This window comes from Netta rufina (assembly GCF_964035555.1).
Source record: "Netta rufina genome assembly, chromosome: 2".
NCBI classification, from domain to species: Eukaryota; Metazoa; Chordata; class Aves; order Anseriformes; family Anatidae; genus Netta; species Netta rufina.
The window spans coordinates 51,589,056-51,650,003 of NC_140124.1; the positions used below are offsets into that span (position 1 = coordinate 51,589,056).

General features: G+C 42.8%; 1 protein-coding gene across 1 annotated transcript; it reads right to left on the minus strand.

Moving 5' to 3' along the window:
• Positions 1-4,907: 4,907 nt before the first annotated feature.
• RNF144B (ring finger protein 144B) lies at positions 4,908-59,981 on the minus strand. Its single transcript, XM_084282655.1, has 8 exons — positions 59,815-59,981; positions 43,700-43,888; positions 31,122-31,226; positions 22,432-22,492; positions 15,341-15,545; positions 14,046-14,190; positions 12,040-12,129; positions 4,908-11,846 (listed from the first exon to the last, which is right to left on the minus strand). The coding sequence occupies exons 2-8, from the start codon at positions 43,862-43,864 to the stop codon at positions 11,706-11,708; spliced, it is 912 nt and encodes a 303-aa protein (XP_084138781.1). The 5' UTR covers positions 43,865-43,888; positions 59,815-59,981; the 3' UTR covers positions 4,908-11,705.
• Positions 59,982-60,948: the final 967 nt, after the last annotated feature.

Sequence of the window (60,948 nt, forward strand, 5' to 3'; positions counted from 1 at the left end):
TCAGACACATCATTTAGCTCTTTTTTTTGTTCCCTACCTTGATTTGTACATCTTTCCCCACTTGATTTCCTGAAGCACATGAAGCAAGTTATATACAAAGAATATAGCAAGATACAAATAAAGTAGCTTCTCGATGAACAGTTTAAAATAATGTTTCATTTTAGCACATTAGCATCTGTTTTGTTGTTATGTGTTGGTGTTTTTGTGGTTTGGTTTTTGGTGTTTGTTTGGTTTTGGTTTTTTTTTTTTTTTGAAGACAACTTGCTGGGGAGGAACCTGTAGTATATATGCTGCTTTATGGAGTCCACAGGCCATAAAGGAATCTTTGCACCAGCACCGAGTCCCCCCATATAAGCATCTCTCACAACAGAGCATTGGTGCCCTGGCCCCAGTACTTCCCACTGAAATGGCAGCTTTCACCTTCCCCAAGCAAAGCAGTGCCCTCTGCAGCCCCACCACCTTATCACTGCTGCACTTCCCTAGACCTTGGACAGTTGCTCTGTGTTTTAGTCTCACTCATGCTGAAGCATAATCATTTCTGAGAAGAAGCCAGTCATCTGAGGTGTTTTGAAGTCATTATGTGCATAAAAATAAATAGATAGGTAATGCAGTAGCATTTATATAATTGTCATTATCTGTGATTGTGTAATGATAGCTTGTGAATAATGGGTTTTATAATAATACCTCAGTGCCAAGGCTGTAAGTAGTCCTAACCACCACCGGTGCTGCTACTTCCTACGTGACATCAGCTTAATGAATATCATGGATATACACCAACACAAAACCCCAAGTCTCAAACACTGATGCCTTCCCAGAGGAGGGGGAGAGGGATCTTGGGATCTTGACTCAATCCAGCAAAACACTTGTCTGCTATTTATTGTTTATATAGCAAAGCCTTCCCATGATTTTAAGTGGGTCTGGGCACACATCAGAGGTGTCCAAAATACATCAGCATGGGACCAGGCAAGGACACATGGTGTTTGGGGAGCCCACACCCCAACAAGTGCTTCAGGTGGCATCAGCCACGAATGAGGCTGCTGGAGGGAGGTGGGCACCCAGTCTCAGTAGCCTCTATGCCTACCACTACACCAGGTTCTTCTCCCACAGTCACTGTCCCACAAGAGCTTACACATTGGCACAGGCTTTGCATAGTCTGTGCTGGCCTTACTGGGAAGCTCGTGAAAATGCAACATGAAGCAGCCACAGACCCAGGACTGAAGCTGTCTGAACCCAAGCCGCAGCTGTGAAGAGTGACCAAAATGCTTCAAGGGATCACAGGCCACCAGAAGCTTAGAATTAGGATTTCACTTTTAATTAGCTGATACATCCTTATTTCTCACAGAATTATCTCCTGCTATTTGCATATATGCTAGTCACACCTAGCATATGAGAGAGCATCGACAGCGTTCTCCTTTCAGCTCATGGTGGAGGAGCCCTGCTCCCAGCTCTGTGCAAGCCATGAGCGGGTCCCTGTCAGGGGACACAGCAACACACACAGCTCAGTGCCACAGTCTCTGAGCACACAGATGTCAGTGAAGGTGTTGCTGACCCACTTCAGCCCAGATGAAAGGAGTATTTACGGGATAGCACCCTCCTTTATGGTTAGGATTAGCGAGCAGGTTGTAATTACCTGGTGGAGTTTAATCAGGATGCCTTTAGCTAACAGGTGAGCAGCAATTTTTTCCTCCAAGAAGCTACCTGTGGTACACAGGCAGCAGCCCCAGATTAGAAAAAATACACACATGCCTAAGCAAATAGATAAGATACAGTGGATCCCTATCATCACCTTTAGGGCAATGTCCCCAAGGAGCCAGTGATTGCTCCTTCTGTGGTGGTATCAAAACTTATGGATGACACGGGCTAGAGGCCCCTAGGCCTCTCACACCTCAGGCGTCCATACTTTTAGCCTTTACAAAGCTAGAAGCTTCCTTTCCATAACACTTGTGTTTTAAAAGTAGCATTATACCACAGTAGTGCCATGGGCACTACAAAACTAGCATGATAACACTCCCAGGAGCTGCTTCCTCACTCGCTGTGACTTCCAGGACCATCTGCAAAAGGAGCAGCTGCTGAAGTAGCAGGAGTCTCCTTCCTCCCATGACAGGCAGCAGCACAAGCTGCTACAGGCACAGCCACTCATCTGGGCTTAAATTCAATTCATTAGCCAAGACAGAGAAAAACTTAATTACTCACTAATTGACCAGTCCTCAAGGCTTTCTTAAAGGCTGATATTTTGTCTTTGACATGGCTCTTGGTAAGGCAAGACTGGCAAATTACAAACAGTGCAGGCTAATGGATTGTTCTAATAGGAGCTCAGCATCAGGAATTATTCGTTTGTTTGTTTCTTTACTACATGATATTAGAAAAAAAAAAAAAAAAAAAAAAGAGAGAGAGAGGAGAAAAAAAAAAAAAAAGTGATTTTCAAACTTTCAGCCTGAAGGAAAACAGGGGTTCTTGTGCTTGGTCACTTTGTGGCTAAAACACAGGCATGCCTTTGGGCAGGTGTGAGCACTGGGCTGTTACTCAGAAACTCTGTCCCCAGCAGGTATTCCAGCATTCCCACCTGATTTTAAAGCACAGATACTTTGTTTGGTAGCCTTGCTAAAGCTAAGTTTAGGGAAATGAGCAACAAGAAAGGATTTTGTTGCTGTTGTTGAATATCACAACAGGCTTGCTGCTTTGAGTTGCCTGTTGGACACCTGCAAGGCTCTGTGTGCCACCTCACAGCAGAAACTGTGCTGGCCACAGCTGACTTTGCAGTACCACTAAGGCATGGGAGATAGGAGCACAGATCCTTTGGGTGTCCTCCGTGTAAGGAGAGAGGAGGCACCCCCAAAAGACAGGTCAGCGCAGCGGTGAACTGGGTCACCTCACAGGGGCGAGCACTGAAGATACCAGCAGGGACCTACATGTACATGTATGTCCTGACCGTGGCATTTCACTCTGGTGGGATGAACCTGGCCTTAATGACTCTGAGAGTAGATGAAACCACCTCCTCCGAGCTGTCTTGGAGGCCATTGACTGCTGCAGAGGAGGAAACAACCCCATGAAGTCACAGGCCACATGAAAAAGCATGATAGGACCCTTATAAGATGGACAGGCATCACCCACGGGGTCACACCAGAACAAAACACCAGCTTCTTGCTGGGAGACCTCAGGAGGTGTTTTGTGAGACTGACATGGGTGACGTTTGTCAAACTGGAAGGACAGATTGGGCTGAAGGTAACGTTTAAGTCAACACTCACCCCAACACAGAAAGAGATATGGGCAAGGGTGGGCAGATAGCTGTTACGTACATACAAGTTAAGGAGTTAAGGTAAAGGACATCTTGTGTAACCTCAAAAACAAAACAAAACAAAACAAAACAAAAAAAAAAGGAAGTTTAATATCCAGGGGCTTAGTCATAAATAACCCTGAAATAAGCCACTACTCATTGAAGAAAACTGGCCTTTATGACACGTACTGGAACCGGGGGAAAAATTGTACATTGAAGCTGGAAACAAACCAAATTCAAAGCTATTAACTTTTTTTTTTTAAAAAAAAAAAAAAAAAAAAAAAAAACCCTGATCAGATTCTTGGGTTGGCAGGCATAATGGTGAGTGCTAGTTCCCTTCTCACATTAAGAAAGTGAATTGAACGTGTTCGGTAGTTCCCATTTCTACTGAGTAACAAGTGCACGTAGAAGAAGTTGTGACCACACAGGAGTTGTGGTGCCTCTACAGTTTCTGCTTAGCTGAAAATTGCTCATGCTTGTCTGATCTGGAATTTTAAAAATTGCAGAGAAATTCAGAAATGTTGAATTTTTGCCTTGGAAAACATATTTATTTTTTTCTGAAGTTGCAAGGTGAGGAGCCGGCAACTCACTCATCTACCAGGTGGGAAGCCGGGCAGCTTGCCCACCATCGGCAGCTGGTGGGCTGGCAGGGCACCAGGCATGTTGGCTGCCAACAGCTGGTTTCCATTGGGAGTTTGATGGAATTGACACGTTCCCACCACAATGCCGGTTCCTCCATCATCAGCAAGATCCTCTGATGGAAAACTGCTGTGCTGGAAGTATTCAGTCTGCTGCAATGTGTCATGCATGTTACTGTCTGGGCCAATGCATTGCCATGGCATTGTTGCACATTGACGGAACAAAACCAGAGCATTCTCTATTAAAAAAAAAAAAAAAATAGCCAACTCAATAAATCAAATGGCTGTGTTTAAATAAAATGACACCAGGAAGTATTTAATAGTAAGCATCACCTTAATATTTGATGCTCAAAAACATAGCTGCGATTGTCCCTTGTAAACACAGTAGGATATGGGTGTGCAGGAACAATAAGGAGCGTTTTTATCTGAAATGACACAGCTGAGTGTAATGTTTCATTATGTCTTTTGGCAACACAGACTATGAGGCCCGAATTTGCTGCAAGGACAGGCAGGGTTGAGGGAGCAATGGATGAGGAGGGGCGCTTGGAAGCAGCAGGCTTCCCCTACTGCAGCTTCCGTGGGTCCCCCACTCGCAGGTAGCTCTGTCTGCTCCTGGTATGCCCCAGGTCGTGGTCCACACCAGCACGTGCAAGGGGCCAGGTTTACAGTAATCCCGCACCCCACCTGCAGAGAGAAAAGAGCAACGCCACAGCAGCATGCAGGAGCTAAGCCAGAGCTTGCCCCACTCTCTGTAAATGGATTTACACAAATTTCAAAGGCTGTTAAGGAGCCCAGGGGAGGCACTGCTAACAGCTTAACGCCATTTACGCAGGTAAGAGTCAAGATACTGATCTATCCTTGTTTATTCTCAAAACTTCCATGAGCACCCCAGATTTATTTGATTTATTCCCATATTTTTGAACCAAATGTTAATCTTTTTAAAGACAGACAACAAAATGAGATCAACGTCTTTTCACTAATTTTTTAATGTTGCACATACTGCATTTTGTAACATCAGAAGAAAAAAATGAAGTAAATCTCAAAGACGGAAAATAAATATATACTTTTATGAATGTACGCAGAGAGAGTGCAAAAAATTGCATCTGTAAAATATTTAAATGCTGAATCATACAACCAAAATTTTACAAAAGCACTTATTTCTTTATACGTCAGCTGTCTTATAAACACAAAAATATTTTAACAAATCTTACAAAGATCAAACCCTTTTCGCCCTTCACCAGGATAAAAGTGGTGAAGAAAGTGTATTACCTGGAGGAAAAGAAGAAACCCAGATGAACAAAACATAAGCTTAAACAGGTACCAGGGAAACGACATCTAGACACTGAAGAGGAGCTCACCCTTGTGCAGCACAGCACAGAAGGCCAGTCCCCCTGAACAGGAAGGGCTGGCCCTCTGAAGAGGAATTTGCTTCCTGCTGTCGAGACAAAACCATTCCTTTCCATGCCACCCACCCAGCACAGCAATGAAGTGTCCTGTGTCCTGCTCCTGTCAAACCCAGGCTTCGTTTCAAACGCCGACGCATTGGAAAGCAGCGCAGCGTGTCCAGCCAGGAGACTTCCCAGCAGCAAGAGCTTATGCACTTTTCCCCAGAAATATGTGACACTGTGGTAATTCGGAGTTCTCACAGGGTGACACTTGGCACCTGCGATGCTCATATTGTCAGGGTATATAGCAGCTCTGCTGCTCGTCATAGGTATTAGGCAAAATGCACACCTACACCAGGCCAACTCCAACTAACTCATCTGAACTGCGGTTTCTCTGAGACAGACCAGTAGCAGAGCCTGGAAAACTGAAGGAACGGAGGTTTGCTGTGGCATTTGGGGAGTTTGGGGGTCAGGTATATAGTTACGGGCAAGCTAGAGATGGTGGCCCTGATGAAACTCTGGGAGACACACACGCACAGTGACCTGGCGTCACGATTGCAGTAACCCACAGGCTTCACACCACACGTGCCCTACAGCTGGCAGCGTTTGTGAAGCCTCTCAGACCAGGCCCTTGTGCACCACATCTACTGCATGTGTCCCAGCAAGCTGTAAAAGCCCAGGCACCTTCCTGAAATGTAACTAACTCATTGCACACATGTTGTAGCATCACACATTCGACCTGTCCAGGATCTCCTGGCATGTGGCCACCAGAAGCTGTTGCTTCTGTTTGAATATCCAGAAGGCACAGACAAATTATTTAAGTCTTTAATTTTCAGCTAGGAACGGAAAAAGCCTCTTAGGCAGGAGGGGAAAAAGAAGGGGAAAGAATGATGTCATGTCCTCTAAAAAGGTGGTGGACCTTGTCAACCACCATCATCTTGAATAGCCCAGATTGTGATGGTCAATAAAATTCGTTACTAGGAAATTACCTTCCCTAACAATAGGAATTTGCTTCATTCAAATAACTAACTTGAGGGATCATAACAAAACACTCTGATGTAACTGAAAAAAACAGTACAAAACATTTGCTGTGGACTGCACCAAACCATAGGAATTTACCCTGCCTGGAACACAACAACTTTCTCCACAGTAAGTAGAAGAGGAAAGGTTTCCCATAAGAATGCAATTAAAAATAAATGTATCGCATGATAAATTCAAAATTGGTATAATTACAAAATATAAATTATATATGAATTATATAAATTATAAATTATAAAAATGCATTGGTTCTGAGAAACTGAGTGTAGTGACACAAAATAGACCTTTGGGCTTCTTGTTCTGCAAAAACCATTACTCTCTCACCACATAACTAACCAGAGGACAAATAAATATTAGACTGAAGTTTTTCATAATCATAGCAGTAAGCTGACCTTCTGGCAGACTGCAGAAGAATCAACTCTTATTATTTCAGAAGTACATTTTCACATCTTTATTGCTAGCCATATAAATTAGGGCCTGATACTACGTACTTACACATGAGAGAGATGTCTTACTAGCTTACGAGTCTTACTTGACTGTCTATAACTAGAACACTCTGTTAAAACTGTTTTATTGAATTTCTTAAATTATCTTACATATAAGTATATCCAAGAAAGCTTCCAGGGGGGTGGAATCCCTAAAATATGGAGACCTACAAGAGAATCTTTTTTGATGTATAAAATGAAAACATGTATGTAAGTTTTTCCCAGTATATTTCCAAAAAGTCTGCTCAGCAGTAGAAGCATATCCCTTGTGAAACTCAAAAAGCTGTTGGGCTCTAACAAAGCAGTCCTTATTTAGAGATTCCAAGACAACTTCTTAAGTGTCAATGAGTTTTTCTAAACAAGCCAAGTTTGAAATTTCTATCTTTGGTCATTATCTAAGCATCGTATTTCTTAATAAAAGCTCTGAGAAAATTGTTGGAAGGTTTTTATCCTCATATAAAGAAATCTACTAATTTCACTCTAGAAATCTTTGGCCTGAGACAGGGGATGAAAAGCACGATCTTAAAAGGATTTTGTATTAGAAAGGAAAAGAATGACTGACAGACAAAGATTACAGTGCAAAACAGATTCAATTTTTTAAAGCAGCAGGGACTGCAGCACAACAGCCTGCTGTGGTACCAGAGAAGAGAGCAGTCAAAAGCTGGTTTCATTGTCCTGTTGTGGAAACACAGTTGATTTCTGTCCACTTGCCTATCTTCAAGCAAATATGAAGATAATATCCAGTTTCTCTTAAGTGTATTCAAGTAAAAAAAATATGTCCATTTTAAACTTCTCTTTGGACTTTATTTTCTGCTATGTTACTGGACAGACAACTGTACATAGCATTTAGCATCATTAAAGCACTGCGGAAACATCAGTTACTGCAACCCTTCATGCCTTCCTTTGAGATAAGTAACCCCATGTGCCATTAAAAAATAACCAGTCACTGAAAGGCCACCTTGACCATCTCCCGTAGTTCTACGATAAATACTGCAGAGGAGTACTTATGCTCTAGCATGAGAGATATTTACTTATTGACAAGTGGTTTTGGAGGCAGGTACTCCCACCCTCATTGTAACACAAGGACAAGAGATGCAGAGTTGGATCCCTAGCTGTATTCGACACAGCTGCCATGACTGCAGAGAAATTACGGTGAGGTATGTGGCCATGGAGATTTGTGGCCAGCTGCAGTAAAAATCCAAATTTCCATCACTTCCTAGACTTTTAGGACTGGATCTTTAGATATCCATAGCCCAATATTCTGAAGGGCTAAATGCCTCTGACTCATAGGGAATAGACAGTTGTGACTTTTGTTCTCCAAAGGAGTCATCTGTAGACACTGTCAATCTAACATTAATAGCCAAAAAAAGCAAAGTTTGTCTCAGTGGTTAAAGGCCACATGGAGAAGTGGTAACAGAGCCTGGGAGGGTTGTACATGTGCCACACGCCCCAGCTCCTGTGCAGCACCCAACCCTGCCAAAGCCTGGTATTCTCCCCTGGGCGCTTCCTGCACACCAGCCACATGCCAACAGAGAACAAGGATGGATGGTGAGAGTGGTGAGGACGAAGGCTGATACTAACATGCACCACATCACATAGATGGAGCTCAAGAGGGTGGACTTACAACTACATTGATTTAGAAGAGTCAAAAGCAGCCAGAGTCCCATTTCTAGTTTTGTTTGTTTGTTTTTCTTCCCTAATTTCTGTTCATATTTCGCATGGCACTTGCCATGCTTGAGCCATGCTTGCAATAAATTTCTTATAAAGTGAGTGTGTTGTTGTTGCTTTAAAAAATAATAATAATAAATAAACCCTGTAAAAACATTCTTGCTAAAATGGTTCTTTTGAAACCCCGTGCCTATGACCAGTTGGGGCAAAATAGTTGCTTGCCGGAAAACAAGGCAACAGTACCCTACTGCTCCTGACACTTCAGCACAGGTACAGCTCTACCCTGCAGAGTTAGTGCATCCTTATGAGCTGGCCAGGTCACAGTCTAGTTAGAGCACATGCTCAGGCATCTCAATAAGTTAATCCTCCTAAGATTTCGAGTTTAAGCTCTAAAGTAGTTCTGGAGCTTCCTTCTTGATCTAATTGCTTCATCTACACAGCCAAAGGAAGGAGTGCCTGTAGTTCATGCTACTTTATCCAGCTTTTGGGTAAAGACGCCCAGCTAATATCTGGGCACACAGGCTCCTTAAATGCCTAGATTGGCATTCTGGCTCTTAGGTTGCCCAAACATCCAGGTACTAAACTTCTACTGCTTCTGGTACACCCACCAGACACCTAAACTGGCACAAGCAATACAAAGTGCACACAGAAACAGCACATCTTCCTTCTGCTCCGTAGATATTAGTCTTTGAAAGAAGTTACGCTGCACTCAAACGGAGAAGTTAATAAAAACAGACAGAAAAGTGTTGCTTTCACAGAGTTTGTAGCTATGCACGTGTGCACTGCTTTTATAAAACATTATCCTTCAAACCACTGAAACAAATTGCTATTTTCTGGAGAGAGCTACATTAACTTCAGACAGCATTTAAAGAACTAAACAAGGTGGAATTTGTTTTGAGACACCACGAGACACCTTCATGCCATTGGGCATTTTAGCAAAAACTACAAATGAAAGAGGAAGGTGACAAAGAAAGAAACTGGGCCAGCAGAAGGTGTATTGAAGACCACAAAACATGAAGAAAAAAAAAAAGAAGTTTAACATGCAAAGGGTATTATTATTTGCTGGTTATGGTTAAAGAGACCATACAGCTCCTGTATCTTTTTCCTTGAGGCTTCCATAAAGTAAGACTCTCAACTGCAAGTTCCTCAATAAGCTGGAAATGGCAGTAGGGCCATAAAAAAGTAGGTAGAAAAATAGTATCAAGCCAAGGGCTAGATACCTTGATCTGTCACAAGTGCCCCCAAGCACAACCATTACTGCTGTGAAAGAAAATGCATACAGAAAACATTCTCTACTTATTATAAATCGTAGTTGTCTGCATTGCACTCTGCATTTAAAATGTACTGACTACCTTTCTGCTTCCCTTAGAAGCCGTGGATGGAGAATAAATATAGCCTTTCAAATTGGCGAGCGCTGCCTGCCCTCCAGTCACGACTAGTAGCGAAGTCAGATAGCATTTGTAAGAGAAATCGATTAAAAAGTAAAACAGACAACATCATTTAAGGCCTTTGTCCCTGCTAGTCTGCTCAACAGACCACGCTTTCTTAAAATAAGAAAATCTACCACTTCTGTTACAGTCAACAGAGGGGGAAGTTAAACAAAAAAGGTCACATTTATGGCTGCCAAGAAGGCAAAGTTCCTGAGGCTCAGCCAAACGTAACAGAAAAGAGGTTCTTTGTAGCATTCTTCTGGTGCTTCAAATTGCATGCGTGGAGGAGGGTAGGACTGAGGAGGAAAAGCCTGACATGATGCTCAGGTTGAGCATCCCATTTAAAACTTGCAGCCCTTACTGCAAGGGGGTTGGAATTAAAACTGATTAAATAGTGCAAACTCATATCAGTTCCCACAGATATAAAATGCACTGCAAGTCCAGAACAAAAGCTGGCCAGGGTTTTGAGGATCACCGGCCATTAAGGAAATAAATGCACAGAGCAGAGTCTGAACTCAGCTTCTCCTGGGTGAGCCTGAAGTAACTCCAGCTCTTCAGGGAGGTTTCAGTGAATTTATACAGGTGTAACTGATACCAGGGTCTAAATCAGTTTAATGGTGAGGCACCAAATGAAAATGAAGGGTGTATTAAATGACAGGCTTTCATATTGAGAGTAACTAAAAATGAGCTGTAACAAAGTTTGTTAACCTTGAGTGGGAAAGAAGAATTAATCACCAATGGATGGAGCCTACATTTACACAGCATTTCTCAAGTATTCACTTCAGCAGGTCCGTAACATTCAAGAGAGGGTTTGGGTTTAACCTGTTCTGAGTAGCATTTTACAGGGTTCTTGCTGCTACCCCATGTAAACTGCTGAAAAAATATACTGACTGCCTGGAAAATAAATTGTGCATTATGTACTCGGTATATCCACACATGAGGTCACTGTATAAACGCACAGCCAAGATCCCAGTACTGCACAAAATAGGAGCCTTTCCTAAAACACCAGATTCCTGGTGACTTTACTACACACGTGTTACTGACAAAAGGCATGCCCAAGAGCAGGGAAATATGCTTAGTCCTTGTACTTCAAGGTAGGTACATCACGTTTGATCTGAAATAAGCAACTACTTTCCCAATCTAGTCCAGTCTCTTAAGAGAGAGTTCTGTCTTACAAATAGTTTTGTTGGTTTTTACTTCTGTAATTGAGATCAGTAGTATGAATCCCATTGATTTCAATGCTGAAAGAAATGCCATGGCAGCCAGTTGACAGGAAACTGTCAATATATTTTCTTAACAGTTTTTTACTTCTAATGGGACACAAGCTAGCAGGCAGAAGACCCTTATCAAGCTTTTCCCTGTTATAAAATACCCAAAACTTTCTGAGAAATCCGACAGTCACCAAGAACCAACAGAAAGCATGACAGTAACAGTTGGGTCTGCAAAGGCAGAATGATACTGCAGGATCAACTCATGCAGCTGATGGAAGATGGCAATCTTCTAGCAATCTCAAGAGCTGGCTCATACGTAAGGGTATGAACTACCAAATGGCGTCCTGTTTTTCTTTTAGAAAGCAAAAAACCTATACCATATGTACTGTACTATTATCTAGACTTTTTCCACACTGCAACTTGTAAGTGATAGAGTAGCCTGTAGAGAATAGGCACTTATCCCAAGAATTGGCAAAAAAAAAGGAGCATTATTTGGTAGGTATGGCACCAAAATACAACCATTGTGCTTTCTCACAAACATATGCTGTACAGACAGAGGCTCAAACAGACACAGAGTTAGGTTGCTGGCAGACTGTGTTTTTTCTTTTTGCTTCGGCAAGATTTGCAAACGCAGCAGATGATGCATGGAGATGCCACAAGCAGCAAGGGAGAGGTCACCAATGCTATGATACCTAGTCCAACGAGGATCCCTACAACCTGAAAGACAAAGTAGGAAAAAATATATATTTAGCTAATGTGGAAAATAAAATATATGTGTGCATGCACAAGCATGGAGTAAGCCACAAAAATAGTTGAAAGCATGAGAATAATCATCTTGGTCCTTCACTGAAGGGTAAAATCTCTGCTTAACATATGCATGATTGCTCTGCTCAGCTGGCTAGAAACACACCTGCGTCCTGTTCCACATCACCGAAGCACGTGAGTGGCCTAGCTTGTTTCTGCAAGGGCCTTTGTCGTAATGTCTTAAGAAGATGTCGTTCTGAAAAACAAAAGAAGAAGCTGTAAGAGAAGGTTACAGTATGGGGACACGCAGGGACATGTTCAAGACTGGACTGGAAATACAACTTCCCTGACACTGCTGTAAAATTACCTGCTGCTGGCAGGGAAATCCACCTACCTTCCAAATAATTATCTAGAAAAACTTCTTGCAGTTCCAAAAAGTGTAGTGTATTTGGGATCCAAACTATCGTATAGCATCTTCCCTCCCCCACTTTTAAAAAGCTTTGGACAACTATATCTGCATTGCATTTTTGACAAAATTACCTAGTCTGTAATTTGGTGATGCTAAAGGAGCCTGTAATCAAGAGATTTCTGAAAGTTTGCCATGTCAGGTATCATATTCCTGAGGTACTTCTACCTTCTGTTCTGCTGTCCCTTCAGGTCATTTTTCTTCCTAGGCTTAACAGGAAAATTGAAAATAAAGTAAAATAAAGTAAAATAAAGTAAAATAAAGTAAAATAAAGTAAAATAGGAAATCCCTGTTTCTTTTTGTTTTTATAAAAAATAGAAATCGCCATTTCTTTTTGTTTTTCCCAATATTACTAAATTATCCATTTTTAATTTAGAAAATGACTAATGCTCCACATTACTCTACCCCTGCCAGCTGTGCTGTGACCTAATGCTGCTTCCTCTTTCATTCTTCAGCCTTACTCTTCAGCTCTGCAGTTATTAACTACAACCAAATCTGGATTTCCTTTAACCCTGCTCATTCAGAAAAACGACATTTGAATCGGACAGCTACGGTTTCTTTTTCCTTTGTCCTCTTGAACAGACTAAAACTTTGTAAGGACATGTCTGCAGAAAGGGAGAATCTGATAGTCTTCCAGTTCAGCAAAGTTTTAAGCATTCATTGTGTACCGTATGTACTCTGAGGCAAGCCATAAGTCTGATGTCGAAAAAGCTCACTCCTGCATCCAAAAATGGGACATAATGTTAAGTGAAACTTGCTACACATTCTGAAAAAAGGAAGGCTGAAGAATGAGGAAGTCTCGTTGTTTGCTAGCTGATGAGTACAAAAAAAAAAGAAGAAAAGTCTTCGGATATTTTATTTCAAGTGCTGGTGAAGTTATTTTCAAATTCTCACCATTGTTATTAATGACTATGCCAAAAAGGGAAGCAGTCATATGCACAAGTACATTACTTCTTGTACTCTTAATCCTACTAGAAAACTTAAGGTCCACAAAAGTTGAGACTAGTTGGTATCACTTGAGAGATAATTAGCCACCTGCATTTCATAACCCATGTTGATAACACAATAGTTTTACCCTCAAGCCTACTAACTAATCATTCTCTTCAGCAACACAGCACTAGAGATGGACTAGTAAAGAAGACCAAGTTTATAAGAGCTCTTAATGCACCCTCCTACGAAACAACTGCCTTCACCCAGTACCATACCATTTTTTGGACAGGCTGTGATCCTTGCAGTTGGAGCAGGCACAAGAAACTTATTTCCCTAACTCTCAAACAAACTATTTTGGGCTTCTGCATGGGAAGAGGGAATCAGTGAAAGGCAGTTCTATAATGGACCTCCAGAAAGTAACCAATCTGTTCCAGTTCCCTCAAAGAGCTACCATGGGACCTCTGGATATGGCTATAATCCTTTATGGAAGAAGGATGTTGATAAAAATAAAAGCAGTATTAGTGAGAAGAAAATAATGAAGTGAATGAAGTTCCTTTGACTGGTGGAAGGGGTCCCTGCCCATGGCAGGGGGGTTGGAATTAGATGATCTTTAAGGTCTTTTCCAACCCAAAGCATTCTACGTTTCTAAGTTACAATCTGAAATGAGCCAAGAAATTCACTAGAACACCAAGGAGTTGTTGGGAAGCTTCTATGAGGCCTCAGACTAACCTCAGCCCCCAGTTACCCTTTATCTAATTTTAATCTGCAGCACTTACATCCAAGTTCTGTAGACAGTACCAGCAAAATGTGTGTTTGCAGTTCTTGCACATCATCTGAGCACAGCCCTCGTTCCTCTCAATGTAGATCCGACAAACTGGGCACTGCTTAATTGGTGCCTCTGTCTCTGTTCCAATAAGTGATCTAGAAGAGTAGGGAAACATTAGAATCGCATGTAAATATAATTATAGGTGATATTCAGATTCACTGCCTAATGTGTATTGTACTTGCTATTCAGAGCATCTAATGTTATTGTCTTAATGCACTTAATGTGTGAGGCTTATTATATTCAGAATACACCAAAGTATAAGCAGTAATAAGGATTTTATAGCATGTAAAGTTGAAAGGCTATTCTCTTGGTCTTTTATGCTATATAAAGCCAACACTGACTATACCCACCAACATATCACCTACAGCATTAAATATCAGCACTTGGTAAGAGTGCTTTCACAACGCATTAAGAGAACTGGGTTATGCAACTCATGGCATTGTCCTTGCCTAAACAGAATAACTTAAACTCCACCAAAGCCAAGGATCAAACCTGGGTGAGAGAAATTATGGTGAGACATCTTTGGCAACTCATATCTGATGAAGTCTCTAGCAAGCCGAATCTTTAGGTTTTAAGTCTTTAATTTCTTACAAAAAGCAAAAGGAAACTTTGAACATACACGACTGAATTTTATCTGATGCAGAAAACAAAGACGGATGGCCACAGACATTATATAATCTAAGCAAGTAAGTGTTTTCCTTCCGTAGATTGATGCCTTATGCAACCTGACCTGTAGGTTGTTTGCACCTATGTAAAATTAACATAAATCATATTTCTCCCACCAAATGGGACACTGCACACCCACTCTTCATAGAAGTTAAGATTTTTCTATGTAGAAATTCTGTAAATATAAAGCAGAGGTAATTCCTTAATCACAGTACAAGCAAAGTTTGGACCCCAGAATACTACTGTACTGGATGTTTTGTACAGGTACACGTTATAATTCTAGCATGAAAACAAGGCCTTTAGGAGGAGTGAAAGCCCCGGTGGATTTCACCTTTCAGAAGTGTCAGTAGCATCCCAAAATTTGGTAAGAACCCAAATAACATTAAGAATCTTTTTAAAAAGAAAATGTATAATTTAAAGTAATCATTAGATTGGAATTATATTTAGGGAACACCAGCAGAGATGGACCTAAGAAACCAGACAGAAACAGTTCCATGAAACTGATGTTAGACACAGAGTGCGCACTTCATGCCAAAACGAACTAAAAGATCACGCAGCTCCTGTGGCTTCCCCTCTTACCCCTGCTCGGTTGGTACCAGAGTAGTTTGGTTTTCTGGGCACAGGCGCTGTGGGTGCCACGTCTCCTTGCAAGAGGAGCAGAACGTCAGGTGGCAAGCCGGACACTCCACTGGCACCGGCACTCCTGGCTCGCTCGGCCCAATGTAGCACACCGTCTGGCAGTCAGCCGCAGGGCACCATGTTCTCTTGGGGTCCAAATGGACTTCTGAAACACAACAAAGGCAGAAATAAACCAGTCATATGGTCCCCTTCTCATTCCAGTGACACGTCTAGGTATGCAAGACCCAGCTCTGCATGGGCATGGGGAAGTTGAGGCCCTCTGCACCTGTGCTTGTGGGCTTTTGGGCCTATTTTTCTTCAGGCAGGTCTGAAATGGTATTCTGCAACAGCAGCTGCACTGGAAGCATCACAATAACAGCAACACACTACAAGGGACATATTCTTTGCCTTTATAGGAGGGTACAAAAGATGAAGACAACTAATGCTTTCTGAGAAGCATGTACCATTTTATCTTTCACATGTGGAAACCACGTCACATCTCTCATGTAAATTGCAGGAGAACTGTCATTAATTTAACATCAAGTCATTTTCTGTGCCTTATTTCCCCCACGCACTTTTAAGTGATTAATATTCACCTTATTATATGATGAGCGTTTGTCAGGTGTCCAACTATAACAATAGTTAATGTAAGGTCACGAGTGGAAGCATTGGCACATGGTAGCAAATGATAAATGTTGATTCTTTCTCTTGCTCCCCAACCTTTATCTGAGGACTTTGGACTTGCAGCAGAAACCCAGATGGATCACATCCACTGTTAGGGTTGTCCACTGTGTGGACACTTTACACTGCTCGAGTCAATGCAGCCCAGCCAAACACTCCCACCCCGCATCTCCTCCCTCCCTGGGAACTCTCTGGGACCACGAATGAAAATGGATGGAGGGATGCCTCAGTACAGCGTGGAAATCCCTGACTGTGAGATCTCAAAAGCCATTACAGAGTTCATCTCTATTTCCAGCAGGTAAAAGCAAACAAAAGGCCACACAAGGGCCCCTGACATATGTTCTCTGGCAAATTTTGCTGAAACAGTTGAAGGCATTTCCTGCTATGCACGCTGCTGTCTGCATTGCTTCTTTGCAGGAGGTTGCTGGTAGCCCACATTGCAGGGGGCCGGTGGATGGATATCTAGCAGATGCTCCAGCCAGCATGATAAACAATAGTATCAATTCAGCATCCAGACATCTAGAAACTAGAAACCATACAACTAGAATTGTGTTCAAAGAAGTAAAACAGTAGATACATAAACAGTAGAAAAATAAAACATAAGCAGTAAATAGATAAAAGTACATGTGCATCAACGCCTGGGGAAGACATCCCACAACCTTCATAACCTAATGTACTTTAGAAACTGAGTTCTTTTCTAGTTTGCCAAACATCTGTGTTCGGCTTGAAAACTTCCAGCTTCTTCACAGGTGGCCTGTGTGAACCACATGAAGTTCAGGAAGGCCAAGTGCAAGATCCTGCACCTGGGTTGGGGCAATCCCGAACACAAATACAGGCTGGGCAGAGAATGGATTGAGAGCAGCCCTGAGGAGAAGGACCTGGGGGTGCTGAGGGAGGTGATTCTCCCCCTCTACTCTAATGAGACCCCAGCCTGAGTACTGCATTCAGCTCTGGGGACCCCAGCACAAGAAGGACATGGACATATTAGAACAAGTCCAGAGGAGGGCCACAAAGATGATCAAGGGGCTGGAGCACCTCTCCTATGAAGACAGGCTGAGGGAGTTCGCACTGTTCAGCCTGGAGAAGAGAAGGCTCCAGGGAGACCTTATAGCGGCCTTCCAGTACCTAAAGGGGGCCTACAGGAAAGCTGGGGACAGACTCTTTGTTAGAGGGTGCAGTGATAGGACAAGGGAGAATGGCTTTAAATGAGAAGAGGGTAGGTTTAGATTAGATATAAGGAATAAATTCTTTACTCAGAGGTTGGTGAGGCACTGGAGCAAGTTGCCCAGAGAAGCTGTGGATGCCCCATCCCTGGAGGTGTTTAAGACCAGGTTGGATGGGGCTTTGGGCAACTTCCCTACCTGACTGAAACAAACTAACTTCAGCATAATCCACGGGTAGCTGAGAGTTTCCTACTAGTTTTGGAAGTGTCATTTGGGGTGAACAGTAAACTCACATCAAAATACAGCTTGGTTTATCCTAAAACTATTCACACATTCAGGGTGATTCTTGACAGATACTTAGAGAAAAAGCCACTTTTTAATGATCGTGTTAGCAAAGCCACCAGCAGAGGAGTAACCACTAACACCTTTTTTCTATTTAATATTTGAAAGCAGGCATATAGGAGAATTTCATTCAACTCCACTGCTCAAGACAAGCTGAGCCCCTTTCCTTTCTGAAGGTGTCCACTGGGTCAGGCTATCACACAGTCCTGTGTTTGGCTTTCAGTTTCCATTGATGCTACTTCAATCTGGATGCACAGTGGTGGCAGGGATACTCACCTGGGCCATGAGCTAACTACCAGGCAAGGCGGTCAAGAGACATGCGTTTGAACCTCTTTCAACAAAGACTAGCACATAGTCTCCCATATTTAAAGTAGGCATATTGGTCACTGTCATACAGGAGACTGTCAGGGGCTTTGCTATGTTCACCTATTTTCCATCCCTCCATGTAGTTACTGCAACTGCAGGTAATATATTAATCTGTGTCAGACGACTCTGACAGATGGGGAAACTTTCCGCACCCATAGCAAAGGCTTTAATCTATAATTTAGGCAGTGCCAGACACCTGTACCATCTACCTTCTTTTCCATCCATTTCATGAATCTAGTTCCCTTCTTTCCCCTTATTATCTTACACATGCTTCCTCTACCACCAAAAGCAAACCAACATTTTGCTTTAATTGAATAAAAGCCAGAAAAAAGACAGTTTGTAGCTTCATTTGTGAGGAGAAGAAAGAGACGGATGGACAAGCCATCCAAGCATCCTGGCTGAGAAATCATTATTTCTGAAGCTTCCTTCAGAGATGATGCTCTGAGCTGGGTAAGACCATGCCCTATTATTGACTATTGCATTTAAGTCTTCCCGCAGTAGGTTCCACACGTTTTCTGTTGATAAACAACAGCTAAAATGAGGAAAAAAATGCAGTTCCTGCAGATAGGATGCTCAGCTTTGGAAACCTAAATTCTCCTATCCTTGTTTTGGATGAAAGACAGGATGTCTGGTTTTGACATCCACTGGGCAAAGGGTTGTAAGTCTTACTGATTTTTACAAGTTTTTTTGCAGTAAGATGTGATGCATAAAATGAAACTCCCTCCTCTCCCACTTCCTCCATTTTACAAAGAACCTACAGATGGTGTTTTGCAATCCATGCTGTCTCATACTGTTTGCTTTACCATGGAGTACAAGTGAAACCAGAAAAAAATAAAAATAAAAATAAAAAAGGAGCAGCCAAAAAAAAAAAAAAAGGAAAGAAGCTATCATTTTACTCTGATGATGTTCAATCTTTTGGTTAGGGCTATTTCTCTCTTGAGCCTTTTCCCTGCTTCCTCACAGCCAGTTCAGCCATGCTCACTCCACTCTCAGGAGGAAAGCTTCCCCAGACCGTGCCAGTAACAGGCAGGGATCTGGCCAGTTTTCACAAAACACACAAGCAAGCAGGTGAGATGTGGGATGCAAGCAGGGGAAATGCAGAACTCTGAAGAATGAAGAATTTCTGGCTTAGAAGAGGTACCTACCGAAAAGGTGGCCCCGTGCACTCCACAAAATATTAGGAACACCTATCTTTTAATGCACTGCTTTTCAATCAGGCAGAAAAAGGAGGTTCTCACCATCTTTCACTAGGCCTATTGGGCAACTGTCAGAGAAACAGAAATACACTGCCTGTGTCCTAACCACATCCTATCCCACTATTTTGTTATTTCTGATGGCCACAACAACCCCATCCTAAGCAGACATACATCAATTCCTGTTTCTTCTATTAAGACAGATTGCACAGAAGCCCTGTGACTAGGTCCAGATAAGTTATAGATGTAGGAAAGCTTGGTTTAAAGCCTGGAAACATTTGCATATTAAGAACACAAAGAACACAAGAGGACTGAATATTTTCAGTGCTTTCATTATCAGACTATGCAATTGCATATAGACATTAAATTGTATGCCAGTTACTTCTCACAGCCTTTTAACTCAATATTATCTGTCCAATTTCTTAGAAATAAGGTAATAGGATATATATTGTATTAAAGCAGCTAGCAAAGATTGAGAAAACAGCTTTTGGAGGTCTAAGTTCATCTCTTCAAAGTTTTTCTCAAAATTAATCTCTTAACAAAAAATATCTGTAAGGATGAGAAGCACTGGCTTTAGCAATCACTTGAAGACTGTTGAGAAAAGACTACAGAGTAGGAGCAGAAAGGCTTGCCCATGCAGCTGGTTACTTATGTCCAGCATTTCTAGTAAAGCAGAGGGGAAACCGAAGCAAGACGGAGGACAGACAGCCCATATCTCAACAGAATACAGCTGAGAGCAGAAGGGTCTAAATACAGCAAGTGGGAGGGTTTGAATATTGGGTTTTGTTGATCAGAACAAAAGTAACAAAGGACTGTCTAGTACCTGCCTATTTTAAGAATCAGAATTTGGACTATTGTATTTGCAAATGTGGAAAAGAGGACAGCACACTTCAGACAGCAACATCTGGAAAACACATTTCTTTCTCTTTCTTTCCCTTACCATGCAGCAAAAAACAACCCTAGCTAACTCCAGCTACCCTTCCCCGAGTGCCTGATATGAAAAAAAGAACTGAGAACTGGGAAGAAAAGGGAGCTCAAAATATTTCATATGTAAAATTTTTCTTCGTTTTTAAATGAACTTGAAAGGCTGACTACAGTAATGCTACTATTACACTGTATTTCAGTTCTTTGAGGTATTCTCTGTCATCACATAGCTCCAATGAATCTGTGGTCCTCTGAAGGTGTACTTGGCTTGGCTGACATCAGCTCTGGCCATTGAGCTGCATCCTGGCTGGAGTTCACATGTTTTTAGGGAAAGGCTGACATCTGAATGCAAAGACCAATGGACTACATTTGCTGTTAGGTCAAGGAGCTGCAGCTGAGTTTGCCTTAGGGCTGGTGTGAAAATAGATTGTGAGGCTATGCAGTGGTTGTGGTTGGCAGGAGTCTGTGGGAGAGGCAAGAGCAAGGCAGTTGCAGCCTGGGCTTTGTGTAGCACAAGGTTTGGAAAGGGCTGGGTTGCACTTATGCTGACAGAGGCACAAGCTGTGCATCAGATCTCATTCGTCAGGAGTCCCTGAGTAGTCCCTGGTTAGAAATTGGACCCAGCAGCTGCCATCATCAAGGTTTATTGCTAGACTCACAAAAGGACCATCAAGCCGGCATTGCTGCTGGTCTGGGCAGGGAAGCATTGCTGGGCTGTGGTCAGGTCTGAGAACAGAGCTTGAGCCAGTAGAGGCCCACAAGCCAGGTTCAACCGGTAAGCATGGAAAGGTCAGCCTTAGGGGGCAACGCTAACCCTGGGACAGGCAAAAGGTCCTGGCTGGGGTGGCATTAGTGCTGGTGTCCAGGACACCACTTGAGTTAGCAGGTTGTGTTCCTGGGCTTCGGTAAGTTCACTTTATTGCTGGGGCACGCGAGGTCAAAAGTCTCAGTTTAAGCCTGCTGCCTGTATGCCAGTTTTACTCATCATAGAGGAGAAAGGACAGATCTAAAAACATCATGAAAAAAGGCAGTGGAGGTGGAGGAGGATTTGCAAGACTTAGGCAAGAAGGAAAAGGGAAGGAGGACTTAAAAACAGACAAGTTCCAGGTTTCTGTGAGTGGGAGGCAGTAAAAAAAAAAAGTAACAGGGAGTTGGACTAAAGATCATGAGTTCAACTTTGGCTACTTGTAGAGGAAGAGATACCAGGAAATCATTAGTTTCACAGTCTTCAGTTAAAAAAAGGTTTTTATGTAAAAGAGATTAATGTATTGCAAGAATGCCTCACTTTCTTAACCCCTTAATATGTTTTTTAACAAGCTGTGATTTCTACTTTCTAGGACTGTAGACAAGCCACTGCTTGGGTTATGAACTCGAGGGACTTCCTAAGGAATTAAGGGTAAGCAAGAAGAAGGTAGAATAGGAGAAAGAAATCAAAAATGAAAGCCGAGTTTGAGATTTTTTTGTTTTCTTTGTCCTGAGTACCTGCAAACCACAGCTACAATCTGCATCTGCCCATGACCTCAGGGGCACACTTGGGTGTACTGATTTTGTTGGTTTTGTACTTCATGGTCATCTCACTGAACTTCAGTCCAGATGAGATTCAGTAAAAACCCATATATTCTTCTATCTGACCATTTTTTTAAGTGCATTAATAAACCTAACTTTTGTAAACCTCTGCATTTTCATTCTTATTCCCAATTCCTCTGCATCTAAGCATGCATATAAAGCAGAGCACAAATACAGACTTCAGAGGAAAGCTTGAAGACAGAGTTAGAGCTGATCAGTCCCAGATACCCTACTCTGCAAGCTACCACAATGCAAATTCTTTGACAAATACTACAACTTCCAGCTGGGCTTTCAAGTTGGTGTCAGTCTTCAAAATCAGCATGGGATCTCATCTTTCTGACTATCAAGTGTCTTCTTCAGCCTTGGCAAGGAATCATCTCCTGAAGAAGAATGCTGACCTCTGACATACCAAGGCTTGGCACCAGTAAGATCTTCAGTTTCAAGCTTCCTTACTACTATGCCTTACTCAGTAATGAGGGGTCCAATTATCCCTCAGGAAAAAAAAAAATATACTAGAAGAATACACACAAGAAAAAAAAATAAATATAATAGAAGAATACACACAAGGCTTCTCCGTGAGAAAAACTCTCTTCTAGGGATGCTTGCAGAAGTTTCTATCAGACAGCATGGTCAGTATCTCCTAGAAGTTTTGAAGATCCTTATGGATGTATATTTCAAAACAATGACATCTTCTCCATCTCTTCCTTAACTCACCCAGCACGCTTTGTCTTAAGGCAGAGTGCTCTGCAATATGTAATATTGCTGCCTCTACTGACACTTTAAAAATTGAGGTAATAGAAACCAAAAGGGCTCATACCGCGTTCAAACTTCAGCCTCTTGTATAACTGAAACTGGTCAACAGGCACCAAACAGGCAATCTGAAATGAGAAATAAAAAGAAAAATCATTAGGAACAATTAGAGACTTGAGGAAATTTAATAAGCACCCTGCTCTACTTGTCTGTTCTCCTAAGCCAGCTCTCAAATCCACCTTCTTTTTCTGCATACCACCGCATACACCACCGCATTTCTCCATACCTAGACTTCCTTCTCCAAAGTCTAAAGTAGTTCCTGGTCTCTCCTATTTCGACCACATGGCAGAGTAGTTCAGCCCAAGTCCTTCTTACCATGCAGAGGAAAGCCTTCTTTTGGGGTTCTGTATTTACTTCAACCTCTTTGTTTTATTTCATGTTTGTTTAATGTAATGAAGGGTGACAGCTAGCCAAGCTTGGAAACTGAAGTCTGTTGTTCATGCAAAAGAATACAGTCCAAACAAACGATTGCTCATTCATGTCTCCCAGTCTTTATGGTAGGAGCCAGTTAGCTCTCGGGAACAAAAAAGCCAGTCTGGTTTCCATTTTTTATTCATGTAAGAAATGCATTATTCTTCCTTTTTTTTTGTTTTTCTGGACTAAGATGGTTAATGCCACTGCTATTGGAATTTGCCTTAGACATGCACAAGGCCACTGGGAACAGAAGTTAACAATCTAGTTGGCATAGGCAATCAGGCTTTGTCAATACATTTTGGGCATTACCATAATTAAGCTAACTTAGTCTAAATGGATAAATGCTCTGCTCTCCAGTCCTTGTAAAATAACCAAGTATTTAAAACTAATAACCAAACCTGCATACAGTGTAAGGAGGGGTTCAAATGAGACTTGTCAGATAGCTGAGAAGCCAAATGTTTGTTGAATTCAAAATATGAGATAATTCTCTTATTTGATCCGTTCACAACATTGCAGAGCATAGATCAGATCAGCACTGAAAAAAATTTCTGTGCCTACCTAAAAGACTTACTCTTTTCCTAAAAATAAACCTGGACTAATACCAGTAGAAGACCTGATCATTTGAAGCCCTGTGAGACAACACAGAACCGACAGCTTTGAAATGAAGGTGTTCTCAATCCTTATATCCAGGAGACCACCGTGGACCTTCAGATTACTGTAAAGGCAAAATTTTGCTCTCACTGGAGTAGAAGTTGGCCCTTGCTACCCTTCTGGGTTGTGTTGCAAGGCACTCATGGGAAGAAATACAAAGACAGAAAAATTCAATATATATTCAGCCTCATGTTGCAAATACCTCTGCTTTTGCAGTTGGAAAAAATAATAGCAGAGAATATATCCATTTGGAAGATAACGAATCGCTTTATTAAGATCTCAAATCAAATGAAATTAACATTGCATTTTGAAGCAGATTTTTGGATCAATTTTTGAGCTAAACAAATGTCATACAAAAAACAATGCCACTGTTGTCCAGATGTAAGTGTTTGAAGGTACTTAAAAGACTTAAAGGTGCTTTTAATTGAAGAAATCAGAGGATTTTTCAGCTAACTGGGAAACACTGACAAATCTTTACAAAGCATACTCATAATCTAGTGAATCAGTTCTGTGGTTAAAGTACTGTCCTCATTCAGCTTCTGAATTCAGGGTGTTAAGTATTTTTAATATGAAAGTAATTTCATGGAATACACAATACTTTAGTATGACCGTTACACAGCGAGCTTCCTGGAAAACTCTTCACCTGTTGATCAGAAGTTAGCTGAAACACTCTTGGAAAACAAATAACAACTTAATCAAACGAGTCAAAAAGAGTGAAGTTCAGCAGCTTCAGCAAAGAATGAAGCCAACCAACAGAATTACACAAAACCCACAAGACATCATTTCAGTATTGCCCAGTCTCCCCAAGGCAGCTTAAAATCTAAACAGAGTTCTGAAAACAAAGAGAGTCATCTGCTTTTCTCTAGCTGGGTGAGCATTGGCAACTACTTTAAATTTTACTTCATTATGACTAAATTAAAACAGCGAGTCTCAATGCTGTAAGGGTAAGAGCCACTTGAGTGAATTGTGTCATTGTCTGAGGCCTTTTTGTGCCTGCTCTTGCTTTTAACAAACCATTTTTCAAGAGCAGCTCTATTGAGCCCAGAATTTCCCATGTATTAAAAATCGGCCTTTTTGATGACAGTGGGAGCAGAGTTAGGAGTTTTATCGCAGATTTCAATAGGCAGCAGAGTCGGTGCTGAAAGCATCCCTTTCTTCTATTGAAAACCTGAGCTCACCACGCCAGCCTTCCCCACTGGCTTCCTCCAGCCCTGCTCTTCCTCCTTTGCAGCCTCTTTGTGGCCCAGGTCTGGCACCCTGCACACAGCTCCAGGCACACGCAGCCTGCCCCTTTTGCTGCTAATTTCATTTATGCTCAATGGTAAGACAGCTTTTGGACAGCATGGTTGGGCAATGAGGTGCTTATCTCCTCCTACCTGGCATCAGAGTCTAAATGCTCATCACCATGCAATTTTTTTAGCCCCATCTGGGAGCCCATCCCAAACATCCCTGTCCTGCCCGACCGCACACACCCATGGGTTTGGCACAGGATGGAGACCTGGGGAGGAAGCGAACTGGCAACACGGCAGGTGGCAAAGGGCCAAAAGAGAAAGAGCACAGGCATGCCAGAAAGCAAGACATTTCTTACTCTAGGGTAAGAAATTGTTCAATTATTCAATGCAACAAGAAATGCTACGGGACAAGTTTGGGGTGTTTTTTCTTTTTTTAAAAAACACCAGGTTAAGGTTACAATAAAAACCTCTGAACAAAATGAGAATCTAGGACTCTCCTCTCATGAAAAGACATTGGTTTGAGACTTATCAGACTGGTAGGAGTTGAAGTAAGTCTTCTGGTTTTCTATGCATCACAGGCAACTACTTCATTTAAAGTACTCTTGTCGTAGAGCACATGAATACTGGCAGGTCTCACTAAGAACAGCAGCTTTCACCTGAAGTAAAAAAATCCATAGAAAAAAAAATTTTTTTTGAAAGCTCGCAACCACAAAAGGCTCCAGCAGGAGCCTTGCCAAGTGTCCCAAAAGATTGCCCACTGTGGTACAATAACCGGGGGTGCTATTGCTATGCGAGACAAAAGAGCAAAGGAAGGAAAATGAAAGAGTTGGAAATAATTGAGTTCAGTTTACACAGGGGCAGACTGTTCCTTGTAACTTGGGCAGTGCAGTAACCAGGAGCCAAGGAAGAACAACTCCCCTGTTTTTAAACACTGGCTACCACAGTGGAAAGGGAAAATCACCGCTCCACCTATTCTCAGGCTTTCAAAGGAGATGCAAGGAGACAATCAGGAGAACTGAATAGGCCTTACTTCCTTTCACACCCATATGAATCAAGTCTTGATACCGCCTGGAGAGGAAAGTTCATCAGCACAAGTCCTTCTCCCTTTCTCTCTTCAGCAGACACACAGCAAGCGGAGGTCCTGCACTGGCAGCACCAATAGCAAAGGGTTGCGCTGCCTGGCTCTGCTGAAGTCCCACTCACAGAGGCAGTGCCTGATTTTGCAAGCAGTGCAAAGCAGTTTTAACTTGGGCTGTGCTTTGTTATGCTCAGTAGTTTAATCACGAAACATTAACGTATTAGTTTTCTCTATCAGGGAGCTCTTCCCTTATTTAATCACACACACAAACACACACAAAAGACTTGCATTTACTTCCCTCAGATTTAAGAACAAGTAAATAACAAGAACTTTTTTAATTTTGAACGTGAAAAAAGTAGGTTGGCCTGCAACATGTTCCCACCTTCCTCCCCATTTTACCATTTCAATCTGCCCCTAGCAAAATGTAAACCAATTTTCAAATTAAAAATAAAACCAGTATTTTAAAACAACTCCCCGAGGGCTTTTTGCTCAGCTATGTATGGAATACAACACAGTAAAGAATTCGAAGATCTGGGTCACTGTCCCATTTCATCAGCTCTTTGCAAAGTGCTGACAACCCTCTGCCAGGTTAGAGCAGAGATCAGGTATTTACACAGACGGAGGGGGCAATAAGCAGAAACCGCACGGAGTGCAAAGGAAAACTTCTTGCTGAACTCCGGAGGCATAAGGAAAGCCCAAATGATGCTCGCTCTTCGTGCTCCCTGCACAACTGTAATTCAAATCAGATTACATACATCACTGTGCCTCGTTGGCATCAGCTCTACAAGCTTCAGAACAATGCAGACATTAGAAACAGCACAGCACAACCCCTTAGAAATCATCCAAGCGAGTACTACATTGGAAGTCCTTATATGCACTTGAGACTTACCCCGATTCACAGCTTACACTGCTGATTGCATTTGCACCACGTAAAACCATTTCGAATCATAATAAATTACCCTCTATTTAGGTTAGGGATATTAACTGTTCCAATTAAATCAATGGAGCAAATCCCCAAGAGAGACAGGAATATTCTAGACAGGAGAAGTCTGCACAGTTGAAGAGAGCTGCATTAGCATAAGATGTTCCTTCTACCTTCTGCTACCAGGAACAAATCCAAAGCGTTTTTGTTTATTGTACTATTAGAGTGCGAAAGGACAAACATCTTGTTTAATGAGATGGCTTTTAAACTTTCCTTTTCTGTGTAACCAGCTATTTGAAACAGAGCCTGTAGCCAAAAACATTGCCTTCTCATCACTAACATCCATTTATTTCTGCTTTAAAACAAGCTACACTTAAAGCAGCTGATATCTTGATGTAACAGGTCAAGATATGATCTAGGCTTAGACTTGATTTCATGCACTGTAGTGGAACAGTTCCTTCTATTCAAGTACGCTGCTTGTCAAAACCAAAAACAAGCAGAGAAAGTACCAGTTTCAACTAGCTTTTGTTAATGTAAAAACAAAAAAGGGGGGGGTCAGAAAACATATTTGTACTGAAAGGTACAATTTTCTAGTTCCAATTACCTATGTTAATTTTTTTTAAGAATACAAAACCTGTAACATTTTCTTCTGAGGTCCAGAGAGACACAATGTTCTAGTTCACCTAAGTTAAGCCTTAACTCCCAACATCTCCTGTGCTCTGTGAATAAGCAGTTTACTCCCCAAACACCAATGAAATATTTAGAGACAAATGCCTACTATTCAGACTTGCTAATTTCTTAATGACAAATATAGGAAGAAATTCCATCACACATTTACAATGTTAACCTGAGTTTTTGCCCTCCCCACTGCCAAAAGCAACACAAGAAGCACATGTGTCAGAATCGAGCCCAGAGCAGTGAAAAAGCTCTAATAATTTAGTACCGAACAGCAGTAACACTGAGGGGTTTTACTGAGAAGACAAAACATACTTTCTTCACAGAGAAGACAAGTAGGTCACTGGTAAGTACCGAAGAAATGTTACACACCTTGAATAAAGACCTTGACAGAAGTAGATGAACTTTCATAAATGTTACATATCCTAAGTTACTTATAAGCTTTATTATTAATTGTTCAGGTCTCCTATTGAACAGGACCCAATCCAAAATGCACCGAAGTCAATGGCAAGGCTTTTCTTCACTTCAAATTATGTCTAAGTTCACCTTATCTCCCCTGTGCAGGCTAGGGCAAAAGGCATTTAAAAAGCAAACAAGACAACTGTGCTAGCTAACGTAATTAGACACAATTTAGCCCAAAGTAGAGGAACCTATTTAACACCACATTCGTGAGAAAGACAGTTCGAACTGCTGCTTTTTTCTCCAAACCCTAACAGTGCCTGCTAAACATTAGTTACAGCAGGGTCTGAAATGGACATGACCTGAAAAATACACTATTTCAAAATCCTGATGCCAAAAAAGGACTGATGTATTTTTCCCCCCAGGAGAGGTAGCACTTACATAATTTTCAGAAAAAAAATAAAAATATAAATAAAAACATGAAAAAGTCTACACGCCTATTTTACTGAATGTTTACCAGAAGACAAATTTTTAAATGCACAAGCATAAGTATCTTTAAGTTAGATGCTACTGAATGGTTGAGAAAGTGTTGCCAGAGGTATGACATTTCTCATGGCGCTGTTGAGGTGAGGAACATTTTCCTGCTGGAGGCCAGAGAGCAAACAACCAGCCCTCCTGGAGGCGAGGAGGCTGATGTTTCCACACCTGGAGTTTCAGAGCGTGTAATGAATAAACTGTAAGGCTAAATAGTACTTCCATGCCAAACAATAGTCATATGTAAGGACATTCTCTCCCATCTGAATAAGGTTCTATTTTTTAAATAGTAGCTTTTAAAGGCCACATTTTCACATGGAACAGCCTTTATAGAAAAGAAAAGAAAAGAAAAGAAAAGAAAAGAAAAGAAAAGAAAAGAAAAATAGAATACAGAGTGCTCATACATAATCTGTGGTTTATTTACTAATCCTACAGATTATTAATAGAGACAGGCTATTAATTCTATTGTTCATGTTTTGTTTTGACTTATTTTTTTCATCAAAAAAAATAAGTATTTGGTAAAATACACACGCAGTTCATTTTAATGAGGTTGGGAGCTTGTCTGCTTTTCAAGCAGAGGGTTTGTGTTTTAAGTGCATCACCAAGAGGGAGTGTCAGAATATTCATTCATCCACCAGACACTAATGCACATCTTGGGCTGTTTAGTCATTCTGCCTTTAGCCCCCAAAAGCACACAAGGATTAAGTTAATGGTCCATTAATACATGCCCTCCAGTGCCCTTTTGCTTACTAATGGGAAATACATCCTTACAGTTCCTATAGCATCATAACCCGAATTTAACAGTGCAGAATTCTTCCTGCCATTTGCTAATTTTCTTTTAAAACAGCATTTTCAATAAATGTTATTTGTCTTCAGTCTGGTGCTACAGGTGGGAGGGACAGCGCTACACCTTCTCTGTGTCTATGCAGAAGAAAAGAGGAAAGGAAACAGCTAACTTCTTTCCACAACGGCTGGATTCAGCCAAAGAAAAGCTCCACCATATCCCATATATAAAAAATAATAATTTTTAATTATTATATTAAAAATAATAATAATTGCAACTCCCAGACCCTGATTCAGCTAAGCACTGTGTCTCAAATTCATGCTGGAGAGGAGATCATGATTTTTGGGGGCAAAAATGTAATTCTTGGTAACTCTCTCCAGTTCTGTGTGAGGTGTTTTATATCTGCTTTCCCTTATGCAAGCAGAGCCACTGCAACTCAGTCGCACTCCTTCCCCGGTTAGAGGTGATCTGTGATTAGAGGTGATCCCCTCAATGAATGCCATCTTCCCAGCCCCGTGGTAGAGCAGAGAGGAGAAGTACAGTTGCCAGTGTCAGTGGAACAAAGGAGGTCCCTCATTTTCAGTCAAAACTTTTGCCTCCCAGTGAATCCATCTCTCACATGCCTGCTTGGAGGAAAATCCCATTCCATAATGAATGGAATTGAGTTTACTTCTTAATACAGAGTTAATATTGAGTTTACTCCTTTCTCCCCAGCAGAAAATAACCACACACAAAAAATTTGTGACAAATGGCATGACTGCATTTGAATACGATTACACACCTCTAGCACAGTTATGTCATCTGTATAAACAGGGGTTAAGGAAAGCCAGAAGATAAATAAATAAACTGCTTTTCTGTAGTTCCAGATGGAGGTCTGATTCTCCTTGACATTGTTCCTGCACACAAACGCTAAGAGAATGCGCTGAATGAGCCAAAATCCTTTAGCCACCTTTTTTTTTTTTTTTTATCTCTGCTTATGTTCCTGTGCCCAGCAGTGGCTCACCTGGCTCACAGAGGGAGCAAGCAAGCAAGAATAGCCTCAGGGTGAAATCGGATTTGCCCACGGTTTTCCATGGCTTTCTAGATGCACAGAATAGCTGGCATGCATAAAGGTTCCAGCCACGCTGCCAGCAGCTCCTCCCCATGTCATGGGTTTGGAGCTAAGCCCAATTCAGAAACTTTACACCAGCCCTAGGTCAGCCTGGAGGCTGCTGGAGCTCTGCTGGGAGGCCACCAGGCAGCCTGGTGGGAGCCACTGACAGCCCCCTTGAGCCCCTTTGTCCCAGGCAGTGTAAGGAGGTCTAGGAGCTACATTTTCCCTCTGGTTTCTCTGCTTCCAACTTTCAAATTGAACATTCATGTTACTCTGGGGGATTGTGCATGCGCCAGATGTGCAAACAGCTGTGCCCAAGCCTCGTTTAGCTTCTGAGTTCTCAATCTCTCCCATCTCTGCCCTGGGAACTAAGCCACTTTTCTCTTAAGACCTACTTCCACCCAGTGCTGTGCAGATACCTTTCTTTGAATACAATTATATGGTCTCATATGTTTACACAGGCTGCAAATTGGTTGCTGAAGCCCAATATAAACATGGAGGAAGAAGTTCTGGCTTTGCATACAATCAGTTTGTGTTCTTGCTCTTGGGTTTAAAGAGGTGCTGGAATTTCAGTGTTTATAGTCATATCAAAGCTGTTTTAATTGACAGCACTAAGGGAGGCTCAGCAATTCTAGGATACAAGGTGTTCTGGTTAAGTCACCTGCACGGGTAATTCAGAAGTTGTCTGGATGCCAAGTAAACCCTTCCTCAAGGCACAGAGAAGGAAAAAAGGAGCAAAACCCTTGAAAAACATCTGCTTATTTCTAGTTCCTCTTGTTAGTCAGGCTTCTTGCCAAAAGCTCATTAAAGGTAATTAAAGGGAGGAAAAAGTACATGATCATATTTATTATGTAGATGAAGAAAAGTACTTGGGGGGTTTTATGTTAAAAAAGAGGAAGAAAGAAGTGTTGATACCTCTGCTTCTTGTAGGGTCCCATGGTTCAAGCATACCATGTCTGGACAAGTGATAGGAGATCCACAACCTTCTTGAATTGCCAGCTGCATGTACTGTTTTAGGCACTAGGAAGAAGGAAAGAAAAAAAAAGTTACAGCCCACATGTTGGGAACACACAGACGCTGAAGATACTACACAGCTACCACCTCCACTGCCTTAATTGGCTGTCCTGAAGCTCCAGCACACAGAAAACATCAATTATTGCAAGCGTGAATGTTACAAGTCATTACATTGGAAAGAATGCAACAAAGAACAATTAATTATGCATGACTTCATCTGCCGAGCATTGTGTTTACCCGAGTCAGCAAGTCAGACCCTTCAGTGCTAACAGCCCCTATGCTGTGCTCAACTGGCTTGGGTAGATTATGGGGAGGGGGGGGACGACATCTTTCATCCTAATTAAACAGGCTTCTTTCTTTTGTCTTTCCTTCTGCATTTTTAATTCAGACTCTGAGGCAGCAGTCCCCATTGTAGGAGACCTCATTTACAAGAAGGAGGCTACTGTTCTCGGCTCCATAAAAACGGAGGGCTAGGAGGTTAGAGGAGGTTATAATCTGTCCTACAAGATGTGCAGCTATCAGGGCTCTCCTCCCTCTCAAGGCCCCACAGAGATCAGGTAATTTCCACGATTTACCTTAATTTATCATCAGCCTCTAGGCTATTGAGCAAGAGTTCAAGGTCCATTTCCAGCATGGAAACCTTCTTACGAATGTTTCCGAATTGTTTCATCACCCAAAAATGGCAGGCCTCTCCTTTCCAAAAAATAAGCCCTTTGCTCCCCCTCACATTTTATTTAGCATGCCGGTTTCAAATGTATCTGGCTTGGATTTTAGGGATCCACAATTCTTTCATCTATTTAACACTTACTACGCAGTCTTCAGTAAAGTCATGAAATAAAACTGGGGCAATGGACTGAAGAGCACTGTTCTAATTTTAACTCCAAAGTACACAGGCAAGTAAGTGGACTCACTCCTAAATAAAATAAAGCAAACCTTGAAAAGGTAAAGCAAACCTCCTTGAAAACGCTCAAAAAGCATACAGTAAATTGCAAATCACTCTAAAAAATAAAAAGACATGGATTTCTGGCAGATTTTGGTATCAGCTTGCATAGTTTACTGTAAATGAAAAGCAACACATTTTATGAGCAGCAGGACTAAGGAAGCTTTTTTCTCTTCAGCTTTGTATTACGTGCCCACATGGTAAGCCTGTCCTCCTCCTCAGTGCTGCTGGCTGCTTCCCCTGATGCCCCCGCTCCCCTTCTCCTCCCTGCTCCCAGCCCCAAAGGCCAGCAGCAGCACTGGGTGCCTCTGAGGACAGCTAACAGGTTAAACACTACCTGCCCATCCCTCATTTGGGCGTCTAATTTGGGTTTCCCTGGCTAAACGCCTCTCAGTTTTCAAGAAGTGTGTCGAAGTGTGAGGTCCCCGAGACCTCTGCCTCTCTGCCAGCCTCAGGAACGGGCACTGAGTCCAGAAGCCACCAAGTGGGATATGGGGAAATCAGAGCATGAAGTCCCAGGCCCCTTCACAAAGTGCTTTTCCAGTATTTATGGGCATTTAACATTCAAGCTTGCATTAGTCTGGGCTGTTCTGAGAAGGCTTTGCGTAACGGGCTCCAATTAAAAGAAATTTCCTCATTTGTATTTTTATTGGAAAGCTGGTATCCTCCTAAATGTCAGGCTACCCAGGAGTTCGAAAAACAGAAACAAGGTTTCCTCCTTATTCTGTCCCTCCACTGAAATGTCCCCGTCCGCACCTTCCTGGTTAATTCGGATGAACTACACACTTCAAGCAAGTAGAAGCACATTAACTTAGTGGCATTTTAAACAAATTTACATCTGATTTATAAATATCTCAATAGTATTCATTTAGAAGAATACAGGGACATAACCTACTGGCAAGCTTTAAATATCTAGCCCATTAAGCACTAATGGGTTCAGATCCAGCACACATTCCTGTAAGAAAGCAGCAGAGCAGGCTGTAAGGAAGAGATGGTACACAAGCAATACGTGGGAGGTGAGGGAGATATTCACAGGTCAAGGGGGAAAAAGAAATCAGTAATTGAAGATGCTATGAACCACCTAAGGAGCATCAGTCCAGATTTACCCGGGAGCTACTCTTTTGTTATTCAAACAGCAGACCCTGTGCCTGCTCCCATCCACTTGTCCACCTTCCCTGAAGGCATTTAGGTACAGTGCTCATGAACAGTCAGTGTAACCACCACACCAGTCACCCCGTTATAACCCACAGCTCCACCACAAAGCGGTAAGCAGAAAACCAGGCACAGTCACGGCGGTGCCAAAAAAGTGTCCCCAGATCCCAGGGCAGCTCCCAGCCCCACTGCTGATGTGGATGGAGACCAGGGGCCCACACCCTTCAGATCATACAGCAGGAGAAACGGGGCACCAGGCATCGACTCCCGACACGGCTTCCCTCCTGGTTTGTGCCCGTGCTCTCCACCATGAGCGATGCTCAGCCCTCTGAGCCCCATCCCCAAAGCCTGCATGAGCTGCAACGTGCAACATTTGAAGAAGGGGGAAAGTTCCCCTCCTGCCAAAAACTTTAGTCCGCCTTAGTTTATCAGCAAGCATGGGAGAACAACCTTTTACTTTCGCTGAGATCCTGGCTGCTGTCTCCTCGGTGGTGCTGCCTGATATTTAGTAATTTGTTTTGACAGCATGGTACAGAGGATTTGTATGCTGGGGGCAGCTCAGGTCAGCCAGTTACAGAGTGAGGACAAAGCTTGAGAAGTTCCTGCAGGCCTAGCAGCAGCCCAGAGGCTTGTTCTTAATTTAGACTTCCAGGACAGAAGCTCAGAGCGCTGGCAATTGCCCTCCCCTGACACCATGGGCAGGGAGCGCTTAAGGAGCTCCCATCCACAGCACAGATTTTGATTTTAGCTTTTACATGCACTAGCTGAACCATTAGGGATACCGAGGCAGGAGAGCAGAGGTTGCTGAGGATTATTAATGCATCTGGATTCTCCTCGTCTCACTCACCACCTGATCATGGGTGAGGACAGCGAGTTGAGCCTTTCCACGGTACTTTTAGAGGGCACTGTGCTTTTAGGGGGTGACCCGGGGAGATTTTGTAATAGGTTTGTGCAGTGCCACAGAGCTTCAAATGCTTCACCACCTCCACGTTAAACAGCTTTGATAGCTATTAAACATTTTGCCTTGATTTTCTGAGCTTGGAGAATGTGTTCTGGGTGCAATTCAAGAACGTGATAGAAGGACTTAAAGGAAGCCTTTACATTTATCACTGAAGGATTAAGCTTTTTACCTATGTCTGTACATGAATGAAGATGTGAACTTCTTGTTCCCTCTTTCACAAGTTAGCAGCAAAGAAGAGATTGTGGAAAATTATTAAAATTTTCAAATACACCTCCACATTAACAGCAAGACTGTTTTTAAAGAAGTTTTACTATTATTTACAGCTCAGCTACTAATCTAGCTACTTCCTTTAAAAGTGGCAAATAAAAGTATCTGAAGAGATGTAAAAGCTGCAAATGTGACAAGAAGAGGATTCACTGTTTACACAATGCATCATGATTCATTTTCCCAGCAGTATGTTCTCCTACACAATAAAGAATTCATTATAAAGACATAAGACTTTTTTTTTTCTCTATGATTTTTGTCTACACAAAATCAAGAATATCTCAGTAAGGAAAATCGCTATTTGTTTATTACACATGCTATTTAGTCACTCTGCAAAGTGAAGGCAAGATCAAGATATTCAGCATTTTCTGACACCAAAGTTCCTTGAAAGGATCTTAACTTTGACACCTAATAAACCACCAGGCTGTGACACCCGTGGGCTTCACAACACCTTCCAATTTCCCCCAGTGCAGTGATTTACAAGCATGGGGAGCAGTCAGTGGCTGCAAAAGCTGCACCAGAGGACCAGTGGCTTTCAGTGGCAGCCATAGCACAGGCTTGATCTCCAGAGTCATCAACAGTGCCCTTCCTAGCAGCAAGCGAGGTGTCCACAAATGCCTCACCCAGTTGAGGCACAACGATCAAGACAACGGACTAAAAACCTTCTGAGGTCTCCCTCAATGGGTCTGAATCCTGCTGCCTACAAATGAAATCAGAGGATTAGCTCCCCTACATTTGCTCCTCAAATAAATGGTAGAAGCCAACCAGGGGAATTTTAACTCCCATACCTGCAACTGTACCCCGAACACTTTACACTCAACTGAGGTTCTGCCTCGTTACAGCAGCTATACCATGTAGCTAGTTGTGTTCTGGAAGGCATTGTGTAATCCTGATGCAACCAAGGAAGAGAAATACATTACAATGTGGCAATACTACTCCACTAGTAAAAAGCAGTAAACCTGACAGAAGGTTTTGGTGCCAATCTAACGTCGACAAACAACTTTTGCTCCTGCTGGACTACTGTCAACTTCAGTGAAAATAGTACTACAAATAATTTTTTCTTCTACCTGAGATTCAAAATGCATAATGAGACTTTTTCTTCAAATAATTTTCTTTCTATGCATTCGGGGTCAACAATTTGTTTTTGACAATAACATGTTTTTGTCTTTCAAGCCATCACCTTCTGCTGTTTAATAAAGACAGGTGTCTCTTTACCTACTTCAGAAAATGCTACTCATGAGTATCTAATAAGTTAAGGCCTGTAAAGTATTCGGATCATATTCTCATAGTACATGCAATATATATGCATTTTTTTTTTGGTTTACAGGACTTGTAAAAGAGGTTACGATTTAGGCAAATATTTGCATATACCCAAGTACACATTCCTCTCCTGGAGCTAAAGCTTTGTTAAAAGTGTAAGTTGCAACGTGAAAGAAGACTCTTTAAAAAAAGCACTGAAAATCCCAACCCAGCAATGCACAAATGAGTAACAACAAATCCTTTTTTCAGTAATAAACACTTCCTGTATTTTTCAAGAGTGTTTGCCATGGTCAGCTGTGAACTCCAGGAACTGAAAATTCTGTTCAGACTACTCACGGATTCTTCATTTCAGCACTTCTTGGACACATTGCACTAACTTCAACTTTTTTTCTCTCTCTTTTCCCAAATCGTATTGTATGGCGGGGATTTTTAATATGCTGACCCAAAAAAAAAAAAAAAAAAGGAAGTCTGTTTGGTTTGGCAACATCTTTAATCTGCAGAAGGACCATAACAGTTCTGCATTTCAACGTAAGAATGAGTTCAAAGTATAATTTTGGTATTATGTTGCTGGGTAATGATGTAACAAAGGCATTATATCCTTCTCCCTGGGAAATCTTATGCTTGTGGTCAAAGGCATTTTCAGGTCATCTCTATACCAGAGAGAAAAGATGGATCCCAGTCATTCCTACATGATGCCTTTCCAAGTACTTTGACATATTCCATTACCCTGCTCTTTAGCTCCCTAAATTCAGCCTCATAGTTTTGGATGTGAAAGCATAAAAAGGAATCTACAAATGTGATACAGCAAATTTGAACAGGTAATATTCAAGAGAGGTGGAGGGCTGGCTAGGAAAAAAGGAGGAAACTGAAGGAGCTGGCCTATTTTCCTGTCAAGTGCTACAGGTAGTGCTGCTGACTGACCACTGTGTAGCAGTTGATCCAGAACAAGTAAGGGTATCTTTCTTTAATTAAACATGATAACTGTGGAAATTAGGGGAAAAAAACAGGTCCACACTATTTCCCAACCACTCCTAGAGTATGATCTACATTAAACAAAATATGATTTAAAGTATTCTGCCAAAGAAGAAAGTCTTTCTTCCTAGTGTGTAACTTGAAGACAATTTCCATTTCAGAAAATTTAAGAAAACCTCAGGCCCACATTTTAATATCCACATTAAAACGTTAAATCTCTTTCTCAAAGTCCTCAAAACTGTGTTGAGTTTGGGGTCATTTTTTTTCAGTGTTTATTTTTTTAGCCCTAGCCTTTCACAAACTCAAAATCTGAGGGTTGAAATAAACAGACTACATATGGAGAGAAGACATAACTTTTTGATTGGCATTCCAGATGCCATGTGCCTCTCTGTCTTACGATCCAGAACAGATTAAGTTTAGTTTTCACTTCAGTTCTCTGTAGTGTTCATGTACTTTTTATTATGTAAGACACGGCTCTCATTACTTTCTTATTTACAAATGTTCCCTGCTCTTCAGTGCATACACATCACAAGGTAGTAGCTGTGAAGTTTTATATGTAGTATTAGTAACTTGTCAGAACACTACATTTTCACTCCAGTGGCTGCCAGATCCACTCAATAATTAATCAATTGTGTACTCAATTAAATGTAAAAAAAAAAAAAAAAAAATTGAAATAGGGAACAGCACCCAGCAGTTATGGCAGATCTGCATCATTCAATGTGTAGTAACTGAACTCCTGGAATGTGTCAAGCATTTCCCAGCAGGTCTTAAAACCAGATGAATTAAGCCTACTGTCGATTAGCTTGGAGGTATCTGCACTTTGCCTGAAGAAAAATGTGGGGCTTTTCCAACCCAAAAAAAAAAAAAAAAGTTTTTTTAAAAGAACAACAAAAGCACACCAATAAAACATGTACTTGTATTGCCTGATCTGTATTTTAACTGCTAAGGACCAGATGCAGTGATAAATGAAGTTACCTTTAAATGGATAAAAGATCAGACCACACAGAAGCCTTAAGGAGGAAGATGCTTGAAAGAAAGTGAAAAAATTCCCTTAGCCTCAGATGACAAATTGTGCCTGAGTAGAAGGGGAGGAGAAACATGACTAACAAGCATCTTCCTTTGTTATGACCAAGTGAAAATATCAACAAGGAAAGATGACAGTGGACTAGAATATAATGGCCTCTTGCTGCTCCAAGCCAGGATTTTTAGGGGATCTTTTAAGGAAGACTGAGAAATCTGTCAGCTTTGTCTCAACAGATCTACAGCCAATGGTGCTAGATGCTGCTCAGGTGCACAGTCTAAAACCAATTTACATATGGCCCTGCACATGATGGATGCCTTTCAGAAAAGTCAGGGTAGGTTCCTGGCAATCTTTGCCATGAAATGGCACCACAAAACTAAAAATGACCAGAAATGCATGTGAGAAGTTTTCAAACCCTCTAAATTACTATAAAATTGCTACGTGTTCAGTACCGCTCTTAGCAGGCGTGGGAATTTTCTTTTTTATAACTTTAAAACAAAGCTATTCTGCAACATTTCAAATGTCAAGCTGGGGGGAAAAAAAAAATCTGAAACGTCAAAATTTGACAGGTTTCTACCTGTGGGTGGAAACAGAAAACAGTCTGAGGTGAGCTTACATAAAGTAAGTGGGGCATCGCAGCACAAGGGCTATTTAGGAAAAGGAGAACAGAGTGTTCTGGTGCAGCCACGAGCACATACAGATGTCTCCTAGGATGGAGAAAAGAGGTGGAAGAGAGGATCAAGAAATCTCCTCCTGAAAATTAGCAGAAAGAAATAGAAGAGAGATTAAAACCCAGAGTTTGCTAGACAAAGGCAAATCCAAATTTTCCCTTACTCCTAAGTTTTACTAAGTAGTCTTTCACTGTAGTATTTGTGCATATTTGCTTCATTTCGCAGACATCCCACGCTCTTTGTCATCTGCCTTCCCCTTGTCTTTGATCTGCTCAATCTCCTCAGCTCTGCGGCTTTCCTTCAAATGCTTTTTGCTGATGCTGATCCTTCACATCAGTTTGTCTACAGTTCTCCAACTCTCCCCTGCACAAGCAGCCAAAGACTGCACAGTACTAAGGACAAAATGTCAATATTTGGCCACCCGAAGAAGGAAGTAGGGCAGCGCACAGCTGCTCCTGAAAGGCACAAGGAAAGCAGAGGAGCCTTAGAGCGTCTTGCTGGCCAAGCACAACAGAAACTCCTGTTTCTGTGGAAGGGTTTTCCCTTCCCCTCTAGCAAAAATAGCTGGCAGCAGCACGCAAGCTCCTCTTTCACAGGCTGTAGCTTCCTCACCAGGCAGGCAAGAGCTGCCCAGGGCACTAGGCTGTCAACAGCAGGAAAAAAGCCTTTTTTGCCCATGCCTACAGCCCTGGCCTTGCTGTCACACATAGCTAGAGCAGAAAACCTTGTTCTCCCAAACACCACGGGATCACCTTCTACTTGTAGAATACTCAAGGCAGAAGCTACCTGTGCTCCTATTCAACGTTGCACGTTGACTTCTCCTTTTAAGGTTGCAGGAAGTTTAATCTCACTTAGACTGGGTTCTGTGGACCAAAATAACAAACAGGTGATCATCACAGTATTTGTTTTGTATGTTTTGTAACTCAGTTACCTCACATGCTTCTCAGAAATACAAGACCTAACAAAGAATTTGCTTGGAAAAAAAAACGAAGGGTGATTCATGCTGGTCCTGCATAAACATGTGCTGACAACACAGGAGCAAAGACATAGAAGTATCTTTTGTGTTCAGAGTTTGTTGTATGTTGTTTTTTGCATCTCAAACCCTATTCCAGTAAACAACACACAAGATGGATAAAAGCTGCTGCTTGACGTAAATAGCAGCGCCGCTATAGTGAGTGATTGCTCGCCTGGCTCATGTCAGGCACCTGAAATGCCCAGAAAGTGGGGGGGAAAAAGAGCAAAGGCAAAACCAAGCAGAACTGGTGTGGGGGAAAAAGCCGATACCAGCATGCTCACACATTTAAAGGACCCCCCAAACCATGTTCTCCTTAACAGCAATGTTGTTAACAGTAAGTAACCCTGCAGAGCACTCCTGATGTTCGCCCAAGCGAGGCAAAATAAAATCTTGTAAGTGTATTAATCAGGGTATAATAAATATTAGTTTGCTTTGGACCCAGAGAGAAGTGCACTAAAATACCATATTTCTTAACACTCTGATGGCTTAGCCAGACATGGAATATAATCATTTTATATACATATATGAGCAGTGTGACCACCTGTGTAGAGGCACATGTGTGTGCCATCCAAGGACAAAGAGGTTGCAAGACAAAGCAAGCACAAGGTACTGCAGATAAGAAGGACATCTTGCCAAATATGTGTGAATGATGACTGGAGAGACGAAAAAAACAAGATAAACAGCATAGGGAACAGACAAGACACTCCCTACCCCCCTTTTCTGAATGGGACAAGTAGCATAAAACCATGTGGTACAAGCAACACGTATATTGTTGAATATCTATACATATTTTCATTTACAATACTGTACATCACTGCAAAGGTTTTATGGATATAGTCAATGACCAGAGTCACATGAAGTACAGTCAACAAAAGTTTTGCAGAGAAAATATACCTCACCATTTCCCTGCCCAGCCCTCTTCAGAGATCAGTCTTTCATTTGAAACTAATATAAACCAAACACATCGAACCCAAGCCATGATGTGCATTACAGCCATTTCCAAATTCTTGGGATGTGTAAATGTGTGCTTCATCTCACATCTCAGTGGAGTCTTATGCCAACCACAGCAAATGTGGAGAAATACAAGGTTGATGACTCTTCAGACCTGACTGGGCTACCAAATAAGACATCAAGCGTGTTCCACAAAGCCATCTGCTATTCCTTCTCTGAACAGACAGAGTAAAACTGTTTATAGGTAGTTGAAAAGCTCCTGCCTTAACAGCAACTTTCCACCAAAATTCAAGCATACACTTTCTTAAACAGAGTTTACTTACTTTGGCTAGAATGCAGCTTTTAGGAGATATATAAGGTGAGTATCTTAAGCTGAAAACACAGCTGTATACAATCTGAATGAAAAGGAGATATGATCTCCCCCTGCACATGCCTAAACAGTAACAATTTCCGGTTATTTCCACAGCTAAAAATGCTGTAGTAAAAAAGAGTCACAGACAGAGAAGCATCATTACAGCTGTCATGTAAAAAGGCCTCACACATGTGATAGAACAAAAAGTTAGCCAAACCAGTGGCTTCAACTTAGAATACACTATGCCCATGTCAAGTCCTTTTCTATTAAATTTCAAATGTAATACTGCTCTTGAATCAATAGAATTAACCTTAGTGATAAAAGATAAGAATAAGCTATGCAAGCTGAAAGCATTGCTAGCTCAAAAACTAATATGGGCTTGATCCCATAGCTCAAGGTTGACATTCTCACTGCAATCTCTGTCTTAAAGGCAGCATGAAGGTATCTAAGAGCCTTATCATGGGTGGGAGGAAAGTTACGGTGTTGCATACCAGAGCAGTTAACTGCAGGTTCTGCCCTGAGCAATGCCCAGTGCAAGCCCTGGCACCGAGGCACTCTGTGGTGAGGTGCTTCTGCCACTGCTCTTTGGAGGCTGCCTAAAGGTATCGGTGCAACTTAGCTTCCCAGAAACTGCTCTGGGTTTGAGATGGAAAAGCATTTAGGTAGGTTAAAAGTTTGCAGAGCCCTCTTTGTTACAGGATGGAAGATCCACCTGTTTGTGATGCATCAGCACAGAAGCGTATTGGGAGGGTGCTCAGACACAGATTACCATTCAGATCTGTGCTACACGTACCAATCAACCTTCCTCTGCTACATATCTCACCTTTAAAAGAAGTGCCTTATAACTCCCTTTCTCTTTATAACCACCACAAAACGTCTCAGTGCTTTTTGAGACCCTTGATCTCCAGAGGAGCCTTCCTGAGCCCACGCCACAGCAGCAGTAGGTAGAACTGAGCTTCGTCATGGGCACAGAGGGACCACAGGGAGCAAAGACGTGTAGAAAGCTGTGCTGCTGCCAGCCCTGCTCGTATTTGTTTCCATCTCAACACACGTGGTGAGCAACAGGAAAGGGAGCAGGAAAGTGCAGAGCACTCTGCAGGCAGTGACTCAGCCCCTGTCCAACCTTTCACACTGGCAGCCGCAGAAATAAGGAGATGGCAGCCTCTCCTCACAGACAGCCTGGTGAGAAAGGAGCTGTTCCTTACCTGCCCCTGATATCACATCCAGGCAAGGCGCTTGCAGGACAAGTGAGAAGTGACCGTGAAAGACAGAGGTAAGCAGGCAACAACAGCCAAAGGGTAGACACAGAGCATAAGCACAACCGAGGCATATTAGGCACACTGAGATAAATAGAGCTTGTTGAAAGACTTCTCCCAGCTGCGTTCAGTACTCATCCAAGGCTGGCTCTAGCCTTAGACAAAGGCAGCAAAGATGCACAGATGCAAAGCACCCATGACTGCACTTCCCAATTTTTTGCAGTGGCACTAGAGAGCCAAGCTCAGAGCAGATGCTTGTCATGCTGCTGGCCAGGTAAGGGCCGTACACAGGACCACAACCACACACAGACATCGCTGACATCTCCCTTTAGCCAGGGCCCTGGCGGATTGGAGAGCACAGCTCTGCCTGGCACAGTCCTCAGCAGTCCTCCCTTCCCCAGGGGGAAAGGAATTACTCTGCCCAGCTAACACTGAAGTCAGAGTCATGTGCTATGAATGATACTAAATCAGTCATTGAATTCTTGGAGAAGAGTGGGACCACTTTAAATGAATCCACGTTTCCAAATTTTTAAATCTGAAGTTGTATCCTTCATATCTACCTGTTAGGCATGTTCTCTTAAAACCTACGTTACAAACTAGAGTGGAAATGTTTTGTGGAAGTCATCAAGGAAAAGACACTACATGAAGTTCAGGTTGAAAATGCCATTAACCAATCTTACGCTACTTTCTTGAAACACATAACTACATTCTTGTCCCTCTTAAGCTGCCCTTAACTCAGTGTATATGAGGATACTCTGACTCAAGCAGGCTTGACAAATATCTCATTTTTTCCATGAGTTCAAACAATCAAGCACAAAACTTAAAAGTACAAAACTTAAAAGTACTTGTTTGATGCTCATCCACAAGTTGTTAAAAAAAAAAAAAAACACATATATGTAATGTTTATTCTGGAATTTTTAAAAAAGCAAAACAAAACAAAAAAACGCTCTGTACACTGGCTTCTGACCTACTTCCAATATCTGTTAGTCAAGTACATCAGTCACTATTGCCAGAGAGTCTGGGTTCATTTTCCCATGCTGACAAAGAAACCAGAAGAGCACTAATATCTGTAGGGCTTTCATGAGCTCACTCAACCTCAGCCTTTATCACTTCCAGCAGCTTTATTTGATCTGAATTTGCAGGATAGGAAGTCCTCACTGACAACTATAGGCAATGCATGACCTGGGCAATTTCTCTGCAGCGTAGACTGCAGAGACAAAGGTTCAATAGGCCAAGGTTAATTTTTGTTTAGGTTTTCAGATTGCCCTTGAAAAATACATACAAGACTTAAAAAAAAAAAAAAAAAAAAGGCCTCTAACTACTCAGAAAATAACAGGGAAACAAAACCTAACAAAATCTCACAGTCACTGAGACTGTATATAGATGGCGTATGTTCTCTAACAGTCTTAAAATGCATATTTTCCCCATTTAATACTAGAATTTATTATTATTTGCTATGTAAATATCTCTTAGAGTTACACATTATCAAAAACCGAATGGCAGATAAGTCTCTAGATAAGGCAAGATAGACTAATATCAAATGTTCTTTAGGAAAGCATCCTATATCAATGTGGATAACATCCTTCAAGCAATCCCAAGCAACCCTATCTCACAGCTCTGTCTATCCCCCATTACTGTAACCTAAAGGTGCTGCTAGATCTTACCGATGTACAAAAGATGCAGCTGCATTCCTGAAGAGTGGTCATCTTATCCAGGGAATATTCACAGAGACATAGCTTGCAAGTGAGCAGCGGCTCCAGAGCCAAGTCTCCAGCTTCTGACTTGTCAGCTGCCATGGTGAGGGGGCAAGCCTTCCCAGCAGAGCCCATCCTCTCACCAATTGTCCACTCTGCCTGAAAAGAGAAATCAACAGCTGAAACATCCCACAGGCCACATATTCACTTCTCACTGATCTAAAGAATTTACAGCTCGAATCCATAAAAGCCCCTGCACACCCCAATGTACCACTTCAGCATCTCAGTGCCAGTCTCGCGCTTCAGGATGTTCAAAATTTATCAAGAAGATGCTTGAGAGCTCAGCTTCCCAAAAGGCATGAACTGGTTTGCATTCTCAGTGAATATTTACCTCATTGGCATGAAACACGTCAGTCAGGCCACTTATCATCAAATTTAAAAAAAAAATATAAAAAAATCACATAGATGAGATATTATCTATGTTGTATGCAACAGAACACCAGTCAAAGCCCTCACCAAAGTCCTAGGAGCAGGGATCTGACTTGGGACAATGAATTCTATATTTGAAAAAATGCTTATATATGTACACATCACCTTGCTCCCTCAAAGGAGTTTCAAAGCCATACACCTCCCGTCCCTGTGAATCCTGCAGCCACTGATGCACCCACACAGTTTCAGCTCCACTCCCACCTTCCATTTGACCTGGGGGCTCTCCTGGGCAGTGCAAGATCACTGCAAGTACAGACTCCCACTCCATAGGCGAGCACTTCAAACATTTAGCCTCTAATATAAGCGGCAGGTACCATGAACTGCACCTTCTCTTTGAGTTGCCACTGAGACAGTGAGCTAGCAGTCCCTACCAAGACGGGTAGCAAAGGCATCTAAACCCAGGAAAGCCTTTCACATTGCATGTCCTACGTGATACAGGGCTGAAACTTAAACCCAAAGAAGTAAGAGTGCTTCATGGATAGTTCTTTCTGAATTCCCTTGACTATGGTGGACAGCTGCCTGCTCAGGTCTGTAGCTTTTTGGTATCCCGCTCCCTGGCATCCAACTCTTCAATCTACATCACAGGGCTCTTCGGCGTATAAACAAGGTTTGTGAACCGTAAACTAAGTGCACTAGCACTTTGACATAGGGATACTCAAAATAGTCATGTTTCTACCACACATTGTGTCACACCAGTGCTTGGTGAAGAAATGTTTATCCCTTGAGAAGGAGCAATGGATTGGAATCTGATTCCATTATACGTCAAGATAACAAGCTCATATATATAATGTTCTCTGACCTAAGCATTTGAAAACACTGCACCATAACCATTAAAAAAAAATCAAGATCCCCATTCTTACCCACTTACACTGGAAGAGAAATTAAAGAAAATGATCTCATGCTTAAACTGAAATAACAGTAAGCAAGTTTGCAGATTTTGTTCACCTCAAAATAGACAGTGGGTTTTGGTGCAGTATTTAGGGCACAGGAAAATCTATCGCCATCTCCAAGAAACATGGCCTGAATTCCAGACTTGCTTCTGAATATACTTTGCTGATGCCAAGAGGACCTTCCCACACATTTCTTTTAAGGAGAGACATGGTGGCCAGCTGCACACAGCCACTTGCACCAGCACAAAGCGAGAGCACAGCACGTCTAAATCTAAAAGGCCTCATTACAAATGGAGGCTACAGGACTGTGAAAACTGCAGGGGATCAAGACCTGTCACCTGTCCCTTTGCATGTCTTTCCTTTAAGCACCCAGTCTGAGAGACACAAAAGTCATAGCCAAGATTCCAGCAACCAACTTCCTTGCGGCTAACCCAAAGCAAATTATCCCGTTAATGGCTTGCTATCTCTTGTTCAAAACATATGCCACGCCTGCATTATTCTTGGCTCAGTCCCCACAGGCTGCCATGCAGACCCCCCCGACTCGCCCCATATGGCTGCTGAGTTGGGCCGCCCGCATGGCCAGGAGCCTTGGAGCGAAGCCTCCGTCTGAGTCAGAAACTGCAACACTCTTCTGTAATTACTGCAACAGGGGGAAAAAGGGAGTGAGTCACTGGAAACGCTGCGGCAGATCAAGAACTACCTGTTATTTAGAACATGCTAGACATGATCTCAATATTTAGCAGGATTATAACGCGTTTACTCAGGTATGCTTTTCAACATCAGCTGCATCCGTAGGGGTAAGCTACTCAGCTCCACGAGCAGTGCACCCAGCAGACAGCACCACACGAACCTGGCTGACCAGAGAATCCTGCCCCCAGTGCAGGCTGGGCCACCTCACCTCACCACAACCTCATTCACCCCAGTGGGGTTCAGAAAAAAAAAAAAAAAGCAGCCGTGACCACAGCTGTGGGCACAGCACACAGAGGAGGCACCATGGCTACCACAGGCAGCACTCTCTCCATGCCCCCTGAGGAGCTGGCTTGTCCATAAGCACTTCTCCAGGTCAGGTGCAGGTAAAACCACCCTGTTAGTACCTGACAACCTGCCCATCAAAGAGGAAGAGGGTGCATGGCCTGCTTCTTTTCCTGGAGCAACCCGACCCACTGGTCTCTGCTTCTGCCCACTGGAATAGCTACTTGTGCTGCCAGTGCCAAGGAAAGCACGCAGGGAGAAGAGTTAATGGTCATGGAGAGGGATAGCCCCAGCCAGTGGGGAGAGAAACTGGGCCAGGGAAACACAGTAGGGGTTGGAAGGGACCTCAAGAGCTCATCGGGTCCAACCCCCTGCCAAAGCAGGTTCCCTAGAGCAGGCTGCTCAGGTAGGCGTCCAGGCATCCTTCTACTCCTTTCCCAACACTTCAAGGTCCATTGTCCTCTCCCAAGCTCTCAAGCCATCTCCTCAACTTTACTCCCCCTGGCAGAACTGCCTTTTTTATCTACTGCGGAGCAGCTGTGAACTTCCAACTCATCCGCTCCAAATTTTTATGGCTTTCACTTCGCCTGGCCTAGTCCCACCGACTGTCATTAGTTAATTATACATCCATTAGCTCTCTTTATAGTGGATTAAAATTCCTACTTTAATTACAAGTTGCCAAGAGTTTAGGCTGAAAACAAAACATCTTGGATGTATGCGTCCTGCAGGGGAAGAGGGAATCACTGAAGAACGAGTTGGGGACAAAGAGGACAGTATTCCATGTCTGATGGTGCTAGTAAAAATGACCTAAAAAAAAGGAACCTCATATAGGCAGGATACATCTGTAAGCACTGAGATCCTCCTTTTCTTCTTTTTCATACTCACACACACAGATATCACAATTATGACAGAATCCCATATAAAGCAATATATGCCTCATGGAAACCCAAATACAGCACATAATTTCTCACAAAATCCTCCACTGAACAACAACAAAGGTTGCATGAGATGTTGTAGCACAAGGATACACACATCTCAGGGATGCTCAAACCCGGAGGAACACATTAGACTAAATTCTGTACCAGCATAAATCAGTCAAACTGGGTCAAACTGGCCCCAGTCAGCACAAACACTCCTGTCTAAGGGCCCAAGATCCAAGTCTTTTTACTTGCATTTGTCAGCCAACGTACTCACATGCACACACACGCAGACCGTGTTCCTTTTACATGATATGGAATTTCCAGGAAATGGGATGTATTTCCGCAAATTGTGTGCTGCAAGGCTTATAAGGAAGAGGACCTGTTGGGGACATTCATCCTTCCCCGGCTCTGACGCTAGTGGTGTCAGTGCTCTAGGATAAGGCATGATGAGAAAGCCTGAACGAATGCGAGTGAGCTGGATGGGGTCAGTGCTAGGAGGGGGTAAACTGCACAGTCACCAGGAGCACAGTTTGCTGACCCATCCACCCTGCTGCTTCCTTCAGCAGCCTGCAGGCACTTTTGCTACGCCTTACGGAGGTGACAAAGCTTCCACATAGAACTGAAATGTCTCAGTGCCTTCCATAAGCGAGAAAACATACAGGCACGCTCAAAGCGAGTGAGAAGGGACTCAAGAGGGGCAGAAGGATAATTAAAAACAGAAACACTAACACAAAACCAGTGGAGGGTTTGAGAAAAGTAAGAAAAACACAACAGCAAAAGCATAGGAGGAAGGTGTACAGAACTCGTCTGCCTTCAGGGCCTCCTGACACCACAGACCACCAGCATCTGGCTTTGAAAACTACTTCACTACAGCAAATATCCACTTTACCTACTCCTGGACAGGTACCATTGCAAATCTTGATATTAGCAAGATTTAGATCGATATTTCCTGAAGTGGAAACTATTAACCACCACAGTATGCTGAATTGGCTATGTTTACTCCTGTGGGTATGGAGCAGAACAGATTATAGCATTTATCACGTTTTGTGGCCTCCAGATCAAGAGCCAGGGCAGACTCTGCAGACACATCTCCCCTGGGAAGGTTGTCCAGGGTCTATACCATTAGATCCCATCAAGGTGTTCTCCTCACACATCTACAGGATAGACATTTCAAATTGCGCCCTCAAGTGTGTATTGCAGAAGGTTAAAAAAAGCATGAGAAGCAACCCAGTAAGCACCGAGGTCAGAGGAGAAGGAAAGAGAAGAGGCACTCCAGGCACTGGAGCAGAGATTCCCCTACAGCCCCTGGAAAGACCATCGTGGAGCAGGAATTTCCCTGCAGCTTGTGACGAGGACCACACCAGGTTTGTCCTGAAGGGCTGCAGCCTGCAGAGAGTCCACGCAGGAGCAGGGGAAACCATGGGGAGGGAGGAGCTGGTACGGGCTGGCCATAACCCCTCCGTTCCCCAACCCCTGCACCACTTGTGGGAAGAGACAGGGGAGCTGGGAATGAAGGAGTGAAGTTGAGCCTAGGAAAAATGGGAGGCTGGGGAGGTGTTGTGTTAATTTGGGGGTCAGTTTTTCACCATCCAAATCTATTCGAATTGCCGAGAAACTAATTTTCCCCGAGTAGAGTCTGTTTTGCCCGTGCTGGTACCTGGCAAGCGATCTCCTTGCCTTCACCTTAACCCGTTGAGTTTTCCCTCTGACGTCCCCCCGTGTCCTGTTGAGGAGGGGGAGTGAGAGCACAGCTGGGTGGGCATCGGGCAGCCAGCCAAGGTCAAGCCAGCACAGCTCCACAGAGGTGTTAAAAATCGATGCAAGCAAGGGCTGAAACTTTCCCCTGTGAGCACGCACTGTAAGGTAACATCCTTGTCACGGCCATACAAAGGCTCGCTTAAGCCTGCCCAGGTGCCTCAAACCCAGATTACTGGGCTCAAGGAACAAAAGTTGCTCTGTGTATGTGACAGAGCAAACAAGCCAGGCAGTCTGCTAAGCTGCAACATCAGAAGGACATTGTCTGTGTGCCTGCAATCAACTCACTGTATTTAGCTTAAAAAAAAAATGTGTCTGGGTGTGACTTTCACCTCTTAGAAACATCACATAAAATCATGAAAGCCTTCTGCGCTGATGCTGGAGGAGAATGAATGGATTACATTCAGCACCATAAGTCATCCTTTCATTTCTCCCACGCTGCATCCAATAACAACAGGGTTCTTAGAGAAGCCACGTCGAGCCTCATGTTTACAAACAATTCTGCTGGAGTTAGTAGTTCTACGCTTTTAGCTCAATTCTGAGTTTAAAAGGAGTCAAGAAATGTATAAAAATGTACAAACTACTCCAAGAAACACTCACAGGATAAAAGGGGCCCTTCATGTGTTTTTTGGGCAGGTGGCCCATCCTGTGGGACAGGGTAAGCCCTCATGTCCCCTCTACCCCAGCATCCTCCCATGGCTTACGATCGACCAGCACCCAGGCATGGACCTGCATGAACATGGGATCATGAAGAGGTCTGGGATTAGGCTTATGGTCATGTGCTGCCCTAACACATAACATAGCACCTTCCCATTTTACAAAAAAAAAAAAAAAACCTTTCAGTATCAGAATGAACGTACTGACAGCACCTGCCCAAAGTTCCCATTTAGCGTACCAGGTAATCACCAAGCTTTGCTAAAGAAGAACTTGCAAAGAAGAACTTGCAAGTGCTGTAATTGTTTCTCATGCCCTAGAGATTTTTGAACTACTCCACCCATTACAAAATTACCTCAATGCCACATAAAAACCTGTTTTGACGTTGTTAACTCAGCATTTGGTTGTTTCCTGTAACTAAGGTTCTCCTCCTAAATAATAATAGTAATTCCTGAAAAATACAAGTGTGCAAAAGCAATCCTAAAAATCAGGCCCTTGGGGAAAAAGAGTAATTATAGAAATATGTCAAAAATATAACAGAGTGGTATTAAGGTAATGGGGTAAGATCACAGCAGATAAAAACCCAGCTGTGAAATTAGGACACGTGAAGGCAGACGTCAGAAACCTATGTGTTTGTAAGATCAGCTTCAACAAAACTCTATCCTCTTTACCAGCTTTGGTTACAACTCCTTAGCTGTCCCAGTTCTCTCAAGACAATGTTATTCAAATCAAAGAAAGGCTTGGGTTGGAAGGGACTTTAAAGACCTTAAAGACTACCCAGTGCCAACCCCCTGCCATGGGCAGGGACACCTCCCACCAGACCAGGATGCTCAAGGCCCCATCCAGCCTGGCCTTGAGCACCTCCACGGATGGGGCACCCACAGCTGCTCTGCAACCTGTGCCAGTGCCTCACCACCCTCATGGTGAAGGATTTCTTCCTTTTATCTAATCTATATCTCCCCTCTTTTAGTTTAAAGCCATCCCCCCTCGTCCTATCATTATCTGCCCAAGCAAAAAGTTGTTCTCCATCTTTTTTATAAGCCCCCTTGAAGTACTGAGAAGCTGCAGTGAGGTCTCCCCAGAGCCTTCAATTCTGCAGGCTGAACAGCCCCAGCTCTCTCAGCCTTTCTTCACAGGAGAGGTGCTCCAGCCCTCTGAGCATCTTCTGGACCTCCTCTGGACCTGCTCTAACAGCCCCACATCCCTCTTGTGCTGTTCTTCAAAATCCACGTTTAAGGCAGGTTTTATAAACTCAACGGTTCTGCACAAGGTATTGGTGTGAATCAAGCCAGCTATTATTCCTGTGGTCTATTAGACTCGCCACTAACCCACAATGCATTAATTTCTTCTTTTGACATGCACTGCCTACTCAGAGCTGCCAATCTCGTCCATACGGCATTACTTACGAAGTACTGGTTCGGTAAGGCTGTAAAACATGTGATTAAAGCTCCCGTTCAGGAAAGCCTTCATCTTCAAGGAGGACACTTAATCATATGCTTAAGTGTTCCCATGTATCAAAGCCTAGGTATTTTGCTTTATTACGATGGGATTATTAACAAGTTAAACAAGTACTTAGATTGTTCGAAATTCTGCTGTCCAAAAAAGCAACCATGAATGAAATGTCTAATTTAAAATCAATGTTAATATATTCAGGATTACTGTATTACACCTGTGCCTTATGCAAGCAAGCCGATGACTTGATTACATGTCTAAGGAAAAGCCATTTTTGGACTACCATAATATGCCACCAAGCTGAAGTATCAGAAATTATATCTGTTCTGTTTGAGCAGAGCTTAAGAAAAATAGATGTGTAATACTTCATGCACTGTAAAAATTGTATTTTAAGAAAACATCTTTAAAGAACCAGCAGTTGAAGTAAACGTGCTGTCTGGTACATGAGAACACACTGAAGGCAATTTCTCTCACTTGTTTTTGGAGTATTTGCATATCATGCTAGCAACCAAGAAATAAATATATAAAATATTTTGGAAATGAATGTAGTAATCAGGAAGCCTCTTGCACAGACACACAACAAAAAAAGTAAGGGACAGACTGCATTAATTAAGAATATCATCCAGCTTCCTGCCAGGTATTTTTATACCAGCATTTTAGGACGACTAAAGCACACGTCGAACAGCTTCCCAAATCCCACATGAACCCAGTAATATCAAATCATTTTAATAAATCAAACCGTCATTAGGGCACGTGTAAATCATGACACTCCACAACTCTTTGTGGGCATATTTTTTGGGTAACACTGCATCTCTACTGTAATACTCTACTGTAAAACTGTAAGGTAAGAATAACTTGGAGATTTTAGAACAGTTTTTCACTGTAACTTTTAGCAACCCTATATTGGTATGTCCTCAGGGAATTCTTTTGTAAGATGATTGTGGATATTAATTGAATATAACAAACCTCTATTTTTTTCCAAAATATATGTGATTCATTGCACTTCTGGGAATTCTTTGTGTTTCTTTGTAATGCTGCTTTAGAATAAGGTAGGGGGAAAAATGTGGGCTTTTCCCCCTTCCATTCCTAAAAAGCTGAGGAGTCCAAGAAAAGGGAATCCAACAGCTAACAGTGAAATAATCACTGCTACTCCTAGCTGACAGGCAGCTAGGAAAAGCATTTTCCAAACACTTACAAAGACTGAAACAGAAACAATGCACCCTGATGCTAAACTGCAGTGCACAATCCAAGCAGGGTCTTCATCTCTCCTCAGCACTGACAGCAGCCACAGCACAGCAGTATTGACCGACTCCATGAGGACAGACGGGAGCCTTTCTGGGAAGCCGTCAGATCATTGTATCACAGAAGCCACCACCTTCAGACAGTTCTGCTGGAACTGGACTTGAACTGGGACATCCCGACACTCAGGATGCAGCTCCGTCAATGTCAGCAGATCTACTACCCATTAGGTCCTGTGGGCATCACTTTGGGGATGAGCCAGATGAACCAAGCTTGCTCTGCCCGAGCAGTGTGGTCCTGCAGATGGTCAGTATCTGGATTCTCCTAAAGTTTTATGTTCACCCTGGCAGTCACGGAGCTGTAGGAAGTTATCAGCACAAAATGCAGTGGAACTGGCAAACTGCAGCTAGATGATAGCACCGGTGTATTTTGACATCAAACATTTCCAAATATTTCCACAACACATCCAAACAACAAAATTGTACCAACTGGAATTTCAAGTATTAGTTACCAAGGTGAGATTAGACTCTAAAGCTTATCTAAATAACACTCCCTTTTCTTAATGATACCGTGCAATGCCTGCCAATGCTAAGCTACAAGGAATTTCCATCCTAACTAGTTTGGTGTACTTTATTTTTAACTTCCTGTTGACAAGAGGTAATATACCACTACTAAAAAAAACTCCACTCTTCGTGACATTAATGGCAAAAGCAAATGATAGGTCTTCCTCTTTGATCACATGAAGGGTTTTGGTAACTGCAGCATAGTAACTAAAAAGGAATTAAGCCCTTGGGATGTCAAGTGGGTTGATAACTCAGCTAGCTGTCTCAGCCGAAACAGGAATAGGAAGTGAAATGTAACAATTTGCCTTTGACATAGAAAAAAAATGTTTGTTTTTGCTAATCAGATAACAAAACCTTGGGATCTGTTAACTCCTTGAACTAGATTGTTTGTAGTTTAGATAGGATATTTTCAGAACATATTTGTGACATTGGCCTGTTCCAGCGTCAAGGATTTCTGGAACGTATTTGTAAACTCACGTCGTTAAAGTGAAAGCGGTGGCACTGTACTTGACAGAGGGGCCAACTTGATCTGTTTGCTCAGGAGACACTAACTGGGCCAGCGGGCTCCTCTGGCTGCTCATGCTTCCTTCTTCAGAGCAGCGTCCCAACTGCAAGGCAAGCAGTCAAAGGCAAGCAGAGACATGACCCAGAGCCAGGCCTCGAACGTGACAGCAAAACACTTCTTACTGCCAAGATAAGCATGCAGAACTTTCCAGAAGCCAAAAACCAACCGAGCTGACCAAAACAATGAAAGAGATCCTCCACTGACTTCTGTAAAAACACCGTATACTACAGAAATTAACTGAACTCCATATATTGAAGAAAACAACACCCGTTTAGTTGTTTATTTTTAGAAGAGATTATCTGAGTAACATTTTTTTCAGAGTTTACAATAACATCTCCTTTAACATCTCTGTCCTTTCATTCTGCCAGGCCAAGGAGTCTGCAAACTTGCAAGATTGTGGTCCTACGGTCCTGTTTCCTGCAAGCATCAAGAAGCACTTTCACACAATTTTGGACTGACATCAACAGGAATCAAAGAACAAGTTCATTTTCCTTTTACAACAGTTTTTGCGTGGCTGCTCAGTGAATAAAACTAACAAGTACGATGGTTTAGTTTGCCCTTATCTCATCTTTCAGTCAAATATGCTGCCCATTATTATTATTAAAACATGCTGTTCAAGGTAATCAAGATAAAAAAGGCAAAATATTGAAAAATGCCTTTGATCCAAACAAGTCTCAATGACTTCGAATGTTGGGAGGGGTGACCCTGGGGTAAGGCTGAGAGTCAAGTCTGAAGATGAGACCTTGGGGAAGTCACTGTAGCTAATGTAACACTTTGCATTACGCAAACAACGTGAGTAACTACTGATGGTGCTAGAGCTCAGTAAGAAATAATACAGAGTCATTAAGAAGCAATAGCAGAGGTTTGGACCCTGACATGAGCAGCTTGTTTTGAAACGAACACTTGCATTTATTGAAGCAACTGCCACCGCTTCTCACAGCTGGCTATGAAACTAGTATCCCTAAACTGTATCCCTAAACTCCTCTGCCAGGTCCTCAGATGAGGAACGGGCAGAGCGCTGTACTTGATCCGAGCCATAAAATCAAAGCCCTGCCAAAAGGAGTGCTTCCAAGGGCTCCAAGTGGGCCTGCTTATGTGTGCATAGACACCAGAAATAATTAAAGGAAGCTGCCCTTCCAAAGCCTCCCGAACACTCAGAAAAATGAACATCTGGAGCACAGGACTGACGGACCTCATAGCCTTGCTATAATGACGATCTCACAGAAGTCTTTCTAAGGATGTCTTTCTGGAGGCTGGTCTCTTAATTATGACCACAAGAACCAACACCTCTCAAAGAGTAATGAGGAAAAAGAACTACAGTAAGTATTCTCAAGTCCTTGTCTACTCCTCTCCCCACAAGTGCTTGTGTCCTTCATTTGTTGGCCCATCATGTCAAAATGTGGGAAGCCAGGTCAACAAGGGGGCTGAAAATGGTCAAGCCATGTATGCTACTTGGGTATTTGCAATAAAAACATTGACCAGTCCAAAAAACACATGTCCTTAAAGTAGCATCAGCTAAATTATATGTATACATATGACTTTTACTCCACTTCAGGCAAAGGCTATGATTTTCTTTCCCACAAATCCTCCCTGGAGAGCGTGATGGAGACTCCCCAGCACCGAACTCATCGATACAACTGCAAAGAGGTCAGGAGGGTGCAAGATTGCATCCTCTCAGTTGTGCAAACCTTCCCCAAGCAAGTCCTTGCTGGCCCTGTGCATGTTATCTTAGCCCTATACTGGGGAAACTCCACCAGGAAAGGCTCCAGGATCAGTGATCAGCCAACAGCCCACTGCTTGAGGAAGCTTTAAGTGAGTGCACCGTCAGATAGCCCACAAGCTCAGCTAGTTTTCTGCACTGACATCTTTGTAACTTTTCCTTTTGGGGACAAGACAGGACAGGGGAACACACCAGCTATTTTTCCATCATCTTCTCCCCACCTCCACCCGTCAAAATGCTTCCAAAATTAAGCAGAGCCATGATCATTCCCGTCTACAGCTCAGACGTAACCAGTGTCAGCCTGCACGTCACAGCCTCTAGTTAACGCTGGAATTTTCTTTGCATGCAAATGATTAGCCTATTTGCTAGCTGTCATGAAATGCGTTTTTCCTTCTATGTACACAGGGCTTTAGAGCATTTAATTTTGACTGATTTCTGGCTATATATTCATGAGCAAGGAATTCTGCTCTAAGCCACAGTAATATATAATACATAAAAGTGCAAGTAAACATGGCCATGAAGGACCTGTTTCAGCCCCTGAACGCAGGGAGATAGCTCTTCTGTTGCAATGTTTTTTCCTTTTTGCAGACACACAGAGCACATAAAGGTTCTCAGATCTGCACATTTACTTGCTGGAAGTCTGGGGATACAACATTTTGTATAATCTAGCCCGAATATCAAAGCTGCTGTTAGACACCCAGACAGCGTCCATGCTTTGAATGACTCGTGTCTTATATTTGCCCTTCTCTCCTCATTATTGCAGCAAAGCAAAAGCCAGAAAAGCTTGCAACAGACACAAATAAATAGCAATGTTCTCAATTAAAGGGGAGGAAGATATGCATGATGGTAAAATGTGTTGTTTTTTTTTTTCCCTTCCAGTAAAAAGTAATTCTGTACTCTGTCTCCTAATCAGCATCTCTTGTCTCTCCATCGGGCAAAAAGCATGTAGGACAACTCTCCATGACTGCTGTGTCTACAACAAGAAACCCCATACAAGAGATGTGCTCTAGCACGCACAAAACCCCCCAGACAAGCTGGAGTTTTGCACAGTAATACACTGGCCAAGGTTTTCATGACCAGCACATCATGACTTCATCTTCCTCACTGGTTACAGCTCCAGACTAAAATCAAAGCACACTCTTATCAAGTCCCAGTTCTGGAGCCACGCTTCGGTCCCACCCTGACTCACTTAGCTGCCCTTGTTTATGGGTTTTGAAGTCTGTCAGAAGGGTACAGAATTTCTCATTAGGTTTTACACAAACATAATTTAATAGGCAGTCCCTTGGCTACGGCGTGTCTGAGACTGCCTCACTTGAGGGAGTTTAGCTATTCTGTAGCAAAAGCCAGCCTCCAGCAGCCCAAATTGCTGTGTCTGGTGCCAACAGGGACTGCAGAGATCTCAACCAGGGGAAACCTGAGGCACAAGGATGCTCACAGGTCCCAGGGCTGTGTGGCCCAAACTCCACTGAAGCCAAAACTGCACTTGTGGGCACTAGGGACATTCAGAGAATCAGATGGCATTTATAACCGAAGCACCATCTGACACCAATCTGTGTTTAAGCATAGGGGTGCTTAAACAATGCATTTTACTGTGGAGCCTGAGCAGATTCCCCTAGAAATACAGCAAAAAACACCCAGACCTTGGGCAACCCGCCTCTTTTCTGTATTAAAATAGAATAAGAGGAACCAGAAATGGGGAACACATGTCATTGTGTGCAAGCAGCTACACATACAAAGAGATCTAGGAAACAGCATCAACAAAATATTATTTTATACAGCTACATTTTATATTTGAAAGTGTGTTTGCAATGCAGTTAACCTAGTCATGCTATCAAGCCTTCACTCAGCACCTCTGCTCCTCCCTGGAAGATGAGGAGTTGGAAAAGTCCCACTTCAGTAGGAAGTACAATTTGAGATGCTATCTTTTTTATTTTTTTAAAGAGCATTTTAATATCTGCCAGTAATGATCTACTTCATGAATGTAATGCCCACTCAGTTCCCACCAAGTTGAAAACGTTTACGAGACAGAAAAAAGATTACTGAACACTATTTTCTTACTGATCAGCACAATGCTATTTGGCACAGGCACCTCTGTAAATATTTGTCCAGCACTGGGTAAATTTGCAGTGTATGATGGCCCTCCGACCTGTACTTCTCTCTGTCAGGTTAGAAGGCTCACAGTTGAGCACCGGAGCTCAGCTTGGGCAGAAATACAACACGATGGAGGCAGACCTTAGTGTCACTGCTGTCCTTCCCTTACGATCTGTTCCTTTTGGGTTCGTTCAGCGTTCCCCTTCACAAGCAAAAAGATTAATTTTGAGGTGGAGTGATTATAAGGTTATTCCTGGCTGTTGTGTAACGAAGGGAATTTGTTCAGTGCATTACACCGGGCCAGCCTTTGGCACGGGGAAGCCAGAGGAGGGAACTGTACCCATCCTCTGTGAGCATGTGGAAGAGAAGGGCAGACCCAGCCTCACCAAGCTGGAGGCAGTGTCTCCTCTGCTGTGTGCCAGGAGGTCCGATGGACTCGGTTCACGGCGACACTGGCAGCCCGCCACGGTATTTTGTTCACATGTGCTTGTGATCATGGGCCTGGAGCTGTAATTACAGTCTCAGATTTCACAATACTACCAGCCCAGGAGATATTTATGGATCTGATACGTAGGATCTATCAGCATCGTGGAGTCTCACAAATATTCAAGAAAACTCCCCGCTCACAAAGAGGGTCAGCAAGTCTGCCACAGTTTCTTTAAACCACACATTCAAGCAATACCCTTCCCTGGCTCACACCACTAAAAGGCACTGCAACATCTGGACCAAGCAGATTACAGGCACTGGGCTCCTATGACAGATATTATCACCAGTGTACTAATGAACGGGGAACCAGGTTAAGTATTAGTGCTGCTTGTTCTGCTGTAAAGCGACTTGCTGCTTTCCATAGTTGCATTTTAAACTGAAGATGTTAATAAGGTCAAGTACATACTTTCCCCCTCCAACAGAAGAGAAAGGTCAGATAGCCACTTCCACATTGTTCATTTGTTTTTACAAAGCTTATGCAGCATTTAGAGAACAGTGTAATCCAAGAACTGAGCTAAAGAGGAACAACTCCGTATCGCTGGCTATTTATATTATTCACTTCTGCTCCAAAGTACACCACTGCACAGACAAAATCACCAAAATGTCACCATATGCAGGGAAGAAGAGTGCCTGTCGGCGAGGAGTGCACAGGATACAGTGAGACATGGGGAACAGAAACAATCAAGTTGCCAAATGCTGTTCCTACACGAAGCGTAGGGAGGTTTCCATGTCCTTATGTAAGTCAACAGTGCCGTGTGTTAAATACCCCCACCAGACAGTAAGAAGCCTGGCAGAAAAGGAGTCTGAGTCTCATCATCCTGGCTTGGCTCTGGAATAGCTCCAGTTTCTTCTGAAGGAATACTTCCCACTTCACCACGGCTCTAGATGCTCTGCAAACACATCCTCCCTAATCCATAACGTAAAGCAGTGCTTTCAGGATCATCACTACAGCCATCCCCTTTCCAGCATGCTGTATTTTTTCCAAGGCTCCCTGTGAGAAGGGCTTCAGCCACTTTCATGCTATGACAACAACCCATACACCCACTCACATTTTCAGGCATGGACAAGCCCTAAACAGGAGGAGGATCAGGCCAATATATTTGTTCTGGAAAATATTTAAGGACAAGGTTTTGAAACTTCTGTTTCCAGACTTACTGCTATTCCAGCCCCTGTGCTTGCCCTTAACAAAGACCACTTGCCCTTCAGGCTGAGGGCAGCAAAACAGATCACGTTACTGTGCCTGCTCATGGCCAGCTCCAAAGCGGCACCGGGGTATTTCAGTCACAGCCTCTCTCTCTGCTCAAATGTACTTCTTAAAAGCATTCGCTGTTTTTACAGAGGATAGGAAGTCACCCTGTAATGTTTCCTTAACTATCGCCATCCTAAATATTTTACTACTTGCAGTACTCTCTACAAGGAGCATATTTGATATTGCCATACAGAGTTGGGAAGCAGAGTGCCTTTTTATTACAGAAAATACAGAGCCTTATAATAAGCCTGAGTGAAACATCTTCATTACCAAAGCAGCTTTGTGCTGAGAAAGCCTGCCACTGGAAAAGAGAAAGCAGTACAAACATACTAAGAAATGCTATTTGCTGTTTAGTGCAAAAGAAAAAGAAACAGAAAAACTTAATGCATACTAGCAAACAGATCTATTGCACATTTAGTATATGTTTACCTAAACTACATAACCCTAGACCCTGAACAGTTTAGACCTGTACATTAAAATACAGATAAGTATATTTTTTCCTTCCTGACAGCAGCCGTACCATACTGTGACATAAGGAACAGCTTTAAACCAGGAGGAAACCTGAATTTTAAACTCGGGCTCCCTCCGACCTAATCTGATGTGTCTTCAGCATGAAGTGAGTTCTTGTATGTAAGGTACAGCCGATATGACACGGTGTGCCATCTTAGCAACTGCTTCCCACACAGCTACATGTCCTAATACTGCTGCATTTTCAACCTCCTCGTAGAGATATTCCTTTAAAAGTTCCACGGTCAGAAGTAATTTCACCCTCCTGGGCAGTACCTCACATCTATTTCGTTTTCTGTGCCTTTAATCGTCCAGACTCCGAGACTGCCTTTTTGCCTCAGTCCTATGCACCACACAGCTCAGTTTTAGCCAAACCAGGAATAATATTTATTCTAGCTCTTCAATCATTCTATTCCTCACCTTTTCTGCCAGCTAGACCTTTTCTGTCTTCTACAAGCAAATGTCGGTTTTCTGTTCCTTCATTATTTTTGCTAAGGAAAAAAAAAGAGGCAGAAAGCTATATTCCAACATACCTTGAAAGCAGAGCAGTCTTCACTCCCAGCTGTTTGACTTTTCAATAGCTTCACTCACACTTCAGCGCTCCCAAGAATCATAATGTCACAACCACTGTAGCTCGCAATCAGAGGCAGAGGCAGATCTCTCTCTCTCGCACACCCTTCCTCCCCTCCGTCTCTCTGACAGCTGTGCACTTTTTAGGACCGCAGCAGGACTTGCCTCCCGCTCCCTTTGCCACTCTGATAGCTAATCCCCTCCCTGCTATTAGGAGCACGCTGCCATTATATCTTAAAAGCACGCCACAGCTTGCATGCAGTAGCTGTGGGAAAGCTGCATTTATTTATACAGGAAGCTTGAGCACAGCACTTCCTACTTCCCATCCCAGCCTCAATGCAACTGCAGGTGACTGCTTACACCCTGCCAGTGCATACCCCGTGTTCTCATCTGGATACCCGTGCCGCTTTTAACTCCCATCTGCGCCCTGACAAGATCAAACCGAAGGAGATAAAGCGTCAGAGGTGAGACCCCGCTTGCCATTTAACCTGCTTCAGGATAGCAGTTCGTGCAGCAGCCCACCTACCGGCAGGCGATGTCTGAGGCGCTGCTCCTCCTGCTTATCTCCAGATGTGAAGAACGTGGGTCTAAAAGCAAAGTGATTGCTTCACGAGCAAAAAAATCCAAACTCCCCAGCAGCGGGGTAATTTCAAGTCCCGAGTGCCTGCGCTCAGCTCGCCGTGGCAATGCTACATTTCGGCTCTGAGCTGAGCTTGTGTGCAAGAGGGGTGGGAAATTCTGCAATTCGCTTCCCTAATCCTGCAGGTGTGATTTACGCCCGCGAAGAAGCAGGAGAAGGTACGGTGGTGCCACATGACACCAAGTGCTCGGGAACTTTTCCTGCTGTAGGAAAGGTACCACACCTGCAGATACGAAGGACAGATACATCCGAGTGCAGCGGGTGCAGAAAAACAGGGGGAGAAACAAGCCCAGATGCTAATCTCTAATTTTATTTTTATGGCGAAATAAATTTACTTTATGCTTTGTGCAATTATTGCTGGCAGTTTGCCTTCTGTACTTTACTGGGAAGACTGAGGCACAGGCATTTCCTCAGGAGTTTACAGAAGCTCAGAACTGAGCTTTTGCCTATTTTCAGA

Bases quoted from the DNA above. Each gene is read 5' to 3' on its own strand.
- RNF144B (XM_084282655.1), bottom strand. From the start codon at position 43,864: ATGGGCTCTGCTGGGAAGGCTTGCCCCCTCACCATGGCAGCTGACAAG. The intron at 31,227-43,699 runs GTAAGATCTAGC...CCTTCTTCCTAG, and splicing joins GCTGCATCTTTTGTACATCG to TGCCTAAAACAGTACATGCA. The intron at 22,493-31,121 runs GTATCAACACTT...TTCTCATTTCAG, and splicing joins GGACCCTACAAGAAGCAGAG to ATTGCCTGTTTGGTGCCTGT.